A 60,405-nucleotide genomic window follows, 5' to 3' on the forward strand; every position below is an offset into this window, starting at 1 on the left:
CACAATGCCTAAGGCGAGGCGTCAAAACCCCAAATGCGTTCCAACGCGTGCATAGCCATTGTTCCATAATGAGAGTGTGCAAAGGAGTTCCAAGAGATTAGTACGAAGTACCGTTATATTCTACATTAAAGCTAATTTGCATAATCCGTACACGCTGGGGAACGGGGCAATTATTATTTTCTCGATCGCTATTGGCTAATCCGCCGGAGCGTCGCACGAGAATACACTGAATAGTGCAGGTTCACATACACACACACACACACACACAGCGCGCCAGCGTACACTTCACATAAAATGAGGTCAGTGTTCGGCGTGCACGTCGGATCAACATTTGCAGCGAAGCTTTGCAGCGAATGCAGCGCGTGAGGTGCGGGCGGATCTACGAGAGGGGGAAATAGGGGTTGCCTGGGGCTAGCTTCCTGTACAAAGTACCAATTTAAAAAAAAAAAATCCGTGTTTACGAGAGTCGCGCAAGCAAAACGGTGGCGGATTAGGACATGCTTTTAAATTGTTTTGAGGGGCGAACGAGTGAAAATATACTTTGTATACCTTTCGTTATGAACTCCCGTTCTCCATGACGAAATATAATTGACGAAAGGAAAGTAAAACAGAAAAGAAGTCACAAACATCTCAGAATAGTTTGCAATCTATCAGGACATGCTTTATAATTGATTTTAGGTGTCAACAAGTTAAAATATATTTGATATACCTTTCGTTGTGATCCCTTGTTCTCCGTTAAGAAATATTAAATACGTCTTTTATCGACGATGTTGGAAACGTAAATAAAACAGAATAGAAGTCACAAACATCTCAGATGGGTGTGCGATCTATCACATGTTTTAAAGCTGTTTTTAGGGGTCAACAAGTTAAAATAGATTTGATATACCTTCCGTTATGATCCCCTGTTCTCCGTAAAGAAATATTAAAGACGCATTTTCTCGACGATGTTGGAAACGTAAATAAAACAGAATAGAAGTCACAAACATCTCAAATTGGTGTGCGATCTATCAGGACATGTTTTAAAATTGTTTTTAGGTGTCAACAAGTTAAAATAGATTTGATATACCTTTCGTTATGATCCCTTGTTCTCCGTTAAGAAATATTAAATACGTCTTTTCTCGACGATGTTGGTAACGTAAATAAAACAGAATAGAAGTCACAAACATCTCAAATGGGTGTGCGATCTATCAGGACATGTTTTAAAATTGTTTTTAGGGGTCAACAAGTTAAAATAGATTTGATATACCTTTCGTTATGATCCCCTGTTATCCGTTAAGAAATATTAAAGATGCATTTTCTCGACAAAGTTGGAAACATCGATAAAACAAAATAGAAGTTGGTAGCATCTCATATTTATTGGTGATACATATTTTTCGAGGGGACAACAAGTTAAAATATATTTGATATACCTTTCGTTTTGATCCCTTGTTGTCCGTTAAAAATATTAAATACGTCTTTTCTCGACGATGTTGGAAACGTAGATAAAACAAAATAGAAGTCACAAACATCTCAGATGGGTGTGCGATCTATAAGGACATGTTTTAAAATTGTTTTTAGGTGTCAACAAGTTAAAATAGATTTGATATACCTTTCGTTATGATCCCTTGTTCTCCGTTAAGAAATATTAAATACGTCTTTTCTCGACGATGTTGGAAACGTAAATAAAACAAAATAAGTCACAAACATCTCAGATGGGTGTGCGATCTATCAGGGCATGATTGAACAATTTTCGAGGGGTCAACAAGTTAAAATAGATTTGATATACCTGTACATTTTGTTATGATCCCTTGTTCTCCGTTAAGAAATATTAAAGATGCATTTTCTCGACGATGTTGGAAACGTAGATAAAACAAAATAGAAGTCACAAACATCTCAGATGGGTGTGCGATCTATCAAGACATGTTTTAAAATTGTTTTTAGGTGTCAACAAGTTAAAATAGATTTGATATACCTTTCGTTATGATCCCTTGTTCTCCGTTAAGAAATATTAAATACGTCTTTTCTTGACGATGTTGGAAATGTAAATAAAACAGAATAGAAGTCACAAACATCTCAGATGGGTGTGCGATCTATCACAACATGTTTTAAAGCTGTTTTTAGGGGTCAACAAGTTAAAATAGATTTGATATACCTTCCGTTATGATCCCCTGTTCTCCGTAAAGAAATATTAAATACGTATTTTCTCGACGATGTTGGAAACGTAGATAAAACAAAATAGAAGTCACAAACATCTCAGATGGGTGTGCGATCTATCAGGACATGTTTTAAAATTGTTTTTAGGTGTCAACAAGTTAAATTATATTTGATATACCTTTCGTTGTGATCCCTTGTTCTCCGTTAAGAGATATTAAATGCGTCTTTTCTCGACGATGTTGGAAACGTAGATAAAACAAAATAGAAGTCACAAACATCTCAGATGGGTGTGCGATCTATCAGGACATGTTTTAAAAATTGTTTTTAGGGGTCAACAAGACAAAATAGATTTGATATGCCTTTCGTTATGATCCCTTAATTGTTCTCCGTTAAGAAATATTAAAGATGCATTTTCTCGACAAGTTGGAAACGTAAATAAGACAAAATAGAAGTCAGTTGGTAGCCTTTCATATTTGCGATCTATCAGGACATCTTTTAAGATTGTTTGAAGGTGTCAACAGGTTAAAATATATTCTATATGCATTTCGTTATGATACCTTGTTTTCCGTAAAGCATAGGCGGTTCGGGGCGCGAGGGACTCCCCCCCCCCCCCCTTGGACGAGCAAAAAAAGATAGAAAAAAGGGAAAAGAGGAGTGAAAAGAGAGGAGAAAAAAGAAGAGGAAGACGAGTGAATAAAATAAGATGAGGGAAAGACTTGGGGGAAAAAATCTTTCAGGTCACTCTGTACAATTTTCGCTCGCGCTTCGCCCTCGCATTGCCTGTTAGGTGATTTTCATATCTTGTTCAATGAGTTTAGATATCAAGTTTGAAAGTTAATTTACAAAACACATTTCACCTCGGAAATTCAACTTCATTATTTTGTGTGATTTACAAATTGATTTTTGAAAAGTGCTCTGTAAACATGTCAGTTTTATGGTCTGAATATTAATATTTTCTGTTCGTGCTGCGCACTCACAAATTTTGATTGGTACCTATTATTCTCGTGCATTCCATAAATTTTCAAAATATCCCTTTTTGGGTCTGATTGTCAAATCGTATCAAGGTTATACCGAGGTTATTTTACCTGACTGCTAAGAAAGCACGAATGCCTGTGAGCAAGCAACCAGGGGACGAACGGCTTAAGGTCCTCTCCGAGGGACCTGGTAATGAGGATAAATGCCTTACCAAAGGGCACTAGCGCACCACTTGGGAATCAAACCCGGTTCACCGGAATCCGAAACCCCCGCTCTACCGACTGAGCTATCGCGCCTCAGCTAGCGCTGCACGCTTGCATTTTGATTGGCGAGTTATGTATGTCTCAATATTGATTATACAACAAACTACTTGAAATCCCCTTTTCATGACAGTTTATCAAAAAAATTGGCTCACGGTTTGCGTTCGCATTAATGGTTAAATATATTAACTTGATGCATCATATTTATAGTTACAAAGGTGCTTGAAATGTCCACATTTCAGGCCATAATATCATCAGATTTCGCGCCCTCATTATGCATTCATGAATATTTAAGATATTTCGGGTGATTTCATGCAACAGTCTAGAGTGGGCCATAATGTGCCTGCACTGTACATCTATAGGTCCTTGGTTGAAGTCAACGATCCTATATAGCTATAACGACCCCTTGAACCTGAATTGGGTCAATTACGCCGTCTAGCACGTTTTGAGAACAATGGATGAAGGTGTGAAAATCACAAAGCAGCTAACAATAGGAAAAATCCGTTTCAATTGAAGTTATGCTATAGATGATTGCGTATAGCGGTTTGAATTTGAAACCCTGAACATGCTGAATGCCTCATTGTCTGTATGTTACTACTGTGTACTAGTAGGTCCATGGTTATAGACTCTATTATAGTTGCGTGCATGTCTTCTCCAAGCCGATTCATAGCTTGTCGGTGGCTTTAATGCACGTAAAATACAAATATACATGTAACTCTAGGTCCCATTATAGGGCATTTTTAACGGAATCGCCGATGAGATAATTTTGACAAAACAAAAATGAATCACACTAATTATGCAGCAGCTATGTTTCTAAACATTACATGATCAAAGAAAAGACACAGGATGATATTTATTAAATTTGTTAATGGCGGCTGGTCTTTATGATAAAAACATAGGTCTATTTTATCTTTAAGACATGAGAAAACAAATAAATCAATTATATAATTAATGTGTGTGTTTTACTTTTTACAAACGTGTATCAATCGAACATGCTGACTACATGAAGAGTGCTGAGGTCCATTACATGATTTATTGGTATTTACACCGAGTTCTCAAATAATGGTACAAGATTTTAGAAAAGAAGTTTTGAGTGTCATCTCGTGTACATCAAATCTTAGCAAATGTTAAAAAGTTTCTGAAATGTCAATACTGTGAAAGTATATGCACTTCATTAAACGTGGACATCCCGGAAATTTCTTCCAAAAGAGCGACCCATTTCAGCGGCACATCCCCGTATACCTTATTTCGTAAGTCCCCCCCCCCCCCTTCCTAGCTCTAATTGTATTCAAAATTTTCTGAACTCTAAGATATTTGACTTGCACGTAATTAATTTCCTCGTAATTTTTCTCTTATGGCTCGACTGTATTGATCTTTTATTTTCACTTTGCCGATACCATAATAAGACTCGTGAAACGAAAATGTGTAGATTACCTATTATCTAAAAGTCAGATCCGACTTGAAGAGAAGCGATTATCACATAAAGGGTCGTAATCAGTCATGCATTAAAGTTTTATATCTACCGGTATTAGAAATATGTATTTGTACCCGACTTTGTTACATTTCTCTTAATGCTGGCTTCCAATCGTAAAATTGTGAGTGGAATTGTTTTGCACCAAGTCCGGCTGCCTCCGACTGCACAAGCTTTGACCCCCGTTGACTACCGGTAGATCCACGGCCAACCGTCGCGACGCGTCGTCTCGACTCTACTGGGTATTGGAGAAGTACCAGGCCAGGGTCGAGTCACTTGTACAAGAGCAAGTTCTGCATTTGCCGGACTTTTGAAGAGCCTCTATTTTGAGGCTCGGGTTGTGGAGTATGGATTTTTCGTTTATTTGGTTCTCTGGTTATTTTATAATTTTTTTCTTTTACGGGCATTATAACTATTCCCTTCTACTACCACAGTGCGCCCCCACAAAAAAACTATACACTTTTGAAATGGCTGCCAAATAAAAAATATATCACTTTGGGGGGAAAGACTTACATGTTATGGAAGCCATTAAAATCAACTTTCATATGACACCAAAAAGTTGAAATACTATCACGATTGAGCGAACACTGCCTACTGAAACAAACGGTATGATAATTATGCTGGGCTGGAATTAGCCTTCCATTTTTTGTCAGTTTTTGAGGGGCAAATCATTTGGCTTTGGAACTTGCAATGTTAAGGGCGTTGTGATAAATTATTGATCAACCAGTTATGAATGTTTTAAAAGCAAGTTTCATGAATTATTAAATTGAACAAAAATTACACATAAATTACACAAAATTACACATCTTGGGCAACATTTCAACATTATCATGTGGCTCTCAGCAATGTGTTCATTGGAGTCAGGAAAATAGGGGGTGAGATTTGACGTAAGTGGGAGAAGTAGGTTGATGGAAAAAGGGTCAACAGAACATTTTAGCCCCCCTCCCTGTCTCTCGCCCTCCCCTTCTGTTGAGTGACTGATTTTTATTGTCATGTACGCGTGAAGTCCAGATCAGAATGTTAATTTAATTATAATGATAATTGGGGCATCAACTTTTCCTATCAATCAACAATTTATCAATAAATCAACTATTTCAATGGGCAATGTAATCAATCAAACATTCAGTTTTTCAATAAAGTATTTCATAAATTATAATCAAGTCAATTTCTTGGTAATCATTCAATAAAAAGAAAAAAAAATGACTATCAGCCACTGGTCACTTCAGTGGCAAATAAGTTTTGAATAGGCTTCCATCCAGGAAGTGAGAGGGGTCTGGGAAATTGAGGGGGGGGGGTGGAGATACATACGAATTTTATTTGTAAAATGACAAAAAGATGATGAATGCCATTTCAACCAAGTCTTACCCTATCTCGCCCTCTCGCTTGTAACAGGTACCATCACATTACTCCGACTCACAAAACACACTGCTTAGGTCTACAAGATGAATAGGCTACACTAAATTTACAATTCCTGTTCACTCAACCATCATTCTTACAAGATTAAAAAATCATATTTGTTGGGGAAAATCCAGCATAAGTGTTACCTTCCCCTTAAAAATCCCAAACTTAGGATTTTTTTTAAGAAGTCACCATGCAATCAAATTTTGCCTCATTGTGATGTCAACCATACGATAAATAGACATAAGGAGAAAAATTCGTCCATAATTGACATCGTATACCATTATGTTACCTGGTTATTGATCATTCGTTCTCTGTATATGAGGTTCATGGGTCGAATCTCGAACCAACTAAAGAGAGTTGCAGCTCCGTAATTAGCTTCAAGTAGAAGTTCGCCTTGGTGAGAAACACTCATGAAACTGTTCAGTCTAGGACCTACCTTTAATTTTCAAATAAAATTCAATCTCGACAAGCATGCCCCTTCCCCCACTGTCATGCCATCACAATCGCCATAATCATAATCATTGTAATCATCAAAACTAGGATTATTATCATAATTAATCTCAGCACCTTCATCACTGTCATTATCCCCGTCATCATCATAAAACATTAATAAATTCATCATAAAACATTAATAAATCATCACCGCGGGCGGCGGAGCAGAGGATATATCCTTTGTTCATAGGGTGCATCATTATTGTCCCCCACAGCAAAATATTATCCTCTGATCATCACTATATTGCTACCATAATCATCAATCTTGTCGTAATAAATATTCTCGTGATCAATTACGATCATTATTACCATCACCATTATAACAACATTATAATTATTATTATCACCATTCTTGTCATTGCCATCATCGTTGGGATTACAATCATAATCATCACCATTATCATAATCAGCCATCATTACCTTTCTTTTCGATGTCATCATCACGATCATAATGTATTTTTTTATTCACACATCATTATGTTTATAGATTAAAAAACAAAAAAAAATTATTATCGTCATCATCATTACCGCCGCTTTCATCCTCATCCTCCTTATCCTTCTTCATTATCACCAACATCATTATTACCATCACCATTATATCATCCTCGATCATCATTCCGTTTTCACAAACGCTGACTACTTGTAGTAGTTCCGTCATTGGACAATGTGGTTTGGGAGGATTCATTGGGGTCAAGAAAGCACAATTAGAGATTATCAGAGATCGTTGCGTAACTTCAGTTGAAACGGATTCTTCCTATTGTTAGTTGTTAATTGTAATTTTCACACCTTCTTTGTTCGCAACACGTGCGAGACGGTGTAGTTAATCGAACCCATTCAAGTCGCTCCGGGGCATTCACTTCAAAGGGACTTTAAGAGTTATCTTTCCTAAAACGAAGTAACTCAAGTGCATTGGGGTCTTGAGAATAATTTAAACAAATTCTTGACCACTACGAACTACTCAAAGAACGAATAACAAAGGAGATTAAGAACTGAACATGACTGGGAAATGGGAATGGATGAGGATTTCAATAAGTTGTATGCATAAATACGAATGCTAGTACCCATGATGAGCATTGGAGGACGCAGGGGGGGGGGGGCACAGTCGGTCCATGCCCCCCATTTGAGAAGCAAAATAAAAATTTGTAATGTAAAAATGCAAGTCAATCTTCATCATTTCATAATTTCAAATCAATACTCGTTTCTTCATCATTTTGAGTTATTTTAAGAAATATACAAGTAATTTGCTCAGCCATTTCATGATATTAAGAGAAGTCATAACAAATATTGAATAATGAACATTGCTTTATCCAAGTTTCCATCCTCATGATTTTGCGTTCCTAATGCCTCGGTCATATTTGCTCTACGGCGGCCGTACGGTGAGTCGGAAACACCTGTTTTATCTATTTTTATTCAGACCACGTGTTTGTAGCTATTACAAAAAAAATGTTAAAACGGTTGTTTTTGACTCGCCGCACGGCCGTCATAGAGCAAAAATGACCGAGGTAAGGTCAGGGAATGTTGCAGGAGTTCACCCCCCCCCCCTCCACTTAGATAAAAAAAAATTGCTTGTAATTTTTTTGTTATGAAAAGACCTAATGGGGGGGGGGGAGTGAAAACCTCTGTCAAATTTTCATTGAACTCGAACTCTACCTTTCAAAAATTATGCGTACGCTACTGCAAAAGCTAGAGCTATTGGAGCTATATACGTAGCGTAAAGAGAATTTTGTTTCATAGCGGCAAAGCTCTGCCTCAAGTACCTTGTATTGTGTATGCTTGCGCGCACATGGTATCTATTAAACTGATTTTAAGCGTGCGGGTATACTGCAAGAACGATACTGAGTCGTGACTAAACTTTTCTGAGGACTAATTCGGAGGAATCACGTACCAGTGACAATGCGGCCGTATTTGTCAGCGCTTTTGGAATTATTATAGGCACGGTTGTAGTCACATCTTCAGGAGCGAACAGAGCTCTGCAAGCTGATTCAGTGGGTCCAGCGCCTGTAGACGTTGTGCGCAGTCGCCGCGGTTGATCGAACGCTTTGACGGATCGCATTTTACTTCCGCTGGTAGCCAAAACAAAATTCATTTCCCTTTCCATCTTTGTCAGGAATTTACGGGAATTATATACATATTTTTGGAAGCTCACATCATCAGGTACTAATACCTTGGTCACATTTGCTCTAGGGCGGCCGTACGGCGAGTCGAATGCAGCCGTTTTATTCATTTTTATACAAACCACATTATGTAGCTCGTACATAAAATGTTAAAACGGCTGTTATTGACTCGCCGTACGGCCGCCGTATAGCAAATGTGACGAAGGTGTAAGCATAAATAAGCGATTCGCCGGAGCAAAATTTCTGCGTCCAGGTTCTTGACCCTTTGAATACTTGTCACGCCTTCCAACCAATTAGTTACGGCACACATCGTCATTCATTATACTAGTAGTTGCACCCTCACAACATTTCACGGCAAACAATTGAGGTAAGGAACTTCTCTACACGCGCCAATAAATTCCTCTAGGCTTGCCAGCCCAATGCCCGGGAACAATAGAAGTGCCAGAACGCGACTGCACGGGCTCGTTATGTCACTCCGCGATGATCGCAAGGGTGCTCTATTGATATGCAAATTCAACCTCATTAACTTCGTGGCGTGCAAGCCCGTGCATGAAAAGTAATGAGGGCGTGCAAACGCGTTTGCACACCCCTCCCGGATATTGACGTCCCGCCTAAAGCAGGATAAGAAATGTCTGGTGGGACAGTGAGATAAATGGCTGAGCCCCAAAGATACATTTATAATGCAGATATTTAAAGTGCTTATCTGGTATCAGCAAATTACATGTAATTACTGACTGATACATTTGTTATTTCAGGCATTGATCATTGCCTTAGGAAATTAAGTAATGTTACCAGGTAACATTCTTTTGATGTTGCATTAATGTCCCTTTATTCCCTTGATTACTGATGATGAGTTCATCGTTTCAGGCAGTGATCATTGCCTCAGTGATATTGAGTTGACTCTTTATGAAGTTTATCGATGGATTCTTAATGTGGTTTTCATGTATTGTTTATATTCTTGGAGCAGGATGAAGACTCGCTGTGTAACAAGCTATGTACATTCACCATCACACAGAAGGAATTCATGAATCAACATTGGTGAGTCACAAGCAAGGTTTTTTATCTTTACACGTTTCATCAACATTTATGTCCGAGAATTTGTCGGATCTGACAACTCTTTGATTTTGATTGACTGAGAGGCACTAATCTCATTGGTAACTGTCATAAAACAGGACTCTTTGGATAAAACGTCTGTCAAGTGCTTTCATGAAATGCTCCCCAGAGATTTCTAGATTCCAGAATATTCACACGAAAGTATGACAGTTTTTGTCATTGACACATTTTGAACTGGCTGTTAATTAAATCTTTCAGCATTCTGTTTTCCTTATCCTCATATTTTAACACAAATCATTTTATTTCCATGTTTGGATTCCTCTTTTAAAGTGAATTGGTAACAAAATGTATTCATCCAAGCTTCTACAAATTTTAATACTTCCCATTAACTTTTACTCTGTGTTTGGAACCGTTACAGGTACCATTGCCACACATGTAAGATGGTTGATGGTGTTGGTGTGTGTACCATCTGTGCTAAGGTCTGCCACAAAGGTCATGAATTATCCTATGCCAAGTATGGCTCTTTCTTCTGTGATTGTGGAGCTAAGGAGGATGGATCATGCCAGGTGAGAAAGATTTTTTTTATAGAGTTGTTTTTCTTAATATTTTTTACGTATTTATTCATTTATTAATTAATTAATTCATTCTTTCATTCATTCATTCATTCATTCATGTTGTTGAATAAACTTCCTATTGTTTACTTAGAAACAAATCTAAACTTTTTCCATAACGTATTCTTCATAACCAAAGTATGTTTTTATTATTTTTCTTCTTTTCCATTCTGTTTCATTGCTCCAGACGCTAGTGAAACGCACCCCAGGGAGCAACCTGGAGTCCAGCATGTCCAACACATCTGTCACCTCCCCTTTCTCTTCCTCCAACGCCCATCCCTCATCCCACCAAGCCCCACCCTCCAGGGGCGGTAGCTCCAAGAGTTCCACCCTCAGACACCGTGGAGGAGGAGGGAGTAGCACCGGAGCGTCCACCGCCGTGCCCTCGTCGATGGTGGGGAGTGTCCTCTCGTCGCCCGGAAACCGTATCCAGGGAAGTGGCGTAGGTGGTGGGGAGAGCGGTGGCGGCAAACCCAGCGAGGAACTGCTCAAATTTAGACAGATGCTTGGACGTCAACTGGAGAAGAACAGAGACGCCATTCTCAAACTCCTTGTAAGAGTTTTTTAAAGATAACTTATGGGGCTATTCCAGAAAATGTTAATTGTGATTTAAGTCACATGAGACTGATCATGAGGGGACTTATAGTTATAGTTGTCAATGAGATCACATGTTGAATACCAAGTGTCTTTTTTTACATACATGTATAAGCTTGATATTTAATCACTATTGTCTCTTTGGTAACATCCTCCACTATGTTCAATATTTCCCACTAATTCTTCAAAAAGGTAATTATTTACAGTTAGATGATGGCTCAAACATATTCATGACGATGATTGTGATGTTGATCACAATTATGATGAAATGCTTGTGCATATAGGTAATTTAAACCTATGAGAATTTGATCATGTGTACTCACAGAAAACCATTCTCATTTCCCCCGACTTCCTTTATGATCACAGGAGCAGAATGGAATGGCTACCCATGTGATAGAGCTTCTTCAGTCTCTTTCGGAACCCATCGAGACTCACTGTAGCCGTACCTCGGCCGTTGGCTCCACCGCCAGGGCTCAGAAGGCACTCCAGAACCTACACACCAGGGATAAGAGCACAGAAAGCACAGACCAACTCATGGTGAGCTCCAAATCGTAGTGGGTAAACTTGCACTTGGTAATTGTGACTGTAATTTTGCAGGAACTGACCTGTAATATCACCATCCGCAAGACATGACTTGATGGGTATTTCATAAAGCTGTTCGCAAGTTATGCATGATTTAACGCGCTTGCGACCCTTTCTTATGCCAGATGATATATCCCTTTCTACCTGACCACCTAAGAACAGGTTCCAGTCGTGCGTAACTTATGAACAGCTTTATTAAACACCTACCAGGACTTGAACCTCTGCATCAATTTGTTAATTACCCCATGTAACTTGTATTACATATGCATTCTACAAAACCCAACAGGACAGACATCCTTTTTTTTAATACTTTTTTAAAATGAAATTGTTGTGAGCATACAAAATTAAGAATTTTATTAATTTTGTTTGTTATTTCATACATTTTTCCAGGTTCCAACTCTTGGCTCCCAGGAGGGGGCCTTTGAGAACGTCCGCGCCAACTTCTCTGGCGACCAGGGCCAGACCATCCGCCAGCTTCTTGGAGCTCACATGCTACGGCGGGTTGCCATGTGCTGCCTGGCTTCCCCCCACGGTCGCAGGCAGCACCTTGCGGTGTGCCACGAGAAAGGACGCATCACACTGCTGCAGCTCTCAGCTCTACTCAAACAGGCTGACTCCAGCAAGAGGAAACTGACTCTTACTGTACGTATATATGAATGAAGGTCTTGGGGGGTAAGGGTTCATGAACGCTCTGAATCAGTGATTTTCTGTTATAAGCTAGTGAAATACTTGCATCTGATTGGCTGAGACCAAATTTGTCAGTGAAAATCACAGACAAGAGGTTTTTCGACAACATTTCCTTGATTAGACAACCGAAAAGAAGAATTTTTTTCACAATAAATTCATCCAATGTACATGTAACCACCAAGCTGGGATGCATTTTGGTGCACTCCAAGTTGCCCTCTCATTACATACACAATAGTACTTCTTCAACGCTTGTTGATAGTATGAACGTTTCCAAGCTAAGTTTGTTTTCATGAAGAAAATAGTTGAGGAGTTTCCTTTTTTATCTATCATATTTTGAATGCACGCTTTCAAAGCAAGTGTATGTTTATATTAAAGCCACTTGCAGATGACCTATAAAGTACAAGTCATGCTTGTTCATCTATCTGATGATATACATGTACAACAAGAAAAAAATTAAGAAGTCATCAATACACACATTATTTGTTTGATATTGTATCCTTTGTTTTTGCTCATCAAATTATACACTTTGAAAAGCCATGCTGCATTTACCATGTGTTAACTAACAATCATCATGGAATTTTGTTAAGTCTTTGAATTTAATGTCACATTCTTTTTATTTTATCCAGAGATTGTCATCAGCACCTGTACCATTCACTGTACTGAGCATCACAGGAAACCCTTGTAATGAGGATTACTTGGCTGTGTGTGGATTGAAGGTAAGGAATATATCTACATTCAAACATGTGTATTAAGGCCACTTCAGGGTAATAGAAATAGTGGAGACTGGTGGCCTTTATAGACAAGTTCTATGACATATATATTCCTTTCAAATGGGAGACAAACAAGGTTGCGACTAAAGGCGGGTTTTCACTTTTAGACCACGAACACAGGTTTGGCTGTATATGATGATGATGATGATAATGATGATGAAATGGTGGTGGTGATGATGATGATGATGATGATGATGATGATGATGATGATGATGATGGTGGTGGTGGTGGTGATGATGATGATGATGATGATGATGATGATGATGATGATGATGATGATGATGATGATGATGATGATGATGATGATGATGATGATGATGATGATGATGATGATGATGATGATGATGATGATGATGATGATGATGATGATGATGATGATGATGATGATGATGATGATGATGATGATGATGATGATGATGACGATGACGATGATGGTGATGATGATGATGATGATGATGGCGGTGATGATGATGATAAAATGGTGGTGGTGATGATGGTGGTTTTGGTGGTGGTGATGATGATGATGATGATGATGATGATGACGATGATGATGATGATGGTGATGGTGATGGTGACGATGATGATGATGACAATGACGATGACGATGATGATGATAATGATTAAGATGATGATGCCCATTGTAATGATATTAATGATAATAGTAATAATGATGATCATTGTAATGAAAATAATGACAATAGTAGTGATACTGATGATGATCATTAAATGATAATGATTATGAAACAATCCCAAGTGGTCTACATATTGTAATTTTAAATTGTAATCCACATAATATTTCTATGTTGGACTGTACTGTATTGACCTTTTCTATGTAGGACTGTCATGTATTGACCTTTGACCTTTTCTTTATAGGATTGTCATGTATTGACCTTCACAAGTTCTGGATCGGTAGCGGATCACCTTGTCCTTCATCCTCAGCTAGAAGCAGGTAACTTCATCATCAAGGCAGTCTGGTTACCAGGATCTCAGACACAGCTAGCCATCGTCACTGCTGATTTTGTCAAGGTTTGTATAGTTTTAGATTATTCATTGATTTGTGACATGGAGGATACAAAATCAAAATGTGTTAACTGCCCATGAATATTATGATTCATCCAATAATCTTGAAATATTAGTCAGTTATGAATCTTTTACTTGAAGTAGTGGAAATTGTAAAGTAGAAATTTACTATTCTCTGTGGTAGCGATGTTTCACCAACCGCTGTTTGCTTCGTCAGGCGAATGAAGACCCATCATGTCTTTGCAAGCAAATTCGCTTAAAAGTCAGTAGACTGTAGTGTCACTTGGTTCCCAAGGGGTGGGAAGTTAATCACTTAGAGAAGCTTCTGAACTTTTCATAGAATTCTGTCCAAGGCGGGTGATCGTTGAAACCGCTGAAGTCCACTTTGAATCAGAGAGGTGGTTTTTGCCACCTACTTCACTGTAACCATTTTGATAATATCACTCTTATAAATCGTGTTTCCTTGTAGATCTACAACTTGGCCAAGGATGCTCTGAGCCCAACCTTCTACTTCCTGGTGCCCAGCGGTAAGATCCGAGATGCCTGCTTTGTATTTGACTGCGAGGAGCACTCCAGAACTCTGGTCCTGATGTCCTCTGCAGGGTACCTCTACACGCAGCCCATGGAGGAGGCCAGTGAGGCCAAGCATGGGCCGTTCTACGTCACTAACGTACTGGAAGTTAAGCATGATGATCTGAAGGTGAGCGATGGTATTTCATCTGAATGTGTTTCATCACCCTCAAAATGTTGCAAAGAGGGTCATCTCTTTCGTCTTTCATCAGCAATATAACATTAATGTGGTATGAAGGCAGCCTGGTGATTAGTGTTGTAAAAAGAAATTTTGCATTTCCTGGTGGTTATCAAGTGCATCAGCTTGAAAGTAAAAATTGTTCAATAATAAAATTGCAGGTTTATGTTCACTTCAGAGTAGCTCAATAACCTCCCGTTGTTTTGTTTTTGTTTTGTTTTGTACAGTGCCCTTTAGATCAATTAACTTGTTAGTGAATTGATAGATCATAATTGATGATCATTAATTTAATATTAATGGGAGATAGACATTGATAGAGTTCTTACATGATATTGCTAATCTTTGCAGGATTCTGGTGGCCAGATCGCAGGAGGAGGAGTTTCCTGTTACTACTCTCATACTCTGCAACTTCTCTTCTTCAGCTTTGCACAAGGTAAGCCTGCTATATCAATAAGATCACTGATCTTTACTAAACTTTATAGAGTTGAGAACGAGTCCTGATTTGTTCTCTGAATAGTTTGTTTGCTGCTATTTAATTACTAAGAACAAAATATCCAATATCTAATTGAATTTGTTCATGTCCATCTTGGTCTTCATGATTATCATCATTGTCATTGTCAAAATTATGGTCATCAATAATCAATTAGCATCCTACTTGTTCTTTTATTTTTCTTGTAAAGAAAAGAAATGATTAACATAACATAATTTTTTTATTTGAGGGATACCTATGCATGCTATTAATGGGCACTCTGCAGAGTGGATTTGGTTCATCAAACCAAAATCACATCTATCATTGTTGCTGTTTTTATTATTATCTCTCTGAATCATATTAATAAGTCACTGATATATTCTATTGTTGCGGTCAGGTAAATCTTTCTGTGCTCCTATCAAGAGCCAGCACCTCTCCATTGACAAGCTCTTCCCCATCACCATCAAGAGCAATGGATCGGGTAAATCCAACAACCCACCTCCCCTCTGCCAGTGGAGCGAGGTTCCTATGCATCCAGGCCTGGTATGCTGTCTGACCCAGACCAACAGCATCCCTGTTGTCATGATGGTGGAACCTGATCGTATCAGGGTCCAAGAGATCAAGACGCTGCCTGCCAAGGCTAAGGTAAGTACAGACATCATCACTGTTTGTTGTACATGTGTTTATATCCAGTATTCTCATTAATATTGGTATAATGGAACCTGGTCATATAAGGTCCAGGAGATTAAGAAACTGTCTGCCAAGGCTAAGGTAAGTAAAGACATCAACATGGTTTGTGTGTTGTACATGTACATGTGTTAATATCCAGTATTCTCATTGTAATTGGTATTGTGGAACCGGATCATATCAGTTCCAAGACAGTGGTTGAATTGCCAACGGGTCTCCATCCTATTTGCCATTTGGTCTCATCCCAAATGGTCCAATCCTAGTTCCTCTTCAACGAGTTGTCTGCTAGCCATTTGGTATAATTGCCACTTGGCCCATTAACCATTCTGTCTAATTTACAGTAAGAATGTACCCATTTGTTCTATCAACCACTTGGTCTAACAACCCTTAGTCCACATGGTTTGGTTTAGAAACCAACTTTTCATTTGACAAATTAGACCATCTGGGTATTAGAATAAGTGGCAGTTAGTCCATGTGAGTATAAGACCAAGTGATGGTTGGACCAAATGGCAATTGGACAAAATTGATAGTAGACCACTTTGGGTTAGCCATGATGTTCTTATTCGATATAGATCATCTGCATTAGATCAAATGAATACAATCTGATAAATATGCCATTGCTTGTTTATGGTAATGACAATAAAATTCAAGAATTCACACTTAATAAGATAGACGTCTAGATTTTATACTAGTGCCTGTTCTCTCCATAGGTCCAAGACATGGTGGCCATCCGTCACACCTCTTCCACCGACCAGCATCGTACCACCCTGATCCTGCTCTGTGAGGATGGCAGTCTGCGTATCTACATGGCCAACGTTGACAGCACGGGATTCTGGATGTCACCCCAGTTCCAGGCTTCCAGCTCCATCAGTACCCTCAAACCAGTCCGCAAGAAGAAGGCCACCAAGTCTGGTAAGTCCAGCCTCATTCTGTCTGAGTTTGGTAACTGTTATGGTTGAGAGGAGTGTATTGTGGTTTCATCGGGCTCTTTTCATTTCAGGTCACATGACCAAGGTCAAAGGTCATTTAGGGTCAATGAACTGAGACCATGTTTGGGGAATCAACATCAAAATCTTAACCTAAGGTTAAGTTTTTGAAATGTCATCATAACTTTAAAAGTTTATGAATCTGATTCATATAACTTGGACATATAACTTGGACATAAGAGTAATCAAGTATCACTGAACATCCTGTGCAAGTTTCAGGTCACATGACCAAAGTCAAAGGTCATTTAAGGTCAATGAACTTTGGCCATGTTGGAGGTAATTATTAAATTGCTTTCATAACTTTCAAAGTTTATGGATATAGTTTATGAAATGTGGCCATAGTGGTAATCAAGTATGAAGTATCACTGACAAGTCAATGAACGTAGTACTGTATCATTATATGAAATGTGTATTTTGTGAATTATTATTTCATAGTAGTTTTCAAAGTCAGCACTGCTGCTATATTGAATCGCATAATGCAGGTGAGACTGCCAGAGGCGCTCCACTTGTTCAGCCTTAGTAGTAATATTAGTAATATATATTATAATAGTTGTAGCAATACATGAAATACATGTAGCAGCATCAGTCAGAGTTATAAGTTAACAAAAAAATAAAATGTATTTTGTTGTCTTCTCATTTCAAACTGCAAAATTAATTTAGGAATAATCTGAATATTCAGTCAACACTTCTGAAATGGACGAGTCGTTTGGGGGTTCATCCTCCAAAAATTTTCCAGTTTCCAATGCATCGCATATCGGTCACAAGACCAAGAAACTTTGTCTGAATCCGTTGTTGTTTTTCTGTCATTTTACAGGGCGCCCAACTGGCCAAGTGAGCTTCCCAGTAGATTTCTTTGAGCATTGTCAAGCAATGAATGATGTAGAGTATGGAGGTAACGATCTTCTTCAGATCTACAATGTACAACAAATAAAGCACAGGCTGAACACAACAGGCACCTATGTGGCTAGCACTAAGGTAAGTAATGATCTTAATAAACCCTATCTAAAGAAATGTGTTTTTAACTTATTATTCTGTAAGTGGAAAGTTCTTGCAATGTTATCTACTTTTTTGTGAGGAATGTAACTTTCATTGAATTCAAATTCAACAAATTTAGGAAACTATGTTAGAATTTGAAAGTAACAACTTACTTCATTTCATTTGTTTCAATTTTCAAATAGTACAGTACATCGCTTGTGTCGTACATCACAATATATATGTACATGTAATCCACTGTTGATAATGTGTTGTTGTAGGACAAGGTAATTATGTAACAGGTTGGCAATGGAGGGTGCTGCTAAAAAGCTGCACTTGTAGAGTGCAGACTTTATACTCAACCATGCTAAATGGTCTCAGTTTTGACATCTCTTTTTATGAAATCTTTCTTCTTCCCAGTTTGGTGGTTTCAACATTGAAGTGATGAACAATAATAATTCCATGGTGATGTTGGGCGTCAGAGTTCACGTCGGAACCCAAGCCATTGAGAAAGCGCCCTCTTACCTTGAAGTCTTTGGTAGAACCAATCAGGTGATTATGAATAGATAGTAAAGTGTAGTTGTTAACCTGGGGCCTTTTTAAAGGAGAATGAAACCCTTGAAACCAGCTGAATCCATATCAAAGAGAAAAATCATAGAAACATATTGTTGAAAGTTTGAGGAAGATTGAATGAATAATAAGAAAGTTATGAGCATTTGAATATTGAGATCACTAATGCCATGTAGATCCTCCCATTGGCAATGCGACCAAGATCTGTGATGTCACACACGTACAACTCCCTCATTACTTTAGTACTAATTTCACTTATATTCTCACTTTTATAGAGTCTATCACAAGGTGAAGTGTTCTCTTTATGAGAGGACAAGTACAGAGGTTTCACAACATTATATCATTGATGAATCGTTTGTCTTGTGATTAGAATGAGCAAAAAGAGATGTTTTGGGGTATATTTTCAGTGTCCAAAAGGGGAGAGTTGTTCATCTGTGACATCATAGATCTTGGTCGCATTGCCAATGGGAGGATCTCCATAGCATTAGTGATCTCGACATTCAAATGCTCATAACTCTTCTATTGCTAGTCCTATTTTACTCAAAGTTTTGTTGATCTTATTCTTTGATTTTTCTGCTATCACAAAAGCTAACTTGCGCCAAGAGTTTCATTCTCCTTTAATGAAGGACTTGCAATTGTTGTAACTTTCCAGTTATGGCAATTACCATGGTAACAGGGCTTGGCAGCCAATCACAGTCAAGTTTTTCATGGTAGTTGCCATAACTCTTTATGCAACGGGCCCCTGAAATGAAAGCCTCTATTCTACATTCAGAGTAGTGCTGGGCTTTTTGAGACTTGCCTTGGCTAGTCTGTGGGCTCAGACCCTAAATTCAATTCAATTCATTTATTTCCATATTCAAATTGAACAATATGAAAAAGATGATAAACAATACAAACAAGAGTTGATATAAAAATGACTAATATACAAAAAATAACAATATCAAAAGCTACAAAAATGAAATGAAATGCATTGATCGACAAGTTGTCTTCACACAAGACTAGAAACATCAAAATTAAGGGCCTTCTGTACACAAGTCATTGTAAGTTGCGCATTCAGACCCCTTATTTTGAGTGAAGGAGTTGCTCAGCAGAATAGGCCTTAGCCTCAAGGACAATTATGTGGTCTTGTCCTAGTCCTTGTCCACTGTCCTCTTGGCCTTGACCTCAAAGCTTTGAAGTCCTTCACTTTCCTTGGGAAAGGTCCTCGGACAAGGCTGGAAAGAGGCAATGAAATATTTCAATAATTAGAAAGTAACAATAAGTCCATAGATCTAACTATTTTTTTATGGACAATCATTTGTAGTGTTGTGATTGTATGTGAAATAAATTTCACAACCTTATTAAAAGCTAATACCTCATTAGGTAATTTTATAAGAGTTAGGGAAAAAGAAGGTGCCTCATGGAAATGACATCTTTCTTCAGAATTTGCAATTCAATCACCTAACTAAACTAGTGATTAAAATAATTTCTAATGATGAATATTGTCTCTTTATTGTTTAGGTGACCCTGACTAGAAACAGATGGTTTGATATGCCATTTACCAGGGATGAGTCTCTTACTGCTGATAAGAAGTTTACGCTCTTTGGTAAGATCAATGCAAAACAATTACTTCACTCTTTATTTCGTCTTAGTTTCTGCTGTGTATGCTCATTAATAATAATAATGATGATGATAATGATAATAAGAATGTCGTATGTCAACATGATTTTTATCTTGAATTCAATAAAGACATGATAACCACAAGTTCCAAATATTTTGTTTAAAATTCATAAATATACTTTGTTAAAGAGACCACTTTGCCTATTGTTTGCTCCATAAATCGATCATGATTATTATCATTGTTACAATTATATCCTTTCCCCTCTCAATCTAACTGTGCCATGTCTTTTACAGTCGGTCCGTCATCAGATCCATCGGGCGTGACAATGGTAGACTCCATCAAGGTGTATGGCAAGACCAAGGAAGCGTTTGGTTGGCCAGACGATCCTCCCGACGACTTCACCACCTCCACCTCCAACACCGCGACCTCCGGTGCCGCCAGCAGCAACAGTAGCACCAGCAGCAGTGCAGTCTCCGCAGCCGTCACCAACGGTACCGGCTCCGCTGGATCAGGGGGAGCGAGTACAACATCCGTGACAGCCTCTCAGATATCGGTCGCACATGCTGGGGAGAGTGAGGTCATTGTTCCACCTCCCATCCCACTCACTTCGTTGGATCGTCTGGTGGCATCTTCCCTGGAAGTCCTGGATGGCTTTGTCTCCCTTGTACAGATGGATGATAGGGTAGGTAATCCTTAGGAAACGACACCGCTCAAGTATATAAAAGCAATTCAGGGCTATGTCTAAAGGATAACCCCGATGGTCACTTTCTCATTATGGTAACTGCTATGATGGCAACATGACTCAACAGCCAATATCAACAAGTTTTCCACGGTAGGAAATTGGCAAAATTACCATTGTCTTTGTAAAATGGGCACCGGGGCTATGTCTCAAGAATTGTGATTAAAGTATTTCAAGTTTACTTTCTTAGCTATGATGTACTTAAGAGATTGAATTTTGAGTAAATCTTAACTTTTGCAATTGACCTGCATATATCGCAGCTTTTGACAGACGGGCTCTGAATTTCTGCAGGTACAAGTGGTGTTAGACTATGATTGATTTAAGAAAAATGTATGCTAGATCCAATTTCAGTATGTTTATCACTCAGTAGATTAGGAGTAGTGCATATTGTTAAAAAAATGGCCAATAATTTACTGGCAATCATGCTATATTTGTTGAAAATTATGTTCTGAGTTTTATAAGAGGAATAGAGTCTTGATATTTGCAAATCTCATATTAAGCAAAGAAACCAATTGAACAGTGAAGAAGTTTGAATTCAGTATTTTGTTATACATGAACTGCAACAAGATTATACACATGTACTCTTTTCACACAGGAACCTACCAAACAGACCATTCGGGATCTAGCCACTCAACTCTTAATCATGCCGACACCGACATCGGTTCAGCAGTTTACCAAGACACTACTGGCCTCTGTGCAGCCTTCAAACATTGCTTATCATAACCACAAGGTAACCATGAAGTTTTCTTCTTTATTGCATTCATTGCATAAATTGTAACAGTTCACCATTAAATTCATTTGTTAACATTATTTCTAACATAATTTTTTGCAATGACATCACTGTAACAAATTATTTTGTCTTGTCTTGTCTTTCCATTATTGCCGACAACCAAAGTGTTGAGTATAATGGCAATTGACTACTGAAAAAGACTTCTTCATGAAACTCTTTTCATGGGCCTGTTTCATAAAACTTTCATAACATTTGCAATAACTGTTAAAAACTAATGATATCCTGCAATTTGATTGGCTGAAAGCAAATGTATTATGTGAATTGTGCATTTGTCATTATAAAAAGTCTTCATGAAACGTGACCTTGATCTGTTTCCTACAGGACCAGGCCCAGTTATCCCACGTGGTGCAATGTCTCGGCTCTGCCTTCGCATCCTCTGGCACCTCTCCATCTCCTGGTATGATGGCTACCCTTGCCCCGCCCTGTTCCACTGATGCGATCTCCGACGGCAGACCCGCTGAGCTGGATCCAGAGGCATACCAGAGGTTGGTGGTGACGGCCCGCTCCGTGGCCGTCTCTCGGCCTCAGAACCTGGTCAGGTTCGCCGCTGGCTCTGGTTCAACAACAGAGGGCAGGCTTCCAACTGTGAGACATATTGGAGGTAAGAATATTTAATCTGCTATGTGTTGGGTTTATTAGAATAGTAAAGATTTTTATGAATGAGATGTGAGTTTTGTCGAGGAAGAGACCTTTTAAATCATTCAAAAGACATGACCCAACTGAAACCCAAGGCCTTTGGTGGAGATTTTTGCAAGTGCTGACAGCATCTCTGTCATGAACTCTGTTATGAAAACCTTTATTCAAGTACTGTTTCCATGTTATTAACCATTGATTGCAGAATTACTGGCTACAGTAAGATTAATACATGTAACTAAGCTACAATCTCTCTGTTGAATCTATTCGTATGGAAGAAAACAGTGCTAATCATACCATGGATATCACTGCTAGATTGAAGCAAAATGCATCAACATGGTGATTTTGATCAGCTGCAAATTAATTTCAACAATCATTCCTTGAATATTGGTTGCCTACTTCATTCAAATAATTTAATCATCTTTTGAAATTCTTCTCCAATGCAGATTTGGAAGTCACCGAAATCGAGATCGAGGACAAGCTACACCCTTCATCCTCATCGTCATCGACCTCCATCTCCTCATCATCGTCCTCTACCCCAACATCGACGACCACCACCAGCACAGCCTCGTCGGACCTGAACAACGACCAGCCATTGCCGTTTGTCTCCAAGAAGTTGGTGATGACTGATGCCGAGTCGAAGCACTTCTTGACCAAGTTGATGGATGCCTTCTGGAGACTTCATGATGGTAGACCAGCCAACCCTATGCTTGCTCCTGCGTGCCTACCAGGTAAGTTCAACAAACTTATAGGCAATCAAAAGCAACATTGAAAGTTTGAACATAATTGGACAAATAATTAGAAAGTTACAATTTTTTTCAAATGTATCATTAGACGTGTGATGTCTCCAAATGGTGATTTATGATGGGAAATCTCATCCATTTGCTTCAAAATCAAAATGACTAAAATGCCTTTTTTCTAAAAGTCATACTCAAAATGATATACTTCTTTCACAAGGACAAGTTTTGTCTGGTAGATGTAGCAAAAAATTGCCTTAAAGGCTAGCAACATGCAGGCCACAAGACAGTCACTGGTATGCATCTTTACCACCAGTTTTTCATCAGTGTTTGAAACTTTGTAAGTTCAGTGGTAAGTGAATTCCAACCTACTGTTGTCCTTGTGTCTTAGCCAACATTATATTTCTTGCCTCCATTGTTTACTCACCAGGACTGACCCATATTGAGATCACCATTGGAGCCTTGGTAGATGTCATCCATGCCTTTGCTTACAGTGACCCCACCAATGTTACCTTGGCAACCAAGCTACTGATGAAGATGCTCGTCTGTGAGGTAGGATCCTGGCATTTTTAATCTAGTCATTTTATAAGATGAGATTTCAGCCTATTTTCCCCAGTGTCTCATCCTTATGTTGTATTGACTCTTTTACATACATGTAAATGTGGTAAAATCATTCAAGTTTTAGAAAAAAATGTGTGATAGGTTTATTCAATTCCCTATTGTCCAGTGCATACATCTAGAAAAATGCATGCAAATGGGAAGATGGTATATATCTATTACGCACAAATATTTAACAAAGCTACAAGCAACTTTCCGTCGTGCATTTATTTGATTTAAAATCATTTGTAATGTTCTTGGTCTTAGAAATCGAGCTTTGTAAATGTTACTACTACATGTATATTGTGACCACAAGTCATTTTCTGTAACCCTTTACACATGTTACAGTCAAAATTCAAAACTCATCTGACCTATTGTGATTTGATTCTGTAGGATACCCAGGTGAGCTTTGCCGCCAAGCAAGCCCTGATCAGAGTGATGCGACCCCGACAGAAACGTCGCCGGGTCATCATCCCTTCCCCACCCCAATGCAGCTCGCCGCCCGTACCCGACGAAGGGGCCGAGCTGAACGTGGACGCTGAGGAGGACGAGGAGGAGGAAGAGGAGGAAGAAGACGAGGGCGACATGGAGACCGGAGTGATGCAGGGGGTCGAGGAGGAGGATGAAGAAGATGATGAGGAGGAAGATGATGAGGATGAGAGAGAGATTGCCATGCATCAGGAAGGTGACGATGGAGAAGGTATCCAGGATGAGGCTTCCTATGAAGTGGTGGTAAGATCCCTTTAATGGCCCTTCATAATTTTAAATAGTAATAATAGGCATTTATATAGCGCCATCTACCCAAGCTTTAGCTCAAGCTACCGTCCAGCGCTCAGTGCATTCTAGGGGTTAATCCTGCTGGGTTGCCCTTCACCTCACCTGAGTTCATTGCGGCACAATATGGGTAAATTTCTTGCTGAAGGAAAACATGCCATGGCTGGGATTCAAACTCATGTTCCTCTGATTGAAAGATGAGAGTCGTAACCACAAGACCACAACGCCCCCAATCTGTTTGTGTGACACAATTACATTTCTATAATAGTAATTGTATTAATAATTCATCACATTTATAATGCTTTAAATATTCTATTTCTAATTATAGCAGTACTGCAGAGTCTTCTTGCAAAGTGGTCTTGAGATTTAATCTGATTTCTTTTTTAGCTCTTACAATGCTCTTATCCGTTTCTGTAAAACAACTACGTTTGAATAATAGTAATGATATTAAATAATAGATGACCTCCATATACCATAACAGGGCTAGGCTGCCAGTCAAGATAAAGAATTCCAAGGTAGTTATTATGGCATTGACTAAAGTGTTTCTCTAATCTGCATCTCTCTTTCTTTTCCCAGGAGCACTCAGAGCCCATGGTCCTAGAACCTGGCGATGCCGCCGGTATCGGTGGCGGAGCCAACAACCAGCTCCCTCTGGAAGCCCTCCTGGGCGGGCGTGGCGGTTTCGCCCCCATGCTTGAGATACCGCCTGAAGCCGATGACGAAGCCATGATGGAGCTTGCTATTGCTCTGAGCCTCCAGGAGCAGTCTAACCAAGGTGGAGCTGGAGGGCTGAACCTCCAGGGGCTTGGGCTGGGTGTAGGACGAGGACAAGGACAGAGTTCTTTGTCGCTGGAAGAAGGACCCCTCTCTGATACCACAGCATCGGGTAACTAAGTGCTTCACAATCTATAAAAATCCAAAGTTATTTAACACTTTCTACTATTTGAATACTGTATGTTTCACAAAGTCATAATTTTTATAATATTATTATGATTGTCAGTGTTGGGGGTGTTTCAAAAAGAGGTCAGTGTGACCAGAGTCATGCTGAAATGCCTACGTGCAAATTATATGTAACATGCAATCTTATTGATTAATGCACAGTACCACGTGTCATCTTAGTATGATTTGACCAATGTGGTGATGCCTTTTACACGTTACACAACTGTAAATTTAAGTGCCTCTTTAACTCACACTTAAATCTTTGGGACCCCCCCATTGTATCCAGTCTATATATAGACTCTCTAACTGCATTCATATGATGAAACAATTTCTGCCCCTCTTTTCATGTATCAGCTGCGAGTGATGATGAAGGAAGCACCGCAGCAACGGATGGATCAACCTTGAGGACATCCCCTGCAGAGCAGGGAGGAAGTGCTGGATCTGAGAGCGGGGCGAGTGCAGTAGACTCTATCACTGGAGAACATAGTGGTAAATAATAATGTCGCCTGTCACCTTGATTTAAACACCATGGCAATCCTGCTTCCAGCCAGTCGGATTGGGTTTTGATGCTACTAAGCAGTAAAGGCAAAGTTACCATAATGGTGAATTTCATGCATTGGACATCTTAATGAGGATGTGTAGGATAATAATTAATGTGGAAACGGGCTATAGCAGATGATGATGATGATGATGAGGATGATGATGATGATGTTGGTGATGGTGTTGATGATGATGGTGATGATGATGATGATGATGATGATGATGATGATGATAATGAGGATGATGATGATGATGTTGGTGATGGTGTTGATGATGATGGTGTTGATGATGATGATGACGATAATGATGGTGATGACGGCGATGATGATGATGATATCTTTTCTGCTTGATCACAGTGAGCGGACGAAGCAGTGCCTATGGTGACATGACCCAGGAACATGCCTCCACCCAGGGCGAGAGCGTATCCAGCGGTAGCGGGATGGTTGGTCAGTCCACTGGCCGGGAGGAGAGCAATGATATGACCGAGAACCTGACAGACATTGATGGAGGTCACAGGATGCATACCCTGAGGCTCCTACTCCTAGAGAGGCTCCTGGAGTATCTACCAGATCTCAGGATCGTTGGTGGTGTCAGGGCAATACCATTCATGCAGGTATACAATTTATCTTTCTTAAAACTCTGACTATTCAGTCATCAGACTAGGTATTCTCCTTTATAGATTCAAATATAGAGTATTATGATTGAAGTGATGAGGTGTATGGCTTTGAGGCATGATACAAAATAGTGACTTAGCAAATTAGATAGAGGATTTAGCGGCTACAAAAATGCATACTATTGCATTTCCTGAAATTCCTGCTCCTTGACCTACAGCAGTTCTGCATCATAGGCTGCACATTTTCTTAACTTTCTTTAGCACATGTGTAGGTGTTACATATACTATTAATATCTCCATTGAATTATAATAATATGCATCATTGATATTAATGACAGGTTTTCCTAAGGGCTGCATGCTATTGCTCTGACTTTAACGAGGATTCCCTTATGAGAATGCCGAGCATTCACAGAATTCCTTCCTACCTGGTACCCATTTACTACACCTGGGTGGAGAGTGGCAATTGTAGATAAACGCAAGTGCCGAGGTGGGATTGAACCCAGGACCTTGGGGTTCCAAGTCTAGAGGCTTACCCACTGAACCACAACACTTTTATGAATGGTCTTTTTTGCACTGTTTTTCCTGTGATCTTCATCTCCTAGGTGATTCTTATGTTGAGCTCAGACCTTGACCCGGAGGACGACAAGGACAAGGCGGCCCTCGATCGTCTCCTCACCATTGTCCTCTTCGAGCTCCAGCTTGACCGGAAGACCTTTGGCGATGTCTCCGCCCGTACCCCTCACCACGAGGTGCAGTTGATCGTCATGAGACTACTGAGTGTCTTCATGTCACGCACAAAGTCTGGTACCAAGCAAGCCAGCGAGGTAATCATATGTACCAGTAAACTTTACTTGATAACATGTATCTTCCTGTTATGCTAGTTTGTTCTAAGTTGAGACCTCTTAGAATCTGAAAGATACCTTGCGATGTCCTTCTGACTCTTAGTATAATATGCATTAAAATGCATTATTAATTAAATGCAATACACGGAATAATTTCTAATTTTGAAAATCAAAACGAAAAAAAGTGCTTTGATGATTTCTTTGTCCAAGTAACTCGGTCATTAAAGTCAGACCTGCAAGATCTTAGTGCAAGTAATGTTAAAATAATGCTTGCAAAGGTTAACACACAGGTCTGACACAATTCAGGGAAAATAACAATTTCAAGAAAATTAATGACATGCAAAATTTAATATTTGTCTTATCTGGATTATGCGGATGTGATGTTATTTATGTCAAACTTTAGTGATTTGGATGAAGAAGATGATGTTATAATAATTTGTGTGAGGATGTCTCTTTCAACTCGAAAAGCTTCAAGAGTTTTCTCCCTCTCAGTGTATCCATTTGTTCTGCTGCCCTAAACAGCACATTGCCACTTGTCATATTTTTTCGATTTCTCTGTTCTGTGCAGTCATCCACTCAGATCTCTCATGCTACGGCAGCTGCCTTACTGAGTTGTGGAGCGGTGGATCATTGTCTACTGATCCTCAAAGCATTACTGGACCACTGGAAGGAAACAGGCATTGATGATGTAAGTTCAATATCTGATTTGATTTGATTTGATTTATTGTTTTCTTCTGCATCCATAACATTCGTATAATACATTTTTCATAACATAATAAACATAATATGCTAGCATTTTTGGCATGAATCATAAATAAAGAGTATTAAAAAGATAATTTCAGACAAAAATGATTAACTATATGATATTCACAATTTGCAGGAGAAGGATTGTCATCATAAGCAGATTGCTTGAAAAAAATGACAATCCCAATTTTATACTAATTGAATTAATTAATACATTTATAAAACAGAATGGGCATACATTTTCAAATACAAAACATGAATTCATGCAATATTATAGTATGAAGATGAAGATGAAGATGATAAAGCTGAGGGTGACGGTGATATGATGATGTTGATGATGATGATGATGATGATGATGAAGGCCATGGAGATGATGGTGGTCATGATGAAGATATTGGTAATGACTAAATCGAAGGAGGAATAAATTCACGATAAAAAGGATATGACACAGAAATTTTACTTCAAATATTCTGATAATAACATAGATTTAACGTTTGCCTTAAATGAGTGAAGAGACAAAGATTGTTTTTCAGGCTCTGGTAGAGAGTTCCACAAATCTGGACCATGGTGTCTTATGGATCTCTGCGCAATAAGCAATTTAGGGTTGATTTAATGGAAATTTGAAGAGTTACGGGTAGGGTAAGAATGAATAGATGTATTCAGAGTATAAAAATTGTGGAATGAAGGTGGGAGCATGTTATTTACGTACTTAAACATAAGTAGTAAACTTTGAAGAGTATTTATGTCAAATACTGTTAGAGTCTTTAGTTTATGGAATAATGGATTTGTGTGTGATAAATATTGGGAATCAGTACAGATTCGAATTGCTTTTTTCTGTAATAAGTATATTGTATTAATTTTAGTTTTTGCACATGTTGCCCAAACTATGTTGCAATATGATATATAAGGCTATATTAATGAATTGTAGAGTATGACACAGGGACTTGGGAACGATTTTTTTCAGTGGGGGTGCTGAAATCTCTCCTCAGAGGTGGGGGGGGGGGGACAGACACAATTGAGTTTAACATAATTGCACACACACACATACCACACACACACACACATATATATATATTATACAAATATATCAGGCTTTGAGAAAGTATAGTGGGAATTATTTATCCGAGGTTGGACTGGCAATTACTATTTTTCCCGAATAGTTACATTGCCAGTCCAACCGAGGATTAATAATTCCCACTATGCTTTCGAAAGAAACGCCTGATATATTTGTTTTATATCCCTCCAGTCCTTGCTGATTTTTAACCAATCTCGAACAAATCTAACGTTGCCGGACCTAGTCCTGACTCCTACTCTAGCTGTCGAGCTATAAAAATTGCTAGACCGTTCATGGGTAGGCTGCGCGCGGCTTCTACCCGACTGCACTTAATGAGAGGTCCGCTGCGCTGCGTTGCCGTTGCTGCAGTGGCACCATAGAGTGGCACTCAAAATAAATACCGGTACGCGCAGTTAAAATGTATGCTCTAACGTTAAAAATTAATATCGGATCTTGACTCACCTTGTTAGGTATGTTTATTCCATATTTAAGGATCCTGTATGAATGGCCATCGGAATTATATTTTCTGCATTGTAATCTAGACCCAATTCCACACTGTTTTTCAGATTGAACAGATAAAGAAAACTCAGACGAACATAAGAATAAAGATTTGATCAAAATCAGACAAGAATCACAGTTATTGCATTTTAAAGATTAGCATTATTCCCCACTTGTTCTTTTGTATTTTATTATATAAAATTAGGTTTATTCAATATTTTCCTTTCAAGAACCAAAACAGTTGAATTGACAACTGATTTAGTCCATTAGATATTCTTTGCTGCAACTTATTTCATTATAAGGGAGACATACATGTATCATTCATTCTGGTATGAAAAAATGAAACAATTTTGATTCCACAAGGAACAGCTAGGATAGTGGGGATGTGACAGCATCAGCCCACCTATTAAATATTCATGACGACATGCATATCACCATTTTCATAAAATATTGCTAAACTTTAGAATTAAATAACTTAACTAATCGTTATCAGATTTTGATAAAATTTATTTATTATGATAAAATGTATTTGATATAAATATTTTCAGCCCAGAGTACCCCCCCCCCCAAATCAAGCTGCGTATCTGAAAAAACATGCGTGCGCGTGTTTAGAGTTAGACTTAGTATCTGGGCATTCTAAATACATTTTTTATGATAAAAATCAATAATGCGAGCGCGAAGCGCGAGCAGAAAACATTTGATATTCCGATCTGAAAGAGGGTGAATTTAAACACTATTTCAAGTAATGTGTCGGAAAATTATGAAGTGGGGGGGGGGTCTACAAAACGTCGTTCATTTTCATTACATTTCTGTCATTTATCATACCTACATGTACCACTAGATTTCCAGGAGGTGCGCTGCCTATATACAGTGCGTCCCACAAAAAAGGAAACCGAGATTTATCGATGATTAATCATAACTTAATCACAAATACAATAGACAAATGACCTACCATTTTAAAGCTTAGAATCTCCTCTTTCATCTGAAATTACTTAGATTATATCTCATTCACGCATGAGTGAGCAAAAACAATTTGAAGAGGGGATACCAAAAAGTCATTTGGCGGGCTGTATCTGGGTTTCAAAAAGAAAACCACATTTTTAAAAGGATCAATACTTGCTCTTTAATTTGATACCTCAATTACAGAAAATGGTCAAGAAATAAAAAAGTTCTAGTTATTTGAAATAAGGCTTGAATTTCAATAATTTCATAAAATGAAGAGGTTTTACAGGCTTTCATTCAAACACACTCGACACTCCGTTTTGTTGACGATCAGCCATGCATTAAGTCTTTTGTTAACCATACGATAGCTTCTGTGGGAAACCGGTGAAAACACGTTTATTTAATGAAATTATGGAAATACAAGCATTATTTCGAGGGAACATAACTTTTTTACTTCTTGACCATATTTTGTGATTAAGGTATCAAATAAAAGAGCAGATATTTAACTTTTTAGGCATGTGATTTTCTTTTTGAAATTCAGATACCCCTTGCCAAATGAGTTTTTGGTATCCTTTCTTCAAATTGTTTTTGCTCACTCATGCGTGAATGAGGAATAATCTAATTAATATCAGATGAAAGAGGAGATTCTAAGCTTTACATTGGTAGGTCATTTGTCTATTGTATTTGTGATTAAGTTATGATAAATCATCGCTTAATCTCGGTTTCGTTTTTTCTGGGACGCACTGTATATGGAAAATAACACACGCAGCACCCCCAAATTTTGGGGGTGCTTCACCCCAGCACCCCCGCTTCCCAGCCCGTAGGGCCATGGGGCAGGGCGAAAAAGACTGTGAAATTTGATTTCTATTACTTGTAATTTTTGTATACAATACACGGGCGGTCGGGCGCGCGCTCACTTGATTCGACATAAAACCTGGAAGTTTAAAGTCCAACCACCCCAGTGTGTATCACGTATTGCGCGCGACTATACGTCTGTATCGGAGTGCTGCCCCGCTGGAGCTTGATTGAGTCGCGTTATATAGGAGGGATGTTATTGGAATATGTGAAAGACTATGTAAATGATTTGCGATTGTCTGATGTGATAATTATGTACATTATAACATATCAAAAAAATACAGGGGGAACCTGATTTCGTGGGGGTGCTGCCTATGGAAAATAATACATGCAGCACCCCCAGCACCCCCGCTTCTCAGGTCCCTGGTATGACAAGAGTTGTATGTGGAATTATGTTTTTCATTTTGTAAGGTAACGTTTCTAGAAATACTAGTAGTTATACAACGTACATGTTCATTCCAATTTAAATTTTCATCTATTGTGACACCTAAAAACTTTGTTTCTCTTTTCCTTTTGAGAGGAGTATTGTCTATGTTTATATTGTAAGGAAATTTGTTATCATGTGAGTGTGTATGCTTGAAATATATAAAGTTTGTTTTATCTATATTGAGTGAAAGCTTATTACACTTAAACCACAAAGATAGTTTTGGTAATTCACGGTTAATTATATCTACTAAAGTTTCTAAGCTATTATGTGAACAAAAAATGTTGTTGTCATCTGCAAATAATACATATGATAATAAAGGTGTTACAGAAGTCAAATCATTGATATATATTAAAAAAAGCAAGGGGCCTAGGATTGATCCTTGTGGAACTCCGCATTGTATTAACTGAAAATCAGAAGGAATATTATTGTGAATTACATATTGTTTTCTATTGGACAAATAACTCTTAAACCAAGATAGTGTAATTCCGCGAATTCCAAAATTTTCAAGTTTTTAAAGTAATATCTGGTGGTCAAGAGTGTCAAAGGCTTTGCTTAAGTCCATGAATACACCTGTTATATGTTCTTTTTTTGCCATTGCATTTGTAATTTTATTGTATATTTGTATTAACGCCTGATCAGTCGAATGTCCTTTCCTGAATCCATATTGGTTAGAATTTAGAAAATGAAAAGTATCTAGAAACTTATAAAGTTTATTGCAAATAATCTTCTCTAATATTTTGGAAATGCTGGGAAGAATAGAAATAGGCCTGTAATTTGTTATTTCATGCAGATTGTCTTTTTTTAAAACAGGATTTACCTTTGCAATTTTTAGGGAATCAGGACATATTCCGGTGCTAATCGACAGATTAAAAATATGACACAAAGGAGAGGCAATATAGTGTATGATCTGCTTAAGAAGGAAAGTACTAATTCTATCAATTCCCTGTGATTTGCTTGATTTGAGATTTTTTGTTATTTCAATTAATTCCTGAACATTTGTTGGGTTAAAGAATAAAGAAGAGTTAATGGGTGTGGGAAGAAATTTTCCAAAATTTTCATCAGTTCTGTCAAGTTTGTTTGCCAATGAGGGTCCTAAGTTAACAAAAAAGGAATTAAAGGTACATGTATCAGCTACATCTTCTGAATTTATCGCAACATCATGAGCTGTGAAATTATCTTTGGGTAATATTTTGGGTTTCTTGCCAATCAAATCATTTATAATCTCCCATGTTGCTTTCATGTTTGATTTGACTTTGTAAAGCTTCTCGGAATAAAATAATTTGCGAGAAGCTCGAATTGTATTGGTTAGTCTATTTCTATAAGTTTTGTATTTATTTTTGTTTTGAATAGAAGGGTTCTTTAAAAATGCCTTGTAAAGTTTATTTCGGGTACGTATGGATCTTAAAATTGCTTTAGAAATCCATGGCATTTTTGCCTTCTTTCTTTTGACCAGTGGTATCACATACCTGCCAACCATTCCGATTTTGGCGGAATTATACCAATTTTTCTACCTCCATTCCGAATTCCGAATTTTAAAACCAAAATTCTGATTTTTGGGTTAATCAATTTAGTGTTAAAATTATCGAAACGGCTGTATGATGCGACTAACGCATGCACGGCTGTAAGATGCGACTAACGCATAAACGACTGGAGCGCACGGCTACGCAAATACACAGTAAACGGCGCGCAAACACTGCTATGTGCGCAGTTCCATTGCAAATGCATGTGAAAATAACGAGCGTACATGCAACCGCCGCACTTAGAGCCCTACATTTTGAGGTGTTGTTGTCGTATTCATGTCTTTTTTTTTTTTTTTTCGATGTTAGCGTTGACTTCTGGAAAAAAAATGGCGGCTGACATCAGCTCGCGAAAGTGCCAGTTTTTAGTGAGGACATGTTTTCACAATCCACGAACATCGGAAAAACCGTGAAAATTTCACTACAATGTTAAGAATCACTGATGGTGATATTTTTGATGCGAAATATGGTGATTTAGGTAAGAAAAAAATCACTTTTTATTTGAGGTATTGCCCATGTCGCCAGATGATTTTGAAGTGTGGGAGTGATTTAGAGAATGTGTAGTGTACAAGTCTAGAGTGTGTTGGTGATTTCAGTGGTATTGCAGAGTCTGCTGGGCTGCGCTGATTTAACAGCTGCACACCGACGCAGTTACTCTAACTTTAAGATCTATCCCTATGCAATTTTAACATTGATTTGTACTTTATTTTTTCAAATTGTCAAATTTTTGAGGAAGAAAGGAGATTTTCAACTTTTGATCTCAATTGAGCCTTCGGAGTCGAACACCAAATCTACTTGCTTCGCTTGCCTAACTCCCGGCGCTCGCCGGGTTGCTGCGCCTCAGCCTCCCCGTCTCGCCGGCGCACCGCAAGTGCTGTGGTGGGTGCGGGTCGGGCGCATGCAGCCGTTAGTTTCGGCTCCGTTTTTGTCATGGTTGAAAAATCTGCTTTCTTATACCAACAAACACTTATCCATTGTAGGTTATGATATAACCTTGTCCTCAGTCAGTAACCCCTGTGTGGTGAAATAACATAAATAAGATTGTCAATGTTTGGCTTATTTCCCCTTGATGCATGATTGCATTGATGATGTAGGCTGGATAAAAAGATGTTTGATTTTTTGGCACGTCAGTTTTTAATAAAGTAGGGCTAACTTAAATCTAAATTCATCATAAAAAATATGCCCTTGCCCAAAAGTCAATTGAATTCTTGAAATTATTTTTTAATTAAAAAGAGAATCTGTATCTGCATCAATCTCACTTTCCACCAATAGAGGGCCTCACAAAAATATGCTCAAAATTAAAGTTTTTGAGAGCTCTGGTGAACAAGAAAAGTGATTCCTTACATTTAAATGAAAACAAATCACACCTAAATGAAACTGGGTGGGTTTTTGTCTCAAAGTGATATTTTAAAGACCTTTTTTAATTGATAAATTAAGGTCGACTCTACATGTAGGTCATCCTCTGGTGTGGTAATGAGGGTAAATTTGCTTTAAAAAGTGTAGGAAAATGCTACTTTTACATGCTGAAAATGCAGAGTCCCTACCGTTGGAGCGGGCCGCACACCCGCTCGGCGCCCTCGTAGCTTTGATACTGATTTTTTGGCAGGTATGGTATCGAGAGGAAAATTTTTCTCGTAAAATGTCTGCAATTTATTGTTAAAATTTGTGTATGCAATGTTTGAATTAGACTCATGAAATACATCCAACCATTCTTCAATAGCAAGATCCCTTTTAAACGATTCAATGTTATTTTGAGATTCTTTTCTATACATTGTCGGTTTGAGTATATTTTCTTTTGGAATATCATTATCGCAAACTGAAAAAACCGGCAAATGATCCGATATATCAGATATTAACAATCCGCTGGTAATATCTCTGTTTAATATATTTGAAAAAATGTTGTCGATAAGTGTTGATGAATGGCTATCAATTCTGGTCGGTTTAGCTATATGGGGATAATAACCAAATGAATGCATTGTGTGTAGGAATAAATCATGTTCATTATTTTGGGATAACAGGTTGATGTTAAAATCACCCATTAAATATATTTGTTTCTCTTCTTTTCTAATAGTATGAAGGCACGTTTCAAGGTCTTCACAAAATAAATTTACTTTATCATGAGGGGGTCTATAAATCAATCCAATAATTATATTTTTGCTTTTTGGCTTCGTGATTTCTATGAATAAAGTTTCACTCTGTTTTAATGATATTTCTTTCCTTACTTTGAATTGTAAATGTTCACTGATGTAAAATGCTACACCTCCTCCTCTTTGATCTTCCCGGTCACGCCTAATGAGATTATAGTTTTCCAAACTGAATATGTTAGGTGAAGTATTGTGAAGCCATGTTTCTGTGACACCAATAATGGAAAATTTGAAATTGTTTAAAGTGAAAAGTAATGATTCCAATGACTCAAAATTTTTGTTCAAACTACGAGCATTAATATGAAGCAAACTGAATTTATGTTCCATGTCTCTAAATCTAGAAGTAAAATCTTCAGTTGAGTAATAGTTATTATCAGATGATATACATGTATTGTTTGTATTGAAAATAGAAAAAATGTCCATGTCATTACTCAGGAGGATAATTTGATATTACCAAAAACTTATGATTATTGGTATGATATGTGATTTGTGTGTAAATTTTCTGTGTCATAACAGCAAGATGGTGGTAGTAATGGTGATGAGATGAAGAGAGGATGAAGTTTAAAAAAACTAATAAAGGATGAATGTGAAATCGAATTTGCTGTTGGTGATTATGATGATGATGATGATGATGACAATGATGACAATGATGATGGAGGTGATGATTGGAGAATTGAAATCCTACAACCGGAACCTGATAATGAATATTCATAATCGAAATGTAATGAACACTCTTATTTCTGAGTGTCTCAGCCATGATTTGTATGCGAAGGAACCTTTTAAACACGAAGTATCAGTGGCACTGTAATAATAAAGATACAAAATAAAGGTTTCGATCCTATCGAATAAAAATGTACATTATATATATATTGATATAATTGGTCATCGACATCACGAAGTGTCTCAGAGGTCAGAGTCAATACAGAATCAAAGAATAATTTTAATTTGTTAATTTCTAATGAGATTTCTAATGAGATGTCTAATGAGATATCAAATGGCAATATTGGGTATAAAATGAAGTTTTTTCCTTCTTTACAACAATATAGCTTACAATAATTTCACTTATAGTGTGAAATTGTTTTGCATCAGACTTGATTCATCAATTTCTTTTAATATCATATGATATCTCAAATAAAATGTCGGATTAGCGCATAATGATTCCATGATATAAGCTGACAGATTACAGATGAGTTGCATCATTTATTGAATGCATATTCTCACTTCAAAGAGGTTGACAAATTTCAATACTTGAAGTGTATCTGTAAAGTGTGAGAAGACGTTGTTGTTTTTGCTGTTGTTGCTATTATCATTATTTATTATGCTGTTTTCATACTTGTTTAGGAGCCTGCTTCGCCAGGAGGGAACCTCCTCAAGCCTCACCCTCCCTCAGCTCCTCCTGACATGTCGCCATTCTTCTTACGTCAGTATGTCAAGGTATGTCATAATACAGGGTGTTCAACCAAATAATAATGTTTGTCGTGCAAGTTCTACAGTTATATTGCGCCATAATTCTGTTAAAAACATGAGGTGCGGGGTCATCCATTTAAGTTAATTACTGCACATCTGCTGATATAAGTGTGTTTTGATGGACGATTTGAAGAGTTCTATGCTGTCAATTTCACGAAGCGAAGAAGGGAAGGATTTCTAAAGGCGTAGAGCGATAGATGAAAAGACACGGTCTCCAAATTCCCTTAGATCTGTGATGGGTACATGAAGAGTGACACCAGTGCCAGATGAGAGCAAGCCAGGATGTATATGTAGATGACATTGTTCTATTAGGGAGGTCACATATCCTAGAGCTTAACCATGCACAGCCTTGAAAATCAGAAGGAGGATTTTGAATTTCGATCATGTACTTAATTGGTAGCCAATGCAGTGTAACAGTCATCTTCCAACTTCTGAGTTTATAGATACTATAACGAAGAAGGCCATGTTCATATTAAAGATAAAATTATGGAAGTGGTGGGAAAGCTATAAATGATCCTTGTGACCTATCAAATTTTTGTTATGCTACTCAGGAAGGATATCGTGGCAAAATAGATTCCAAATCATTAGTATAGCTGTAAAATGTATTTGGTTGAGGAAAAGCCAAGAAGACGTCTTTATTAACAAGCTCTTTAATTATTGTTTGTAGGGTCATGCTGGTGATGTGTTTGAAGCCTACCCACAGCTGTTGACTGAGATGGTCCTTAGATTGCCATATCAGGTAGGTTTTCTTTTATTATCTGGCTTTGTTTTTGGTTTTTTTTTAAATTATTTATTAAGATTTATTTGGGAGGGGGTCTTTTTCTCCTTTTATTATTGAATACTGAACATGCCATTTTTCATGTACACATATTTTTATTTTACAAACACAAAAATCCCTCTGATATCATCTGTCAGCAAGCAATAAAAATCTTTCAGATGGCTCTTTACTTGGTTGTCAAAAGTGGATGGATGAAAATAACACTAAAGTACCTTGCTCAGTGGCATGGTATGGTTAATATTATCTTCATTAACAGTTAAATGTTATTACTTTTCATTGTTATCAGATGAAGAAGATATGTGACTCAGCTCCTTCTGTCGGTATCCCCATCTTCGATCAAGCCTGGTTCTACTACCTTTGTGAGGTAAGTACACTTCTCTGTTGTATCTATAAATTAAACATAATTGCAGTTGTTGTAATGATCTGAATATTGCATTCAAACAGAATGCAATGAAATGACACCCAAAGTGTTTATATGTATAAATGAAAAAATGTTTGCCAAATGATTGTGGTAGAAAATATTTGATTGCTGAGAAACTGACAATACAAGTATGGCATTACAGCCAGGTGTCAGGTATTTTTTCCAAGCAATAATAATGCATTGTCCCAAATGTGTTTAGCTGTGTTGGTGATCATCAGTATGGTAATTTTTCAGCTCAGATTTCATGATTTCACAGAGTTAAATAAATTTATGTAAAAAAAAACCCAGATCTATGTAGATGTACTATGGTAAGGTAGCAGTCAACTGTCGTTTTAAAGACTTCAGATAAAATTATTGTTTTCTGTAACTACTTCTGCATCCTACCAAGGATTGTTCCATAAATACTTGTACATGTATTATGCGTTTGAAATGTGGGGATCAAGGCTATTTCATTTTTAATCAGTTGGGTGCATAATTTTTGTGCAGTTCTGATGTGATTGCTTTTCTGGCCAAAGAAATGAAATTGAATCATATGACAAAATGTAACAAATATAGCAGAGAGATAGAATTTATATGATGTGGTGTGCAGTTGAGCTAATTGAAACTGTAGATCCATAAATTGGAAACACTGTCTATATTTAGATTTGTCAATTTTTATAATCAGTACATGATGACCCAGCAAACACCGTTCGTGAGACGTCAGGTTAGGAAGCTCCTTCTCTTCATCTGTGGATCGAAAGAAAAGTACAGGCAGTTGAGGGATCTACATGCATTGGAGTCACACATGAGAGATATCAAGTGAGTAGAGGAGTCGAGGGTTATTGGTTCGGGGATGGGTGGGGGGCAAAATGCCACCTTGGTGTTTCGGGCGATAAATCTGTAATAAGATCTCACACTGCATTTTCTTAACATATAGGCAATTCCATGAATAATCACCCTTTTTGTACATTTTCCTCCATTTTTCTCCTTTCTCATTTCATAAACTGCTCAAGTCTTTTTTTCTAGAGAGCATTACAAGTTTTCATATAAAGTGGAAAACAAAGAAATCACTTCAGAAAGACCCCCACACATAGTGGTTCAGACGTATGTACATTCAGTTATACATGTATGATTCAAAATGTTTGGATTTCTATGACCTATAAACTTGATTTTTTTTTCATGTGTAAATTAATGTATTATATTTTTTTATTCTGTAGGCAAATCTGCTCTGAGAATGGTCTTCATTTGGAGACTGTATCAACCACTCCTATATCACTACCTTATGATACACTTATCACTCTGGTAAATATTCAATTGTCTTCTCCAAATAAATGTTTTTTTTACTAGTGACTAAAGCCTAGGAGGTACATGTAGTTGAGGCCGGCCTCTAGGCCAAATATGCCGATCTTGGCCTTGGCCTTGAGGCGAACAAAGTCTTTGGAGGTCTTTCCTTAATGGCCTTGTGACTCAGAACTCCCGGCTTCGACTACAACCTTGACTGTTAAAAAGCAAGAAAGCCGGAAAAACAAAACAAAAATTCAAGTTGCACTATTATATGGAATAGAATCATGGAACACTCCTGAGGGAGTGGAAAAAATGCATGCATTATGTCCGAGTAAACCAGGATGTGATGACTGGCGTAATGATGTATCTGAAAAGTGTTTAGATACTTTATTCTGGTGTGTTAAGGGCTATATAAACAGCGGGGTATTATCATTATTTTCTCCTTTTTTATTTGAAAAAAAAAATCCCAGCAGAATAGATAAAGTAGGATTGTGTCCACAGTTATTGTTTTCAAATAATGATAGTCTTTGAAACACTTAGAAAGATTTTGATCAAAGATTTATAAAGATGACATTGTTACGTTCGTGCAACATTTTGTTGTCAATTAGACTGGTACATGTATGTTGAATGTGAAAGATTGATTATTGTCAAATCATATCTTTTTGTGGAGTATGAATATTTGTGACGCAGATGTTGTGTTCCGTATTCGAAACTTGCATTCTGTGTTCTTTTCTGAATTTTTTGTTTTCAACATTTCTGTCGTATAGATTGAGCATCTGAAAGCATGCCAAGAAGTGGCTACTTCCAGAACGACAAACTGGCAGAAGTTTGCCATCAAGGATGAGAGTGAGTTTGTCATTCTTAAATTCACACCACTTTTCAGTGTTCTCACTTTGATGTTTGTGATATTTCAATTCAGTCAGTCATCCAGGTTTCAAATCTGGTTTAGTCCCAACTACAGGGGTTGCCGGATTCACCTTGCACCCAAAAATAAAACAAATTCCCAAATTAAAAAGTGAAAGACTGTATGAGAAGGAAAGTAAAATCTATGTTGGATGTTTCCTTCACACAAAGAGCTATAATTTCTATGAAATAGCTCATCAGTCATCCCATAGAAAATTGGCTCTCAGTTGTTACTTCTGTGAGAGAGCTTAGTGACTGACCCATAAAATTTACTGAGCTTATTTTCATTCAAGACTGCATATTGTCTTGTCTTGATTATAGTTACCATGTACATCATGTGAGTTTGATAGCACAATTGCAACGTTTGGTTAATTGAGATGAATGAGGCCTTGACCCAGGTTTCACAAAACATCATACTTTGCTTTACTTTTGCATTTATAGCTGTTATCCCCAGCCTTCTGCAAGCGAGCTTCCATCTCGATGAAGGAGTGTCGCCTCTCGTTCTTCAGCTTCTGACCTGTGCTCTCTGTGGAGTCAAAGGTCAACCAGCATCCTCAAGCTCCTCTTCGTCGTCCTCGTCAAGCTCCAGGCAGAAGAGGGAACGTGGGAAGGAGAAAGACAAGGAGAAGAGCAAGGATAAAGACAAAGATAAAGATAAATCTGAAGAGAAAGGTGATTATTGGGATAGTTGAATTGATTCTAATAACTTCTGGGCCCTGTCTTACAAAGAGTTACGAGTGATCCGATCAACCTCAACTGTATGGAAATCTATCAATGTCATGATTTTTACTACAGGAAATTTGCACAGTGTCTTTTGTAAATAAAGAGAAGCACACTAAATTTTCAAGAAAACAATGAATGCAAGAATACTCAGCATATCTAGAAAATAATTTGAACATAACATGGTATTTAGATGTGGTTGTTGCTGGCTTTCCATAGTTGTGGTTGATCAGATCAATCGTAACTCTTCGTAAGACGGGCCCCAGCAGTAACAACATCATCAATGACAATCTCTACAACAATAATCCTAGAAAAGTGTAATATATGAATGGATGTATGAGTGAATGAATTGAAGAAGGGAGGGTTGGAGGGATATGAATGAATGAATGAATTGATGGAAGAATGGACAAAGATGGAAGTGGGTTGATAATGTGGTAGTGAATGGATAAATAGTTGAATGGATGGACAGATGAATGATAAGTGATGGATGAATGAATAATTGAATGGGGGAGTGAATTAACATATGAATGAATAAATGGGTTGATGAATGGTTTTTGTCTCACCTGCATAGCAGTGTGAGACTATACATGTAGGCGCCTTTTTTTACGGCGGCGGCGGCGTCGTCAACATCAAATCTTAATCTAAGTTTAAGTTTTTGAAATGACAGCATAACTTAGAAAGTATATAGACCTAGTTCATTAAACTTGGCCATAAGGTTAATCAAGTATTACTGAACATCCTGCCTGAGATTCATGTCACATGACCAAGGTCAAAGGTCATTTAGGGTCAATGAACTTAGACCATTTGGGGGAATCAACATCAAAATCTTAACCTAAGGTTAAGTTTTTGAAATGTCATAACTTAGAAAATGTATGGACCTAGTTCATGAAACTTGGACATAAGGTTAATCAAGTAACACTGAACATCCTGCATGAGTTTCACATCACATGACCAAGGTCAAAGGTCATTTAGGGTCAATGAACTTTGGCCGAATTGGGGGTATCTGTTGAATTACCATCATAACTTTGAAATTTTATGGATCTGATTCATGAAACTTGGACATAATAGTAATCAATTATCACTGCACATCCTGTGCGAGTTTCAGGTCACATGATCAAGGTCACATGATCAAGGTCAAAGGTCATATAAGGTCAATGAACTTTGGCCAAATTGGGGGTATTTGTTGAATTACCATCATATCTCTGTAAGTGTATTGGTCTAGTTCATAAAACGTGGACATAATAGTAACCAAGTATCACTGAACATCTTGTGCGAGTTATAGTAGGTTTCAAAGTCAGCACTGCTGCTATATTGAATCGCGTGATGCAGGTTAGACCGCCAGAGGCATTCCACTTGTTAGGTAAATTCTTGGTCAATTATTTATAGGAGATCAAATGAAGGATTAACTGAATCAAATCAATTAATAAACAATTGAATGGATAAAAAGAATAAACTAATTAAGGTCAAGGGAATGGCTTTTGCCTTATGGATAGATTGAAAGGTGGAGCTAACTGAACTTTATACTTACTATTAACTTTTGTCACTTATTTTTCTCAGAGAGCCCTCCAGTACATGATGAAGTGCTATGTCAGGCATTGGTGAATCAGCTCAACAAGTCTATCGGTCGTGACATCCTCCGTCGTTTCATCAGAACTCATCTTCTAGAGTCTAACAACACGGCACTACGCTGGCAAGCTCATGGGTTCTTGCTCTATATCTTCAGGTGAAATTTATAATCGTTATCGTCCTTGTCTTTATCATCATCATCATCATCTTTTGTTATCATCATCATCATCATCAATCATCATCTTTTGTTATCATCACCATCATCTTCTGTTATCATCATCATCATCATCAATCATCATCTTTTGTTATCAACTTTATCATTAACATCATCTGATCATCATCATCTCAATTTTCATCATAACCAACATCATCATCATTGTATCTCTACCGTCATTTTTTCTTATCATCATCATCATCGCCATTACCATGTCCATTACCATTACCATTATCATCACTGTAATCATTACCATCGTTATTATTATCACTATCATTATCATCACCACCACCATCATCGTCATCAGTCATTTTTCTACACTTACATTCCAAGGGTACACTATTAAACTGATTCCACTTCCTCCATTTGCTTATTGTGGTACTGATACTGATATTGATACCCATATGATGCATCCCCTCTACAAGTTTTCTTTGACATTATATCATTGCTCTTTATTTCATTTTCATTCTACTTACAAATCTTTGATTCATTAATTTAAGCATACATGTATACATGTATAACTACTTTTTCCTCCTTTTTTTAAACATTCTTTCAGGAGTTCTCCACCAGCCAAGCAGGAAGAGCTCCTGGAGCTGATGTGGGAGCTATGGCCGGAGCTATCCAACTATGGACGCAAGGCATCACAGTTTGTTGACCTCCTGGGCTACTTCTCACTCAAGGCACCCTACACTGTAGGCAAGGTAGGCAAAACAAATGAGCAAAAAAAAATTATGAAAGAAAAATACAAACATAAATGACAAGTAAATTAACTATTAAGAAGAAAGCATTTTATGGAAAAGAGCCCTAAAGATAATAATTAAATCAGTAAAATTGGTTGCTTCATATCTTCAATCTTTCCATGTTGTCTGTTCCTTCCAGTCCCTGCAGTACGTCCAAAAGGCTGCCACTCTACTGAAGACACAGAACCAATGCCTCGCCAACCATCCTAACTCCAACATCTACAAGTAAGTTATCTCATTTTAGATTAATCCATTGCTGCTGGCTTAAGACACACGATCATTCCTAGTTGTCAAGTATATTTTAAATACATTATGCATGAAATTATGTTTGTGAGCAATTTTGGGTCTGAAGCACTGGTACAAGACTATGCGTAACCCTCGAACTAGGGTACCTAGGTGTTGCAAATTTGTTACAATTAGTTCCACGAGACTTGAAAGAAAACTATTGTAAAACAAAAGCAGCACGATCCTCCTTATGCCATAGCTCCCCCCCTCCCACGCACCCTCTGCGCCCCAGGAGTTGTAGGGTTAACAGTGACCTACCCCCCCAAATTTCCTAATCTCTTTTCCTAGTATATACAGATACAAGTACACGTGCATTCAACCATAAGATTATTTAAAAGGAATAAAAAAGAAGTTGATAAAATGTATTTTGTGTCTTCTTTCTCTAGCATGTTAGCAGGATTGGTAGAGTTTGATGGCTTCTATCTGGAGAGCGACCCTTGTCTGGTATGCAATAATCCAGAAGTACCCTTTACCGTGAGTATAACATCAAAAAGTCATGTATAAGCAAAATAGGCCAGTATGAATTATTTAACTGGGAATACAGATAGGAAAGATAATGAAAATCTAATCAGTTTCAAAAGTTGCAGTGTACTTATTCCTTCCAAGACTAATATACATGTAAATTCATCTGTATGGTCATGGGATGGACTTTTTAATGTGTATCTCATTTTTCACTGAATGAAATATGTTCCCCTGTCATACATGTACATGTATGTTAGTTGGTGGTTTGGCAAAGATAAAATCTTTAATACTCCAAGCTTATTAACAGCAGTATGGGGTAGTATCATGCAATAGAAAAACATAACTTTAAGTTTCACTAGAGTATTTTTTGTTGCTGTCCTCTCAGTGTTTGTTTTCATGAATATTTCTGAACTTGTTGTGATTATTGAAAGATGGTTTATTTTGTCTTTTGTTGTTTGCTGTGATCTAACAAAATAATTTGAATGGGATCCATTAAATGATAAATAGCTCTTATATAAAAATGTACTTTCAACAAAATGATCATATTACGATATAAGTATTGTCCTGAAGACAGACAGTCAAGCTGCCCTAAACATCAAGTCCTCTCTTCTCTAGCCACCCTTCTTTTATCTTCTCCAACTACTCAAATCTCTTTCTAGTTTACAGTCTTTTAAAGGACTGCACTCTACATACTCTACCTTCCAACCTTCCACTTTCTTACCTCTCCATTTCACTTCTACCTATATCCACGTTTCTTGGACCTTCCAGGACTTACCACTTGTTGTACCGTCAAACACTTCTGCGATTGTCCATATCACCATGCAAACCTTCAAACATCATATAATTTTCTTTTCATATTTTCTGTAGAATATGAAACTGACAGCCTTGAAGGTTGACTCACGGAACACGGCCAACTCCCAGATCGTGAAGCTCGTCGGCACCCATACCATCGCCAAGGTAACGCTTCGCATCAGCGATCTCAAACGCACCAAGATGGTGAGGACAATCAACATCTACTACAACAACCGCACCGTCCAGTCTGTTGTTGAACTCAAGAACAAGTAAGTCTGGTTTTGTTAATCTTCTGTTAAGAAACACAAGTATATTTGTAAGGAAGTATTACCAGTGAGGGAACCTATTGCTTGAAGCTCTATCCAAGGACAATTGATGCGCTACAATAAGTGGCTCAGCCTATCAACTGTGTTTGAAACTGAGGTTTGGAACAGACAAAACATTGCTCAGAAGACCACTGACTTTGAAGTGTTAAAGAAAGTATGAATCTTGGTACATGTTTTGTCTTGAAAAGCAGAAATTCTTGGATTGACTCAATGCACTCTATATACAGATGAAGCTGGCCATGTCACCATAATGATGAGTGTTACAACTGTCTCTCTTTCATTTATGGTTGCATCCTGGAGCCTCTGAATACAGTTCCCCAGTTCACTTCCTGTTCTTGTAATTTATTTTCTTCTTGCAACTGTCTAGCCTTTATGTTTCATTAATATTCAAATATGCATGTACATTACTGGTAGATTTCAGGAACTGTAAATGAAGCACAGGCCCGTAATCTACATCTGGTTAATAAAGAACTATTGATCACTTCATAATACTCTAATTTCAGACCTACCATCTGGCACAAGGCCAAGAAATGTGTGCTCGCCGCTGGACAGACTGAACTCAAGCTTGAATTCCCCCTTCCCATCGTCGCTGCGAACATCATGATCGAGTACGCCGACTTCTACGACAACCTGACCGCATCTGCCGAGACTCTGCAGTGTCCTCGCTGCAGTGCTTCGGTGCCGGCCAATCCCGGCGTCTGCGGCAACTGCGGGGAGAATGTCTTCCAGTGTCACAAGTGCAGGTGGGTTCAAGGTCGATATACAAGTATCCTAGCAATTGAGCTTTGAAGTGATTGCTGAAGTGCTCCCCATTGGATAGAGTAGCCAGAGATTGTTGAGACCTTATGATTATAATAAGCATCAATTTGGTCAGTTTACTTTGAATGTGTTAAAAACAGTGCAAAGTAAATCAGAAACCAAAGATATTCCTTACCATTTTGGTATGAATTTGACAAAAACTTGGAATGTATGCAAAAGCTTTGTTATTTATAATTTGTGTATGTTTCATTCATGTTTCTATTTGTAAAGAGCCATCAACTACGATGAGAAAGATCCGTTCCTCTGCAACTCCTGCGGATTCTGCAAGTACGCCAAGTTTGACTACACCCTGACAGCGAGGGCGTGCTGCGCCGTTGATCCCATTGAGAACGAGGAGGATAGAAAGAAGGTAATGAATTAATTCTCTTTGATACCATGTTTGCCATTTTTATTCTCAGAGAAAGAAAGCTTCTCTATATGCCTTTGACCCCATCCCATCTTTTCTGAAAAATATTCTTGCAGGGAGGGGTGGTAGTATTTACTCTTTATGAATTCATGCACCTGCTCTTTAAATAATCTGTCAGTAGCAATGGTCAGAAAATTGATTAATATTGCTGTACCTTGGCCTTCCACATTGGTTTGTATGTTTCTATGTCTCTCATTGAGGTGTTGTGGCTCAGTGGATTATTCTCCGGACTTTGAACCACAAGGGGTTTAAATCCCACTACAGCATTTGCATCCTTTGGCAAGGCGTTTATCTACATTTGCCACTCTCCACCCTGGTGTGGTAAATGGGTAACGGGTAGGAAGGAATTCCTTGAATGCTTGATGGGCCCGATCAGAGTAGCCTTGCTAAAGCCGGGGTAATAGTATGCAACACCAAAAAACATTGTGTTACATGCTATATAAATGTTGCATATTATTAGTATTATCATTATTATTCTCATTTCGTTTTGTTAATATTTTCTTTTATTTTCTTTAATGCCCCATAAAAAAAATGTAAATGCCTCCTGATGAAACCTCTACTGGACGAATATTGATTACTGTTTTCCTTTTACTTTGATACATCTAGGCCACTACCAGCATCAATTCGTTGCTTGAGAGGGCAGACCGTGTCTACCGCCAGCTGGTTTCACACCGCCCTCAACTTGAAGCTCTGTTAGTCAAAGTTCATGAAGCGGGTGGGGAGAAATCTTCGGTAAGTAACCTGAAAATTGAGGAGGGAGAAAAAAACTTTCCAAGAAATTCAGCTCCTCTCGTTTAATTGGTATTATTGTCATTCTCATGAAGGTATTTTGAATTTAAAGAAATGAGCTAGGTGTGTGAATGTGGGTCCTGTTTTGATCATTATAAAATACTTGAAGATCATCATGCAGATCTCATTAGACTTAAATAGAAATTCAACCGAAACTCATAGAAATGAGCAACATTTTAATTTCGTCCCTTCTTTCATTTAACTTACAAAGTTAATGAACAGATTTTCAAATGTGTTTATGAATGTTATATTTTCATTACAGTAAATTTTGAATAGGGACATATGGACTAAACCTTTATAGGCTTTGTAACAATTATGCTATTGAAATGGCTTCCTCTTTATAAGTCGCGTGTTAGTGGTGACTGGTGTTGTGATGGTGTAGGAATTGAAACAATGTTGTTGGATGTATTGTATTCTCCTTCATCTGATATCTCCTATTTCCCTTCTGCAGGATCTTGCAACTGGAGCCTCCAGTGGTCCTTCAGGGAGCTCCGGGGTGGCCACTGTCAACCGTGTGATCCAGCTCCTGGCTCAGCGCTACTGTGGAGACTGCAAGGGAACGTTCGAGGAGCTTAGCAAGATCATACAGGTATGTCAGGTGTGAAGAGGATTCGTGATGGTGGAGGGGTGGAGGAGATGGGAAGAAGGGGATAAAGAACAGGAAGAAAGAAGTAGGAGGGAAGGAAGGATGAAGGAAAGATGGAGAAGTAGAAAGATGACATGGGAGGAGATGAGAAGAATGAGAAGGGAGGGGAGGGAAGGAAGGAAGGAAAAAGTAGAAGAAAGAGGATAAGGAAATGAAGGGTGGAGAGGAGGAAGAAAAGATAAAAACAAGAAAGAAAAGGAGGAGGAGGAGCAGTAGAGGGGAGGAGGGGAATGGAAAAGAAGGAGAGGACTAGAAAGAAAAGTACATATAAAGAAAATTGAAGGAAGAGGAGGCAAAACGCTGAAGAGAAATAATAAAACAATGATAATGAGAAGGAAACATTTGTATCGATACCCCACCCAGGTGTAGTAAATGGGTACCTGGTATGAAGAAATTCCTTGAATGCTTAATCAGAGTAGTCATGCTAAAGCTGGTAAATGTAAATAGTAAGCAGCGCTTAGAAACATTTTATTATGCACTATATAAATATTGCATATTTTTCTGTAATGTTACAGAAAGTCCTTGCCTGCCGTAAGGAGCTTGTTGAGTATGACTGCCGGCAGAGGGAATCCTCCTTGAAAGCGGGAGGACCTCACTCGGGAATGACACCCCTCATGTCACCCCTACCCAGCCCTCACCCCACCCCAACAGCCAGCACCATGGCCATGGAGGTCGCCAGCTGCCAGCAAGAAAGGAGGTAGGATATCTTTTCCTTGTAAGGTTCATCTTTGAGATGAAATAACAAAGTAACATGAATTTAGATTCTGTGTTCCTTTTACCTATGCATGTTTTTGAAATGCTAAGATAGTTTTACCCCTGTCAAGGCATTTATCTATGTTGCCATTCTGTATATGAGGGAAAATACATGTAGGTACCTTGACAGTGTTTCATAAAGCTGTTCATAAGTTAAGAGTTTCCTTACGAACAACTGGTGATCCTTTCCTAAGAGCTAAGTCAACACCAATGTAAATTTAGTGTACAAGATTTACCACAATAAAGGGTCATAAGTTGTTTGTAAAGTCGCTCGTAACTTACGAACGGCTTGATGATACACCCACCCAGTTTGTTAATGAATACCTTGGTTTGTAGTTCCTATATGTTCTCCTGTAGCAATGCTCCCCAGGGAGTGGATATGATAAACTCATGTTTAAGTGAATGCATTAGCCAGAGGCATGATGTCTGGTTTATTTCCTGAGAAAGTGCACTTTGTATGAAACTCGAGGATTCATGTAAGTCTTTATTTTTATGTAATTTAACATAATGCCATCAGTGATATGTGGAATGCTCTTGACATCTTAATCTTCCCACTCCATATCATTTTGATGTGCTTCGTTTATTGGATTCATTCCATGATGTCTTAAGAAGTATATTTTGTATGAAGGACTGTATAAATTTAGTGTTGTGATATGTGATATTAAAGAAATTCATTGGTGATATTTAAAAGGTTCTTGACATCTTAATCAACCCCTCCCACTCCATGTCATTTTCCAGTCTTGGGCGTTGCTATGGATGTGCAGCTGCTGCTACGGAACATTGCGTGACCCTTCTCAGAGCCCTGGCTTCTCATCCAGAAACCAGACAGATATTGGTCAACCAGGTGAGTAAACCACTGACTATTTACTTCTAACTTTCTTCATTCATTCCCATAAGCTTACAGGGCCCACTTAATTAAATTGACAAATGATGACATACATACTCAGTCTGTAAATCATCATGATCCAAATGTATACTTGTTTATCATCGAGATAGGCTGCAGAGCCCTTTGAAGATTACAGCAGATGATGATGATGATGATTAAAAAGATCTGAAAGATTCAGACTTTTACATTCATTTTATCACTTCAGTAAAAATGTTAATATAAGATGCCATAATTTTTTATTCACTTTGAATTATAGATGTTAACACATTACATTTTTCTTAGTCACCGAATCACTTGACTTTCAAAAGTTTAAATGGTCTAATGCAATATGATTCAAAGTCTTTTGATAGGCTGTTTCTGAGCCAACCTAGATCAATAAACTTTTTTTTTCTAGAAAATATGAAATTAATCATGATACAGAAGGGGCACTTTTTCTTTCTCTACTTCTGATACGCCTTTTACAGGGGCTAATCCAGGAGTTGGTTGGTTACAACATGCGACGTGGATCTGCCATCATCCGAACAGAAGTGCGCCAGCTACTGTTCCTGCTAACCCGAGACAACGCCCCGGCCACTCAGTTACTCAACAACATTCTCATGGCTAGGATCGGTTCCGCCCTCCAAGGTCATAGGTCAAACCCAGACTTGGTAAGTATTTTACTGTATTCAGAATTATTTTAGAACTATATACATGTATCCTCAAATTTTCTGTATTTTTGTTTATTTTATATTGTAATATCTCTTGTTTGTTAATTCTATTTATAATTCTTCTTCTAGAAGAACTTTGTGTGATGGTACTCAAGAAATACTGCAATATGTTTTTTCACCTACCTATTTTAGCTGTTTTCCTAACATAGCTTCTAGACACATACATGTAGGAAGGAATCATTGATATTAAAAAAAAAAATGTCTTACGACTCCCCAAAGAGAGATATCACATTAGGAAATTTCATGATTATTTTTCTTAACATGTAAGCCAGTTTTCCAACCTTTTATACTGACTTTGATGAAAGATGATAAAATTCCAGACGGTACAACAGAATCTGATCCATTGCATGAAGTGTGTCTGACTGGGAGATCTAGACCCATTTCATCTATGTTACAATTAAAGTAACTTTTGTCATCCAGTGGTGACTACATGGTAGCAATGCTCAACATCCAATCAAAATCAAGGATTCCATGAAAGATTGCTCTGGATGGTAAAGTTAGTATAATAGTAACTTTGGTGCAAGTGTCTTTGTTTTTTTTTTCAAAGGAAATGACAAAGCCTTACTAAAGAGGAAGCACAACTCTGAATGACTATTGATACAATCAATACTATCAACCCTGGTGGGGGTCGCACCCTTGATCTAACATTGGGTCTTATACTCTGGTGTATATACTCCATCTTCGGCAGTCTCATGTTATTATTGTCATTTTGCCCCATCTTTCTCATTCAAACCACCCAATCCAGGCTGGTGCTGTGCGTAATGAGATGGCTCTCTTGATCCATACCATTGAGAAGGATGACTCGTGCTGGGAAAAGAGACTCAAATGTGGTAAGTTTGTCATCTGTAAACAGGTGCATATGAGATTAAGAAGTATTATCTAGAATCTCCATTATCTTGCTTGCCAATGGAACCAGATAGGACCATGTGAGAAACCTGATTGTATTCAGAGAACTTCACAGCCCCCAAATTAATGATCAATTTCAGTTATTCATGCTTTTTTTCCATGTAATCCCCTCGTAAAAATAAATTGATATTATTTAGATGTATTTAGATTTATGGGTAGAGTAAAAGTATTTTGTTACATTTATGTGCGGCCGGAAGTTTCCAAGTATTCTCTCATTTGATTAAAAAAACATAAACAAGTATGCTATTTCACATCGTATATACTCAGAAATGTGTACTAAGAGTTTCTAAATTTCAATCTAGTTATTTTTGCATATTTGAATATTCATAGATCTTAGAATTGGTAAGTAGCATGTAGAAAGATAAATAACTTGGACATACATGTATGATGACATCTTAATGCACTAAATACAATCATTTGAATTGATATATTCTGATGAAAGAAAAGTTCATAATTCATATTTATCTTTTTAGCGTGATCAGAGTAAATCAGTATCATTCCAAACACTTATTTTTTTTCTTTCAGTGATGAAATTGTTCTTGATGGCCGTCAAGACATGCAACCCAGTCGTGATGGAGAACATCACGTTGCCATGCCTACGCATCCTTCATCATCTTGTCAAGCCTCCGCAACCAACCAGCAAGAAGAACAAGGTACTTGTAAGAGAAGTTCCCTTTCTTATTCTCTGTGTGGTCATTGTGATTTCATCTGTTCCTTCATGGTCTTTGTCTTTCGTTTTTTATTCTTCCTTTTCTTCTTTGATTTTGTTAGGTCTTTCTTTGTTCCTTTTTTTTCTTTTCTCTCTCCTTTCTATATAATTTTCTTTTGTTTTATGTTCTTCCATTCCTTCTCTCTTTCTTTCCCTTCTCATACATTTTTGTCTTTCATATTTATCTTCTTTCTTTCTCTTTTTGTTGTTCTTCCTCCTACTTCGCTCATTCTTGCTACCTAACTTATCTTTCTCTCTTCTTTGTACTTTTGCTCTGCAATGTTTGACACTTTGTAAGTACATATTATACTATAATTTGCACGTCTGCGTGTTTGCTTGAAAATATTATATTATCCTGTAAGCAACATCAATTTTCATGAATTTAGGAGTAGGAAATTAGCCGATGTTAACTGTTGATCTGTGTAATATTACATGTACCTGAAGAACGCTTTCTTCACATTTTAAAAAGAGTCTTTCACAATTGTGGTGTTACTATCTGTGACCCTTGGTACCGTGTGAAAAATATAAGTAACCAAATATGGTCACAGATTATGAAAATCCTATTTAAAGCAAACAAATTACCATGAAAATGAGTCTCAAAATGTCCTTTATATCTTCCTGTGTAGGAGAAGACGGTTGAGAATCTAAGCACCGTGAAGCCAGCAGGAAGTGATATTTACATCAACACGACCCGATGGATGGGAGGAGAGGGTCCTGTAGGGTACACTCAATGGAAGACCAGAGTCCCCGCTAACAAAACAGGTAAGAGGGGTTGTAGGGTGTCTTAGGTGTTTCAAATGATAAATTAAAAAATCAAGTTCAGCCATAGCAAAACCGATTAGGACCCCGCCTTACAAAGAGTGTCGATTTATCCAATCAACCACAACTTTGGAAAACCAGCAACGTCAACTTCTAAAATGCATCTTTCTTCAAAAATATTTTCTTGCTCATCTGTTATTTTCTTCTTTTAAATTAAAGGATAATTTTCTGTTAGGGTATGAGATGTTAATACCCATAGATACCCATACTTTGAGATAGGCTACAGTGCACTTAAAAAGAAGGATACTGAGAAAGTGTGCATAACCAGAGATTATGAAATTTGACCCACCCTTCAATACCTTTGGGTCCATGGTTAAATTCATAATCAAGGAATATCAACTCAGAAGCGGATCTAGAGGGGGGGTTGGGGGGGTTGCAACCCCCCCCAAAAAAAAAATCTGGGGACCATTTTTTAAAATCTTATCTTTTTTTTAAAACTTGTAATTTTAGAAAACGCCATTTTCACACACAGATTTTCAAAAATTTTCCCTACTGTGGGAGGGGGGACACCCCCCTCCCACACCCTCCCCCCTCGCTCGCTCCGCTCGCTTGGACTCGGTCGCTACGCTCCCTCGCATACCACCCCAACCCCCCCCCTTTATAAAAAGCTGGATCCGCCCCTGCAACTTCAACACACATGAACCCCTTGACTCGTACCCTTTCCTTTCTACATGTAGCTGCATCACCAGAAACCAGTGAGAAGAAGCTCCCGTCCCAGCAGGCAAGGTCGCGGTACCTGATGGAGAAGTATGGTAGACGTTGGATGGCAACCACCAAGAAATCACCAGATACCCTCAATCTTGGTGGTAACACCTGGCTGTGTAGGGTTCTTTTCTCCTCGTCCTCAAGAGCCGCACGACAGGTGGCTTCTAACATAGTAGAGAGCGTCTGTCAGGTAAGACTTCTGCCTCATTAATTCGGCTTAAAAAGGGAAAGCAAGGGTCTCCTAATTTACCTACATGTAAGTATATTCACTGAATCAGATGCTTTTAAAGCAAAAAGGAGCTAGCCAAATTGATGATTCAATGACTTGTCCATAAGCATTTATCATGTCTTTGAGAGTGTGTTGCCTTAGACATGCATGTTTCAGATGAAGAATTATGATGTCATTAGCTTTCTGTAGTCCATCCTTTATCTGTCATTTCCCTTCAACTGCCATTTTATTCTTTCTGCTTTATTTCTCTCTGTCTCTTTTTTTGTTATCCCTTCTCTCTTTGTACATGTATGTCTTTCTTTGTTTTTCTCACACACTCACACTCTATTTTCCCTTTCTTTCTATCTTCTATCATGCTCTCTCTCTCTTTTTTTCTCTCTCTTTCATTCTCCATCACACTCTTCCCACACTTCATGTCAACCATGATCTCAAATCCAAGATGTATTTCTAATATACTTGTGCACTTTGTTACAGATATACTCATATATTAATCATTACATTATCTTCTATTCCAAATGACCACATCAGGTGTCCAGCCGTCGCCAGCAGATGCTAGACCTACTGACCAGCTACTTGGACCAGGTCGGACCAAGCGGGGAGAGTGCCCAGGAGTTCCTGGCCCTGTACCAGCGCCTCATCAAGGCTGACCACTGGAAGCTCTACCTGGCAGCCAAGGGACTCCTACCCCACCTGGCTGGGCTCATTGCCAAGGTAAGCAGAGCTGCCAAGTAGTACAGATTTCCCATATTTAGTACTGAAAAATGAGAAGAATACTGATGTTTCATGCAAAATACTGATTTTCATCTTTTAAAATATTGAAATGTTCTTGTTCAGGTTGGCAGCTCTGGGTAAGACCTGGGGCCCATAACACAAAACTTAGCAATAATCTACGATTGATTCCATTGACTACAATGTATGAACAATCGTAAAAATCAAGCGTACGATCAATCGCTAACCTTTGTGTTACGGGACCCAGGTCAAGTTATAGCCTTCACTGAGAGAGATAGCAAGGTTTCGAAATTTGTCTAAACTGTGATATATGCTAGGCCCCAAAAAACATGTTATATTACCAAATTTTTTTTTTATAGAAAATGTCAGATTTTGGCAAAGATTTTGTTCAAATTTGTTTTCAGTGGCTTGAAAAGCACTTGATATGCATTTTGACTGCATAAATCATCTCTTGTATGATTTTTCTGCGCAGCAATCTAGGTAATATTCTTTTTTTTTAAAGAATTGACCGACCGACTTAACTTAAAGATTTGGGCTTATGAGGGCAACCTAACTTTTTTTAGACATTAGGAGAGGACTGACATTGCACGTGTAATTTGCTGTGTTTTCTTTAACATTCCAAAATGTTTAAACAATAACTTTAACCAGGAACAAATTGTACTTATAACTTGGTTATTTGATGATTAATTCTCCATGTTTGACCATTTCCTATGGGAGCTGGGTGGATTCTGTACTTATCCTTTGGGAATCAGTTGATTTAGTTGTGAATTGGTGTGGACAGAGTGTATTTGAATTAGTCTTAATGGACTTGAAAGGAAATCCAATCTTTGTTTTGTTTGTGTACAGGAAATTCATGTTCTATCGACACTTGAGGAGACTACTTTGACCTCTGACCTCTCCCAAGGATATGCCCTCAAGATGCTCACTGGTAAGAAGTTCTGTAGAAAAACATATTTCCCAGTCAATAAATTCTACTGATCACTTTGTCACTGATCTTGATATTTTGTTTTCGTATCTATCGAAAAATTAACAAATACCTCGTCCCGACTGTCGTGTGATCCAAATGTCGCGATTGGCCTTTCATAGATTATCACAAAAATTGTAAAACCGTCAAAAAAATTTCAATGATCAATACAATGGCATTGAATGGTCTAACATGATCTAATACAATCATTACAATTACTCCATGATTAAGACCACTGTTTCAACCACCATGACACAAATCATGACAGTTGGAACGAGGCATTGACATAATTTGAAAACATTTTTCTAATTGTTTAAAGGGATGGTCCAGGCTGCAATGAATAGAATAAAATTCACAAAGCAAAATGCTGAAAATTTGATCAAAGTCAGATAACAAGTTATTGGATTTTAAAGATTTGCATTATTCCGGTGAAACAGTTCTAGGCATGTCTTTATGAATATTCATTAGGTGGGCTGATGATGTCGTATCCCCACTTGTTCTTTTGTATTTTATTATATGAAATCGGGTTTATTCAACATTTTTCTACCAAGAACTAAAACAATTGGATTTACAACTGATTAACTGCATTAGTTATTCATTACCGCAACTTATTTCATCATAATGGAGACACATCATTTACACATGTGTGAAAAAATGAAACATTTATGATTTCATGTAATAACATAAGAAAAAGGAAAGTGGAGATGTGACATCATCAGCCCACTTAATGAATGTTCACGACGATGTGCATTTAACTGTTTTCACAAAATATTGATAAGCTTTAAAATTCAATAACTTCGTTATTTGTTATCCGATTTTGATGGAATTTTCAGCATTTTGCTCTGTGAATTTTACTCTATTTGTTTTGATATAAACATTTTCAGCTCGGACCATCACTTTAAATGCAAAATATGCAAAGCAAATATCAGTGTGAAAATGAAATGTATGTATGCACTTTACATGTCGATTTTAATTCTAATTTTAAATATTTTTTAGTTTTACAAGAATAAGACTGATATGTGCTACTTCATAAGCAGTAGAGCCCTGACAAAATTTAGCACTCCCATTATGTTTTTCTTTGCAGATTTGCTAGCCTCTTTCCTGGATGTATCCACCATCCGTCGTCATTACAAGTCCAAGCTGCTAGGACCGGTCCTTCATGGGTACTTGGCCCTTAGGAAGCTGGTGGTCCAACGTACCAAGCTGGTGGATGAGACACAGCAGACACTCCTTGAACTACTGGAAGAGATGACATCAGGTAACCATAGCGATGAGATGTAGAAGAGTGATGACAATGGTGGTAGTGGTGGTGGTGCTTGAATTGGGATGATGATATAGTTGTGGTGATGATGATGATGGTTTTGATGATTTGATGATGATGATGATGTGCTGGATATTTTTTGATGTAGATTACGATGATAGTGGAAATGATGACGATCATCCTTATGATACATATACATGTAGGTGTGGTGGTGAGAAAAAAGTCCAACAGTGTACGCTGTAACCTTGTTATAAATTTGGAAGATGAATGTTATGACGTTCTATATTCATTATACAAATGTTAGTGTTCATAATTTCTTCGATAATCTGATTTGTAGTGAATGATGCTAAGTACATTTATTCTGAAAAATTGTTTTTTTTTTCAGGAACTGAGACGGAGACGAGAGCATTCATGGAGGTGTGTGTGGATACAGTAAAGAGATATGGTCTAGAGGATCTACGTACTCCAGTCTTCATATTTGAAAGGCTGTGCAGCATTATATATCCGGTAAGTTGTGAAGAGAGTTGGATCGATTTTCATCTCAGTAGGTGTGTTGGTGTTGGTAGGGCTGATGATGAGAAAAAGGAGAAATAGAAGAAAGAGCAGGAGGAAGAGGAGTACAAAGAGGGAAGAACAGCATGATATTTCAGATGATGATGGTGGCAATTGCTTTGCCATTAATAATTCATCCTGCTGTTGGGGAGAGCTGTGTTAATGTTAGGAAAGATTATCATGGTCAATTTTTCTGATGATGATGAGGAGGAGGAGGAGGAGTAGCAATGCTGATGGATGATGGAGGTGATGATGATTATAATGATTTTGGAGTGCTTATGTATGGTTACTTTTGTCAATTCTTTATTCCCAGGAGGAGAATGAAGTTGGTGAGTTCTTTGTAACTTTGGAGAAGGACCCACAACAGGAAGACTTCCTCCAGGGTCGAATGCAGGGCAACCCTTACAGCTCCAATGAACCAGATCTAGGACCCCTCATGAGGGACGTCAAGAACAAGATATGTAGAGGTAGGCTTTAGAGAGAAAGAGGAAGAGAGGAAGATAAAGTGTGAGAGTGTAATAGAGGGCAAGAGAGAGATAGAGTGAGAGTAAGATAGGTGAATTCTTTGTAATGTTGGAGAAAGACCCACAACAGGAAGACTTCCTGCAGGGTCGGATGCAGGGTAACCCATATAGCTCCAATGAACCAGATCTAAGGACCTCTCCTGAGAGACTTCAGAACAAGATATGTAGAGGTAGGTGTATGTATATAGCAGCATCCACCGTACCCATCCACGGAAATGTGTACCCATCACTATTCACCGTGCTTGATAATACGCTGCTCCTCAATACATTACTTTTCACATAAATGTGAGCAGCAGCGAACACGTGTTTTTGTCAAAGTTGTGACTGCCGTAATTGAGCGCTTACTTCATTTCACGAAGTAACAGAAAACTTCATTTGGAGATCGTTGCACGGATCGCCGCAGAAGTGATACTGAAATTATCGATCGATTTTTATTACTTTTTATTGTAAATTTATTGTAATTTTTATTGAGGAGCTTGCGTTTGCAGCACATGTGTACCAACGTATAATACGCAATGATCACTGTTGTAATTTGAGATTCTCAAATTGGCTCCGAGTGTTATTGCCCAATGCTTTCGAGACCGGATCGTGGTACAAAAACTTGATTCTCCAGAAAAAGTGTGGATTAAATCAGTGATTTTGGAAGTGAATTCACTCTAGCTTAGTGAAAATATGTTTTCACGAACTGAACCTGTATTATATAGATCTAGATCTCGTGTGGGGATATCACTCGTGTCAACGTGAATTCATTTGATTGAGAGAGTGTTATATGCCAGGATCAAATGATTTATTTTTAAATGTTGAGCCAAGGCTAAATTACAGTCCCGTTTTCATGTTGACATTGTCGATGTCAGGATTAATTTTTAAGCGACATGTCGACATGGATTTTTGTTCCTGACAACAGCACTAGTCATAGGACATTCTTTTGAATACACATACCTTAGATCACAAAACAAATGAATGAGAGTTTGGTAAATGTGAGTTATTTGTTTGTTTTATTTTTCACTATGCATAACAAGAGATGAATTGGCAGAATATAATGTAACATTGATAAGTTACATTGATAATAATACACAGTAATTCAATTAAATTCAATATATTTCACATTTGCATAAAAAAGATGATACATAAACATTTGCAGTGATAAAATATAATACATAGGATCACAAAAAATACAGAAAACAAATGTGTGGAATTTAACAAAGTCCAAAAGCCTATCAGTGGCACATCCCAAACAGTTGTGAACAGAAAACAAGGATTAAAAACAGAACTCAACAAGCAAAAACACAAAAGCCAAAAAAAAAACGGCTTAAGAAACAATTCACAAGCTTATAAGAAAATTGTTATATTTTTGTTAAAAGGAGTTGAGTGAAGGGCAAGGTTTAAGATCACTTGGTAAACTATTCCAGGGAGTGGGTCCAACATGTTTGATTGTAGTTCATGAGAAATCATATTTAAAATTTGGCAAATAAAAGTTTTTAGACTGTCTGGTAATGTCATTACTTACAAATTTGTTTTTCACAAAAAAATCATCATCGAAAGAGTGAAGAGAATTGTGGAGAAATAAGTACATGAAAATTGCAATTTTATAATTTTTGTATTACTGATTGAGAGTGAATTAAGTTTTTGAACAATGGTTGTGTATTTGTTCTTTGGGAAGAATTGGTAATAACTCTCATTGCACGTTTCTGTAAAACGATTATTCGGTTTAGATGAACCATTGCACAGTTACCCCAGAGTATATTACAATAATTGAACTAGGGCAAGACAATTGATTGATATATCATAAAAAGTACTTTAATAAAATTCATTTTTTTTAATCTGTTTATTACACCAATGGATTTAGAAACTTTACAAGATATATGATTTATGTGATCTTTCCAAGTCAGTTTGTCATCTATGATTACACCCAAATATCTTGTAGACTAACTACAGAAATTTTACTTTTTTGAATATGTAAATGTCAAATTTATGTATACACTTCTATAAGGTGATGGATTCTTGAGGTATTTACAATAATTTTTTGCTTATTGCACAATTGTCTTAATTCATTATCAAACCATAAAACTAAGCATAAACAACAACAAAAACATTTTATTCAGGATGTAACACACATTGCAAGGAAACAAACTAAATTTCATGAATATAGATAAATAAGGTATTCTTAAATGATGTAGAGTACAATGATAATACTGATAATACATGTGACTTATAAAGCGTCAAATCCACCATGTAGAGTGTTCAAGGTGCATAACAAATTAAGAAGTAAAAAGAAAGGTTTTAAGAACATTTTTGACAGACTCAACTGAGACATACTGTAATCTCTAATGTCTTCATGAAGTCTATTCCATAGTAAGGGGTACGCATGAGCAAAGGATCTTTCCCCCAAAGTTTTTGAAACTTTTGGAACCACAAGCAACATAGCTGTTGAAGAGCGTTGACACCTACATGTACATGTAGTGGGTGTGTATTATGAATTGCGCA

At 37.7% G+C, this 60,405-nt stretch overlaps 1 protein-coding gene across 1 annotated transcript; it reads left to right on the plus strand.

Moving 5' to 3' along the window:
- Positions 1–9,466: 9,466 nt before the first annotated feature.
- LOC129277849 (E3 ubiquitin-protein ligase UBR4-like) lies at positions 9,467–59,996 on the plus strand. Its single transcript, XM_064110228.1, has 54 exons — positions 9,467–9,884; positions 10,318–10,465; positions 10,698–11,063; positions 11,471–11,641; positions 12,077–12,328; positions 13,000–13,089; positions 14,017–14,169; positions 14,633–14,863; positions 15,260–15,344; positions 15,778–16,025; positions 16,778–16,979; positions 17,868–18,028; positions 18,446–18,577; positions 20,096–20,180; positions 20,489–20,877; positions 21,530–21,664; positions 22,046–22,325; positions 22,804–23,088; positions 23,525–23,646; positions 24,085–24,423; positions 25,042–25,351; positions 25,759–25,893; positions 26,301–26,557; positions 27,160–27,381; positions 27,968–28,087; positions 36,922–37,014; positions 37,715–37,786; positions 38,112–38,189; positions 38,911–39,044; positions 39,443–39,527; positions 40,277–40,355; positions 40,854–41,084; positions 42,690–42,855; positions 43,469–43,613; positions 43,792–43,877; positions 44,324–44,411; positions 45,267–45,460; positions 46,021–46,260; positions 46,547–46,685; positions 47,349–47,474; positions 47,983–48,120; positions 48,693–48,874; positions 49,669–49,774; positions 50,281–50,463; positions 51,269–51,353; positions 51,955–52,088; positions 52,765–52,900; positions 53,635–53,852; positions 54,420–54,602; positions 55,467–55,548; positions 56,669–56,842; positions 57,231–57,352; positions 57,711–58,097; positions 58,744–59,996. Exons 1-53 carry the CDS (start codon positions 9,871–9,873, stop codon positions 57,873–57,875), a joined length of 8,796 nt encoding a protein of 2,931 aa, XP_063966298.1. The 5' UTR covers positions 9,467–9,870; the 3' UTR covers positions 57,876–58,097; positions 58,744–59,996.
- The last annotated feature ends 409 nt before the right edge of the window (positions 59,997–60,405 follow it).

Source organism: Lytechinus pictus, chromosome 15 (genome assembly GCF_037042905.1).
Source record: "Lytechinus pictus isolate F3 Inbred chromosome 15, Lp3.0, whole genome shotgun sequence".
Classification (NCBI taxonomy): domain Eukaryota; kingdom Metazoa; phylum Echinodermata; class Echinoidea; order Temnopleuroida; family Toxopneustidae; genus Lytechinus; species Lytechinus pictus.

Coding starts and splice junctions, on each gene's coding strand:
- LOC129277849 (XM_064110228.1), top strand. Junction 28,088..36,921: donor AGGAAACAGGCATTGATGAT/GTAAGTTCAATA, acceptor ATACTTGTTTAG/GAGCCTGCTTCGCCAGGAGG. Junction 40,356..40,853: donor GTTTGCCATCAAGGATGAGA/GTGAGTTTGTCA, acceptor TTGCATTTATAG/CTGTTATCCCCAGCCTTCTG.